This window comes from Chenopodium album, chromosome 21, assembly GCF_948465745.1.
Source record: "Chenopodium album chromosome 21, dcCheAlbu1.1, whole genome shotgun sequence".
In the NCBI taxonomy this organism is placed as follows: Eukaryota; Viridiplantae; Streptophyta; class Magnoliopsida; order Caryophyllales; family Amaranthaceae; genus Chenopodium; species Chenopodium album.
In genome coordinates, this window is record NC_137854.1 from 21,555,763 (window position 1) to 21,627,851 (window position 72,089).

General features: G+C 37.9%; 1 protein-coding gene and 1 non-coding gene across 2 annotated transcripts; one reads left to right on the forward strand and one right to left on the reverse strand.

Annotated features, from left to right (window-relative positions):
* The first annotated feature begins 21,240 nt into the window (after nt 1–21,240).
* On the forward strand, nt 21,241–21,346 carry LOC145603220 (small nucleolar RNA R71). Its single transcript, XR_014104750.1, has one exon. It is a non-coding gene; the product is annotated as a small nucleolar RNA R71 (small nucleolar RNA).
* A 22,724-nt stretch (nt 21,347–44,070) lies between these two features.
* Nucleotides 44,071–54,388, reverse strand: LOC145601642 (pentatricopeptide repeat-containing protein At4g35850, mitochondrial-like). Its single transcript, XM_081657693.1, has 13 exons — nt 54,232–54,388; nt 54,007–54,142; nt 53,716–53,878; nt 52,089–52,154; nt 51,869–51,966; nt 51,355–51,472; nt 51,055–51,264; nt 49,189–49,265; nt 47,441–47,534; nt 47,102–47,167; nt 46,935–47,012; nt 46,675–46,776; nt 44,071–44,495 (listed from the first exon to the last, which is right to left on the reverse strand). Exons 1-13 carry the CDS (start codon nt 54,254–54,256, stop codon nt 44,406–44,408), a joined length of 1,323 nt encoding a protein of 440 aa, XP_081513819.1. The 5' UTR covers nt 54,257–54,388; the 3' UTR covers nt 44,071–44,405.
* Nucleotides 54,389–72,089: the final 17,701 nt, after the last annotated feature.

Sequence of the window (72,089 nt, forward strand, 5' to 3'; positions counted from 1 at the left end):
AATTTATCACAACATTTGTCATAGTATTGCAAGAAATTGTTTGATTGCTTGAAATGCTATTTATGCTTGAATCAAATTTATGCTTTGTTTTAGTACAACGTACTCTGTTTTTACGAACATAGTATCATGCGGCTAGGCGAACTTTAGATACTCTAAAGCCTTAATTTTTATTATTTGCATAATATAGCATGACTAGACAACGCGGTTCCAAATCACGGTCGAGGGACACACGCCGAGAGGATGAGCTCGTCGGCGAGGGTGAGGACCCTTCCACCAGAATAGGACCTATCCCCGAGTGGGATGAGCATACTCTTTTCTTTTCTCCCGAGCACCATATTTCTGAGCGGGTGCGACGTGGGTTTGCTAGTGGGAGGACTCCCAGTCGTGTCTCCGGCAACGAGACCATTGGCGAGCTGTACGACACATTTTTCAGCAACGATGAGACGTTGCGATTGCTTTGGGAGCCCTGTGGGTTGACTCCCCTTCTTCGGGCTACTCGGGCCATGTGCTCCTTTGAGCGGAGCAATCTAGTTGTTTGAGCTTTGGTGGAGTTCTTTTGGGACCCCACCAACACTTTCCATCTTCCTTGGGGTGAGATGACTATCACTCCTGCCGACTTCAGTCTTATCACGGGACTAGAGTTCCGTTCTGCTCCTTTGCCATTTGATAGTGGCATCACTGTCTATTCACCGATAATTCAGGATTTGTTGGGTTCGATTGCTGTTCGGGCTCAAGCTGAGGCTAAACTAGGATAACTTAGCACTCGGTGCATCCGCCGTTCTACTATGGTGGCGGCTTTTTAGGATGGTGCGACCACTCGTGAGCAGCGGGTGCGCATCTTTGTGCTTATTCTGCTGTCGGGGACTTTTTCTCCTGATAGAGGTAGTCGAGTGCTCCTCTACTACCTGCGTGTTGTTCGTGACCTTCACCTAGCCGGGACCTATGACTGGGCCAGCTTGGCCTATGTTGATTTCCTGCTTGGCCTGCGATGTTCCTGCCGTCACAAGGCATTTACTAGGGAGATCGCACTTTCCAGCTTTTGGAGAGTCGTAGAGGTATACTTTTGTCCTTTTTAAGTTAGCTCTAGACTCATGTAAGCATTTGCTGACTTTCTTTTATCTTTGTAGATCTGGTTCTAAGAGTACTTCTCCTCGCTTGCGCCAGCAAGACCCTCGCCTTGCGAGCTCCCTATTGGCGTCTGTTGGGGAGGTCGCATCGGTCAGGTCACTACTGCCCGTATTCGAGATCTGATCCTCTCGGTATATTCTCGTGAACACTTGTCTTTTGCAATTGCTCTTTTATAGACATTTATCTTATAAATATATTTTACAGGAGCCTGGCGTGGTGTATCGGCCATGGGCCGATCTGGCTAATCCTGCGCTGGCCGCGCAGTATTCTACCGAGCGTCGTTACTTTTTTTAGGGACGTACGAGGCTACTGTATATCTTGGCAAGAGAGTAGCTATTCATCACTCTTCGGATATTTACGTTGTCCCTGCTCACCCGCCTCGACACATGTTCCATGAGGCGTTGATGCTAGATTCCGCAAGTAGGTCACCTTCTGGCACTCCTTGGCGATCCCATGCCCGTCTAGGGTAGAGTTATGAGGAGGATCTACTGCCATTGCTAGCGTCGACCCCTGTTTTGTCTTAGAAGGCAGCGGTATGCTTTTTACTCTTTTGTTTTTTGTTAGGTAGCCCCCAAGTGGATTTAATCCCTTGGATTTAATTTATCAGGCTGGAGTTACGGAGTTCATTCCTCCACGGATGTCCATTCGCTATCAGGGTATGTATGGCCCGATTGAGGAGATGATTCCGCCAGCTCCTAAGGATCAGCGCTTCGTCGAGTTGTCTATTCCTCGTCACCAGACTTGGGTGAGTTATTTGTTTACTAGTCCTTTTTCGTATTTATCTTGTATTATTACTGACTTTGCTTTTTGACAGTTCTCTCGCGAGGTGGTGAAAGCTATGGCAAGGTGCATAGATGCCTTTCGCAGCCAGTTAGTGAGGATGTGAAACCGAGCTACATGTCGTCGGGATGACGTTGTTGAGGAGGTACCTCTTTTGTCTTTCTTTTGCATCATTTATCTTCACATTATTTGCTTTGTATCTGATTTGATTTACTTTTATAGGGACAGCCCATTCCTTCACCCCGTACTCGGTCGATACCCGAGGCTAGGAGAGAACCGGCTAGGTCTGGCTCGAGGTGTCGCCATACTTCTTCCGGCGGCCGAGGTGGCCGATCTGAGGCTGCTCGTATCGAGCGTATCGAGACTTTGGAGGATTCGGGTTCTTCGTCTGAGGGTGTTCATACTGGGCCGATGGGCCAAGGAGGCGCGACATCGGCTTCTTTTATGGGTGGTAGAACGTGCGAGGTTGGCTCTTCGTCGCAGTAGCCCTTGCAACCTCAACCGCTGTTGATTCAGTACCGGAATAAGCCTGGGTGGGCTGGTCCTGAGTTGAGGTTTCCGCCTACTAGCGGATCTGGAAGTGGTGAGGGACATACTCCCCGGTCTACATTGTTCTTCGATGCGATGAACGTTCCTCGTCATTTGCGTCCTCTGGCACCATAGTTGTACCTGTGCTATTTATTTATTTGACTTTATAGGACTTTGTCTGTTGTATTATATGACTTGTACTTTAGACATATTGTATATACAAACTATTATATATTACGCCTGTTTTATCTTTGCATTTTATTTTTCATTTTATATGCAGTGCGTGTGTGCGAAAAATTGTGACTTAATTTTTGCGCAAAAATTTCCGTCATTTTTATTATTAATGGAGGGTATCCAACTTTCTCCCTGATGGGATGAAGAACGGTAGGTCGTTGGGCTACCACCCCACCCAATCAAACAAAATTTGTAACTCAACAAACCCCTATAAAGTGTAGCGGTAAGTCAAGGTCGAACCCAAGGGAATGGAGGTCGAATGTATACTGCCTAGGTCAAGCTATTCCGAAGTCAAATAGAGGGGTTTATGAAGGAAACTAGAGCTAGAGCTAAATGATGCAAGAACTTGTATGAAATCAATCTAAAAGACACTAGGGCATTGGATCCACATGAAATTGTAATGGAGAATGGTAATTTGGGAGGTCAAACCGACTAAGTCAAGTGATATGAAGGAAGATCAATCATGTATCCAAAAGAGCATACCAAGATAGTTCTCCTAGAGGTCTAATTAGCATCAACTACGCTAAACACTACCTAGGAAACGTCACAAGGCACCTCAATCGTGAAATTGCAAGTTACTAATCAATGGTCCGTATCATAGCAAGCTCACAATGCAATCTAGTGCAATAATCAAAGATGGCCAAGCTTCAATCAATCACACACATGCACATGAATTATCAACCAAATTTAATCATATCATCAACTCTATCAATTATCCCCAAATTACTCTAATCCATCACTCAAACATGCTTCACCATTTCCCTAGCTAGAAAACTACTCACTAGCCATGAAAATCAAGATCAAAACTATACTAATCATCAATTTCATCATCAACATATTTGAAATCAAAGATCAAATCAACAATCAATCAAAAATCATTAAGACTTCAATTAAACTTCAATCAATCATCAAACAAACTTCAATCAATCAACAAAAATATGGAAAACAAATGAAATCAACTAAAATCAAACTTGTATTGAAATCAAGAAGAAGATCCTTACAAAACTTTGATCTAAAGATCAATTACAATGAAGAATTCTTGAACAATCCACCAAAAACCATGAGTTTCTCTCTCTTCAATCCTTGAGTTTCTCTCTCTAAAATTCTAATCAAAAACTAACTATATGAATTCTAATGTAAAGCTTATCCAAAAATAGAAAGTAATAACTATATATACAAAGAGGAGGTCGGTATTGACGCCCAAAAATAGACCCACGTCGGTGCGGCCGCTTGGAGGAGAGAGAGTGGCGCACACGGGAACACACCCAGAAAGGTGCACCCGCACGCACCAGGTGTGCGGCCGCACTCGACCAATGTGGGCCGCACACTCCCTGAGTGCGCCCACACCAAACTGGGTATAACCCCCTTCTTCTCTTTGTCCTAGCTCAAGTGGTGCACACATCCTAGATGATGATGATGGAGGACAAAGTAGGCAGAAACTTCCTTGGAAATCTTGAAGAAAATGAGCCATGAGAAAGGCATATACAAGGCCTTGAAGCATGCCCCTTGGACCCCCCTTTGACTTGAAACTTCTTGGACAAGCTTTAGGCATGAAAACAATGAAAGATCATGGAGAGGAAGCTCGGGAATTCTTGGACAATCAATCACAACCTACAAACAAAGGATAAAAAGCAAGTAAAAGGGAAAAATAACAAGTAAACTAGAAAATGCATAAAATAGAGAAACTAACTACAAAAAGCATAAAATGAAGAAAACAAGAATAAAACTAAGGAAAACTAAAGAAAAGAGCAATAAAATGAAATGAAATTCATCCAAAAAGGGACCAAATGAGTGCCATAAATGTCACTCATCAAATTCCCCCAAGCTAAACTTTTGCTCGTCCTCGAGCAAAACAAAGCAAGAAAGATAAAGAATGAAAATTTTATTGAAAATGAAAAATAAAGACTCAAGATAAGAATATACACTAAGACTCACTATCGTAGGAATCACGGTTGTTTTTAGCTACAACAAGCCCTTTAAACCCCAAAGTCGCCTGTGAGGACGAGTGAGGTCTCGTAAGGGTGTCCTAAGAGTTTGACCCATAACTCTCCACCAAACATCAATGAGGCTAACCATAAAAAGAAAGGAAAAGAAAATGAAAACAAACATTTGCGAAATGAACTCACATAAAGACTACAATGCAAATGAATGACAATCTTTCTCAAGTAGTTAAGGTATGCACTTTTCAAGATATCTAAGGTTGATTGAAACATAGGGTATGCTAGGCATAGGAACTAGTCATCACAATCCACGTTCATCCCAAACAATCTTACCGCGTTCTCCCCACTAGTCTCAAATCTCCCCTTAGTGAGTATCCCAATGATTCCTCGAAGGAACCGGAAAAAGAATTATTTTTAGGCTACTCGATATTCTCGACTATGCATCCCCTTTCCTTAGGCAATGACCCATGATGCCCTCCCCCGAATAGTGACTCAACTATCTAGGTCGAAAGGTCTTTCCCCAAGGTTGTAACGTAATATAATAAGGGTGAAGGTAGGCTAAAAATTTAAAATTTGGTGGTTTTTCTAATAGTGAAGCAAAGACTGCGCATTTCTTTACACCAAAACTAAGTTATCACCAAACAACAACAACACCCCCAAGCTTACTTGAAGCTATACTCACAAAGAAATATATACAAAAAGCGTACACGCTTCTCCCCCAAGCTAAAATGAAGCATTGTCCTCAATGCTTAGAAGGAGAAAAGAATACATCAAAATATTTTTGAATTTTTTTCACTTTTTAATTTTTTTGTTTTTTATTTTACGAATTTGCAATGTCCTTGCCTTTTACTTAATTCGGACGGCTTTTTCTATATGCAACTTATTAGTCCATGCCTTTTATGAAGTAGGACGGCTTTTTCACAAATATTTGCCATTATTCACAAAGAAAATGATATCACAAACTTGCATTCATAGAAACCAAAATTCCAACTTATCCACCACAAACTCCATCTCAAATGATCATTATGCTTCACAAAAACCAAGAAAAGTAGAAAATGAAACAAAAGGTCAAATAACTAAAGATGTGGCTTGAAAAGAAGGGATAAGGTTCAAATGGTTGCAAGAAGGCAAATGTAAACCCAAAAATAAAGAGAATAACAAAATATAACAAAAATGAAAAATACCACCCCGAAAAATGTGCCATTGTCCTTCCTAGATAGTTTGGTCTCGGGTTTGAGAATCATGCATCAAGCTTTATTAGATTAGGTTTGCATAGTCAAGGATCCACGCCGCTCATACAAAAAATGTTGAAGGCTAGAAAAACAAGTAACCTCACAAGGATGTGACAAAAACTCACTAATGGTGTCAAATTGATTATAGGGAGCAACTACCAACATGCCACAAACAAGTAGAATCCGGCTTCATGATCTTCCTAGTTCAAACCAACTACCCTAGCATACACCTATCCTAGAGTCAACCGAACATAATCTCAAACCGTGCATACCTTTACAACCTAGGAAGAAAATCATGCAAAAGACAAGTCCAATGTACAAAGTTCATTTCATAAGAAAAATGAAAAATAAAGCCTCAAAATCACATCAAAAATGAAAAGAAAAATAAAAGAAAGTAAAAGAAAAAGGAAAGTAAAAGAAAATAAAAGAAAAGAAATGGAGACATAGAAAAGGAAAAATAGGAGAAATAATATGAAATGGACTAGAAAGCAAGTTAAACACATAATAATCCCAATCGACAAACAAGTGATCGATCGACATCAACGTCATCGATCCCAAACACATTACGTGTTAACAAGCATCCATCCTCGAACCATTCAACTTCCCCTAAACTAATCCTATTCTATGCAACCAAGGAAAATAAAGAGAAAAATAAGAAAGGTCTCACCGGGCTTCCAAGCTTAGCAAAAATAAACGAAGCAAGTAGATTCCACCTCGTTGCATTCCATATCCAAAAGCTTCTTCAAGAAACCAAGTGAGAAAAAGGAATAAAAGAAACTATGAACAAAGAAAATGGTTAGTAACTTCAAAACAAAGAAAACAAAACAACAAATAAAAGGAAACTAAACTAAGCAAAAAGTATATACAACTAAAGGAAATAAAAGCTAAACTAATCAAAGAATAAAAAGAATAAAAGAAATGAAACTAAGAAAGCAAGAAAGTCTAAACTAACTAAAGAACTACACTAAACTATAAGATTTGGATTCAAGGGATTTGGATCAAAGGGTTTTGGATTGAAGGGATTTGGATATTAGGGATCAACAACAACAAATCATCACAAACAACAAGCATCCAAACAAATAGGGTAAGCAAGCTCGCTACAAGGAAGGTAGCCTAGAGATCAAGAAAATGAGGAAATCAAACACGAGGAACAAAAATAAGCATGCAAACAACTAAGGTATGTACACAACAACAAATATTGGTCACCGAGCAAATCATTAGTTCCCCCATGCTAGATAAAAATACATCTCAACATCCCAAGCAAAACAAAACAAGCATAAAAAATATAAGGGATAGAGGCAAAAAGCACGAAAAGCAAAAGGGAACTAATGACTACTAGCATCACCACCACCACTACCACTCGGCTCGGCCCCATTGGGGTCCTTGTTGCGCTCGGGGTCATCGAAGGGATGAGGGTAAGGCTCCCATCCTCCGGTGTACCCCTCGGGCCACCCATAATGCCCTTTGAAAAGATCTTGTTGCCAAGAAGCAAAAGGGGTGAAGTTATCGGGAAATTGAGTTCGAAGGGGTGGTTGGGATGGACATGGGGGTAGTTAGGATCACCCCTATAGTCACTACCACCCGGAGCCTTGTAATCGTAGTTACCATGCTCATCCGAATAGTAGCGAGGCTCGGTATCGGGGTTGGAAGGCCCCGACCAATAAGGATGCCCATACGAAGGTAGAGAACCTTGTTGGGGCGGGAAATACGGATAGTTAACCGGGGGAGTAATGTTCCCACGGTTAACTTCCGCATCATAAATTTGTTGTTGTTGAGCAAACATACCTTGTTGCATTTCTTGAATACCTCTCAATTGCTCATAGATAGCCCCAAAGTCTTGATCATACATGCCATCCAAGTGGATTTTCAATCACTCATTTGCTCACTAAGAGCCCTCAAATCGGCATTGGCATAAGTATGTTGCCCATCTTCTTCTTGTTCTTGAGGAGCTTGTGGTTGTGGAATTTGTTGTTGTTGTTGTTGTTCTTCTTCTTCTTCTTCTTCTTCTTCTTCTTCATCATCTTCCTCATCCTCATCGGAGTCGAAGTTAGGACGCTGAAAGGACTTGGGGACATGCCACACATTGTTGGCGAACCGGGCCAAAGAAGTCAAGCCGGGGTTAGGCAAATAGCACCAATGCTCATTGCCCCTTAGCCACTCATATCTCCCTTCACTATAGCCCTTGGAGATGAATTGGATTTGACCCAATTGTTGCAAGTCAAGTTAGAGGGAGGTGCTATCCCCAATCTCCTTACAAAAGGGGAGATATGCATCAAGGCGAAGGCGAGTCAAGAGCCTAGTCACCATGCCCCCGCATGGGATCTCTCTCGAACTCCGGCCACGAAGATCCACACAATATTGGGCAAAGATATACCCCAAGTTCAACCGGCCCACATACTCCGGGCGGGTAGACAACAACAAGACCTTGAGCTCCAATTTGCTCAATTTCCCCAACTCTTGTTTAGGGAACACCACATAGCCCAAAAGGCGGTGCACAACCCTAAGGCAAGGTTGGTACACCGATGAAATCTTATCCCTGTTGGTGACGAACTCGTTACCACCCGAGATGTCTTCCCACCATGAGTTGTGGTCGTACTCCGGGAAGATATAGTGTTCAACATTCAAAATATCCCCATGGGGATCAAAGTCCAATGCCGCGTTGAACTCTTCTAAGGAATGATCAAAGACATGGTTGAATATGTGGAATCACACCCGATATACCCCTCCCACGGGTACAAGCTCCAAGGTAGCCAAGATCACCACTTACTACCAAATTCACCAAACTTCAATTTCACACTTCATTCCAATCAAAACCAATTCCAAACCAATCAACAACACCAATAATCCAAGAAAAACTCCTTTCAACAATTCAAGAACAACCACAAGACCAATACCAACAATCACAACATACTACCCATATTCCAAAAATCCAACTCACAATATATCAACCAAAAATGATGAGAATCACTACAAAATCAACAAACAATACAATGTTATGCAAAATCAATCAATAAACATCACAAAATCACAACCAATAACAAGATTAAGCATCAAAAATCACAAAACCAATACTACACTATTCATGCTCATACAAATTTTCAATCTATGCAAAATTATGATATAATTGGCAAAATTAAAGCAGGGATTAGTGATTATACCATAAAAGAAGCAAGATTAACCAAATTTGAGCAACCAATTGCAATCCCAAACAAAAGCTCCAATTTTCGGTCACCAAATGTAGGAGAGAGAGTGAGTGAAATTTGGGTCAAATTGTGAGGAATTTTGAGTGTAGGAAGGTTTGTGAGTGAATTTGAGTAAAAATGGAGTGATTTTTATGAGGAATTGAAGGATTTTAGATGGTGAATGGAGAGTGAATAGGTGCGCACAAGGAGGGTTTGAAAGAGGGATGTGCGTGAGGAAGAAGAAGAGGAATGATGAAATGAAGGGAGGAAAGAGGAGGAAGAAAGATAAGGGGGCTCGACCAGCAAGTGCGGCCGCACCTATCAGGTGTGCGCCCGCACACGCGTCGTGTGCGCCCGCACCTGATGGGTGTGCGGCCGCACACTACAGCTCCATTCTTCTCTTTTTTTTTTTCTTTTGTTTGATACTTACTGCCTAATTGGGTGCGCACATGAATCATGATGGTGATGAGGAACACCATAGGCAGTAGCTAAAATCATTTTCAAAGACCTCAAAGTTGAAAATTCATGTTCTCACCACAAAAATTCACTAAGTACCAATTTCCTCCAACTTTCAAAACATGAATTTCCTATCTTACCTCTCTAAAATTCTTACCCTTTTTACCTCAAATTCCGATTAGAATCGAACAAAATATGATATGTGCCTCGAACACCTTCCATTCACCATGCATTCTTGTAGGAATCCAATCCCGCAAAAGTCATCCTAAAAATCCAATCAAGTAGAAAAGTGAAAGAAAAGACAAAGTAATAAAAGAAACAAAAATAAGAAAATTCAAAAATCAAAAGGAAAAGTTAGAAACTCCGAGTTGCCTCCCGGGAAGCGCTTGCTTAAGGTCCTAAGCTCGACCCTTCCTCCAAATCATGGAGGGTCAAAGAACACCACCTTCTTCAAGGTAGTTGATGGAGCAAAATCTTCTTCAATTTTGAGCAACTTCTCATCGTTGCTTGATGAAACCTTCACAAAATTCTTTTCAAATTCTTCCTTCTCTTTTCTCAATTTCTTTCTTTTTCTCAATTTCTTCGAATCACGGGCCTTTTTCTTCGGCTTGACTTCAACATCCTTAACCATGGAAGCTTTCTCTTCATCTTGAGAATTAAGCTTGAACCAATTTGGAATCTCAATTTCTTTCTCATCCTTTAGCTTTGGAATTACAAATTCTTCTTCACTAACATCATCAAAACTTGCACAAACATCATCAACATTCTCAAAAACATTGTTAGTAGAAGAATCAACCATGCACACATCATCAATGGAACGAGAAAGACTAGCACATGCTATATCTTGCACACAAGATAAGGACTCATGCATTGGCTTCAACTTAAAACTCTCTTCTAACTTTCCACATCTCAAAGTGATTCGACCTCCCTTCACATCTATTAAGGCTCCCGAGGTGGCTAGGAAAGGTCTCCCTAGAATGATTGGAATATGCTCATCTTCCTCAATCTCCAAAACAACAAAATCCACGGGGAAGAAAAATTCTCCAATCTTTAGAGGGACATCATCAATTCTCCCTTTAGGAAGCTTAATAGAGCGATCGGCCAATTGAAGTGTTATATTAGATGGTTGAAGCTCACCGAAATCAAGCCTCTTGAAAACCGAGTAGGGCATAATACTCACACTTGCCCCTAGATCACACAAAGCATTCTCAAACACCATCTTCTTGATCTTGCAAGGAATTGAAAAATTTCCCGGATCCTCCCTTTTCTCCGGAAGCTTACCATGGACAAGAGCACTAAAACACTTCCCTCCTTCCACCGAACTACCCTTGTCAAAATCTTCCTTCTCCTCTAGTATCTCCCTAAGAAACTTGGAGTACTTAGGCATTTCGGGAATTGGCTCGGTAAGAGGGTGTGGAATCATGGACTTCCTTAAGAACTTCAAGGAACTTCCCAAATTGCTCATCCATTTTGAATCTCAAAAATTTTTGGGGGTATGGTAGATCAGGAAATCTCTCTACCTCCCACATCTTTTCAACAACACTTTCTTCTTTTTCCTCATCCTCACAATAAACTTCCTTAGACTCAACCCTCTCAACTTCATTCTCCATAGCACCACTCTCATCTTCTCCCTCCTTTGAACAATAAACTCCCTCGCTAAGGTCATTCCCACCACTAGTGGCAATAGAGTATACGGGTTTCTTTGGTTCAACACCTTGGGAAGGTAAAGATGAAGGAATAGCATAATCCTTAAGAGTGTTTGCTAGTTGGGTTATTTGAGTGTCAAGCATCTTATTGTGAGTCATCATTTCATTGAATTTCTTATCACTAACCGCCATATAGGTGTTAATGATCTTGGTTTGATTATCAATCAATTCCTCCAAATTAGTCCTAGGAGAAGAAGGTTGTGAATAGGAATTTTCACCTTGAGTCTTTGGAACAAATCCGGGTGGGGGACCTCTTTGAGCATTGTTTTGAAAATTTCCCCTTCCTTGATTGTTCCAAGTACCCCTACTTTGATTTTGACCATAACCTTGATTATGGTTACCACCACCTTAATTATGGTTACCATTACCTTGGTTATGATTTCCATAACTTTGGTTTTGATTACCATAGCCTTGGTTTTGATTGCCATAATTTTGGCTTTGATTTTGGCCACTATAACCTTGGTTATTATGGTTACCACGAGAACCTTGATTCCCTTGGTTCCTATAACCACCACCATGATTATAGTTGTCAAAATTGCCTTGGTTTTGGTAATTCCTATTCCATTGGCCTCTTTGATTATCAAACCTTTGAACATTGTTGTTTGACACAAAATTCACATGCTCACACTCATTGTTATCAAACTCATCAACACATTCATTATTGCAATTGCTAGAATCATGATCATATGATCCACATGCATCACAATACAAACATCCCATAGGCATATTATGTGAAGTAGAAAGGGTTTGAGAATTAGAAGAAGTACCTCTCCCCTTAAATTGGGAGGGAAGATTTTGACGTGGGAAAATTAGGTCGTTGGACTAATCCTCCTAAGCCAAACAAAATTTATAAACACTCAACAAACCTAAATACAAGTATAGACGTAAGTCAAGGGTCGAACCCAAAGGAACGGTAATGTCTAAGTGCTTTCAATTATGTGCCTAAGCTAGGTCGAAGACGAAAGGTAAAAGAGGACACTAACAACTACTAAGACAAAGAAACCAAACAAATAGAATGCTAGGGATTAGGATTCCCTTATAATAGCAATGAACAATGCAAATTGGTATAGGAAGTTGACTAAGTCAAGCAATGCGAGGGAAGATCGATTATGCAACCAAAAGAGCATATCAACCTATTCTCCTAGAGGTCTAACTAGCGTCAACTACGATAAACTCTAGCTAGGAAATATCACAAAACACCTCAATCGTGTAAATGCAAGCCACAAATCAATGGTCCGTATCAATGTGAACTTACAATGCAATCTAGTGTGAATAACTAGGGTGATCAAGCCTAAATCAAACACACACATGCACATAATCAATTAACCAATTTAATCACATCATCAACTCCATCAAAATCCCCAATCTACATCAATCCATTACATAATATAAGCTTCACCAAATCCCTAACCAAACAACTACTCTAGAAATCCCATCAATTCAACAAACAACTAAAGTAATCAACAATCAACAATCAACAATCAAAGAATCTACAATCAAAGAAGAACAATTACTCTAATCAAACATCAATCATCAAATCATCAAAATCTAATAAAAATCAAACAATCTAAACATGAATACTAAACAAAACAATAAATGAGATAGAGTTTTATGCTCATTGATAATAGAGTAGATCTCCAATACAATTGTCACAATTGGATCTTCAATCTCTCAAACACCATTGAAATTCTTCACTTTCTCTCTCTAAAATCTACTCCTAAAACTAACCCTTAAATCTAGAGAGAGAAGCTCTCAACTAAGCTAACAATATGATCTAATTCTATTATGAAACTTCTTACAAAAATTGGGTTCAAATAGGTATAAGAAGAGAGAGAAAATCGTCGAAATCCGATCGGAAAAGACCCACGTCGGTGCGGCCGCACAACAGAGGATGTGCGCCCGCACCACCATGATGTGCGCCCGCACCACCATGGTGTGCGGCCGCACATCCTTCGTGTGCGGCCGCATCCTTCGTGTGCGCCCGCACCTTCTGCGCGTGCGGCCGCACTCAGCTGGGTTTCTTCGAATCTTCAACTCTTCAAGCTCAAGGGGTGCACACATGATTTATGATGGTGATGGGCACTAGGAGTGGCAGTAGCTAAGGCTTAATATTGAGGGCACACACTTCCTTTGAAGGCAGCACAAGAGAAGAGCCAAGACTTGGAACTTCCACTTCTTTGCATCTTGAGCTTCCCAAATTCCATGAACTTGATCCAAAAGCTTCTTCCACCATAGTGGATCACCAAAATCAAGACCCGAACCTCGTCCAATACCTACAACCACGAAAATAGAGCAAATAAAGAAGAAAAGGCTAGAAAGCCAACGAAATGCACAAAAGCTACAAAATAAGAGAAGAAAGGTAAAACTAAGCAACACAGCATAAAACTAAGCACTTATTAAGCATGAAAGCTATGAAAAGAGAATAAAAAGGACCTAAATGCTCGTCAAATGTGTGCCATTTATGACACACATCAAATACCCCCAAGCTTACCTTTTGCTCGTCCTTGAGCAAAACAAAACCAAGGGAGTGGAAATGACGAGCTTATTCAAACAAACTAAACAAGAGACGAGATGAGAATATACACTAACTCACTTTCGTAGGAATCACGGTCAATTTTAGCAACTAATGACAAGCCATTTAAACCCCTAGATCGCCCTAGAGGACGAGTGATGCTCTCGTAAGGGTATCCTAAGAGTTTACCCATAACTCTCATAATAATACAAACAAGCACTAGGCGAAAAAACCATTTGGGCACCGGTTCAAAACCCCCCTATGCCACCGGTTTTGAACCGGTGGTCATTTGGGGGGTGGCAATAAGTCAAATACAAAGCCACCGGTTCAAAACCGGTGGCAAAATCAAGTATTGCCACCGGTTAACCGGTGGCAAAAGACAATTCCCGCTTTTTTTTGTATTAAATATAAATGCCACCGGTTAACCGGTGGCAATGTACATGTTATGTCCTTTTTTTTTCGCTTTTTTCAAAAAGAAATATAATACAACAATTAAATCAAAAAAAAATTAGAACCTCAAAACACAAATCAAACAATATCGATAAATATAATGGAAATTTTGTAATATATAATAAAAAAAATTACAATATAGATCAATAAAATTGATCAAGTATTTTCTAAAAAAACGAACAATTACAACATATAAAAAAATATTACAACATGAAAATCAAAATTCTTGTATCTTGATTCTTCGGCTTGATTCTTCGATTTCAGATCTAAATCAATATAACTGAACCAATCAAAACAAAAAAATAAATTGATTAAAATAAATAAGGTGCGAAAAAAAAAACAAAAACCACGAACTGATATGAAATCAAACCTAGAAAAAACCCAGAAAAAAAACCCAAAAAATTCAACCCTTGAAAAAAACCCAAAATCACCCCAGAATAATATCAAACCCAGAAAAAAAACCCAAAAAATAAAAAAAAATCGACTTCAAATCGATTAAGCCCAAAATAGATTAAAATTAAAAAAAATCGCAAAAATTGATGACCAAAAACTCGTAAAAATAAAACCCATAAATTATAAATAAAATAAAAAAAAATCGACTTCAAATCGATTTAAATCATCCCAGAAAATCCCGAAATTAATAAAATAAACAAAATCGAATTACAATCGATTAAACCCAGAAATTCTACCATAAAAATTCTCAAAATCACCCTAGAAAATTCCAACAACAATCAAACCCAAAAAAATCAAGACATTTAACAAAAATAATTAAACCCAAAAACCCTAACCTTGAATAATTACACCCATAAACATGCATGCACTGAGCGAGGGTGTTGTTGTTGTTTGGACTTGGTGGCGGCCGTGGTGGCGGTGAGACAAGAAGAGGGAGAGGAGAGAGAAGGAGAGAAGGAGACGAAGGAGATCTAAGAAGGAGATGAGAAGAAGAAGGAGATGAGAAGGAGAAGGAGATCGAAGAAGATGAGAAGCAGATGAGAACAGAGAAGAAAGGGGAGAGCAGGAGAGAGAAAGAGGAGAGGGGAGAGGAGAGAGAAGGAATGTGCGGCTGATGATGAGAGGAAAAGGGTAGGGTTTGGGGTTTATAAGGGGGTTTTTTTTTAACTCATTATTGCCACGGGTTCAAACCGGTGGCCTTTCCAATTTTTTCCACGGGTTTGGTTGAACCGGTGGCAATTGTTCTTTGCCTCATCCCGTCACTTAATTAAGCCACCGGTTTACAAAAATCGGTGGCCATTGAGCGTTGCCTTTTTCAATTTTTCTACTAGTGAAGGCAAAGCATGAAAAAGAAAACAAAAATACAAGAAAAGCAAACAAATGTTCATGAAAGGACTTTTGCAAATGTACAAGCACAAGTGGATGCAAATCTTTCTAAACAAGTAAGGGAGTGCACGTTCCAAGATACCCAAGGTTGATTGAAACATAAATATGCTAAGCATAGGAACTAGCTTTCACAATTCACTTTCATCCCAAACGATCTTACCGCATTCTTCCTAATAGCTTCAAATCAACCTCTAATGAGCATCCCAATGATTCCACGAAGGAACCACAAAAAGAGAATTTTTAGGCTACTCGACATCTTGACTTTTGCATTCCCTCTCCCTATTCCTAAGACTCACATTCCTCTCCACCGATGAATGACTCAACCATGTAGGTCAAAAGGTCTTTCCCCAAGGTTGTAACGTTGAGGCAATAAGGGTGAAGGTAGGCTAAAAATTTGAAATTTGGTGGTTTTCCTAAAAGTGAAGCAAAGAGGGCGCCTTTCTTTAGAAACACAATCAAGTAATCACCAAACCAAACAAAAATACTCACACCCCCAAGCTTATTCAAAGCTATAAACCACAAACATATACACAAAAAGCGTGAGAACGCTTCCCCCCAAGCTTAAATGGAGCATTGTCCTCAATGCTCAAAAAGGGAGAAAACTCACATCAAAATATTTTTTGAATTTTTTATTTTTCACTTTTTTTTTTAATTTTTTTTTTTTTAATAATGCTTTGTCCTTGCCTCTTTTAACATTGGACGGCTTTTTCGATTTTGCACTTATTTGTCCATGCCTTTTATAATATAGGACGGCTTTTACTCATAATCATTTGCCATTATTCACAAAGAAAATATAACACAATCTTGCTATCATAAAAACCAAACATTCCAACTTCTCCACCACAAACTTCATCAAGTATGATCAATTGCTTCACAAAAACCAAGAAAAGAAAGAAAATGAAACAAAAGGCCAACGATCTAAAGATGTGGCTTGAAAAGAAGGGATAAGGCTCAAATGGTTGCAAGAAGGCAAATGTAAACCCAAAAATAACAAAAATGAATAAAACTATCCTAAAAATGAAAAATACCACCCCGAAAAGGTGCCTTTGTCCTCCCTAAATGGTTCGGTCTCGGATTCAAGATCTATGAGTCAAGTTTCAAGATTAGGTTTGCAAGAAGTCAAGGATCCATGCCGCTCATACAAGTAAGGTAGAAGGCTTGAAAAACATAGAACTCACATGGTTGTAGCAAAAACTCACTATTGGTGTCAAATCGACTATAGGAAGCAACTACCAAACATGCCACAAACAAGTAGAATCCGGCTTCATGTTCCCACTAGTTCTAACCAACTACCTTAGCATGCTTTATCCTAGAATCAACCAAGCGTAATCTCAAACCGTGCACACCACTACCATTTAGGAAGAAAAGCATTCAATTATACAAGTCCAAATGTTATTATGTCCAAAGCAAGAACAAAACAAAACACATTGCAAATTTGCCTTGATAGAAACAAAAATCTTTTTGGAGTTTTTCAAAATATAAGAAACATGGAAAAGCATATACAAAGGTGCATAACATATGAGGATCAACATCCCACCAAACATGATAGAATACCCTCCCCCAAGCTTGAATGAGACAATACACTCAAACATAAATCATATAATCCATGGGAGGGGAAAACAAGGAGATCAATCCAACAATCCAACATATGTCCAACAAGTCATCATCCACTAGAGAAAGAGCAAGGAAAGATATTACCGGATTTGAGGTGGGTGTAAATACCCACAAATGACCAAATTAAACCTTTCAAAGCTAATTTCTCAAGAATTTAACCTTGTCTCCATATGCTAGCAAAAATAGGAGCCAACCTTCCTTGATTCTTGATCCAAATCGAAGCACCAAAGTATATCAAGTCATGTACCTAGAAAAAGGCACACAAAAATTTCCATGAGAGAAAATCTATTCTAAAAAGAAAAGGAAAATCTAATATAAAACACGGGTTACTTCCCGAGAAAGGCTTGCTTAAGGTCCAAGCTTGACCGCTCTAGTAAAATAATATTGCAACGATCGCAAGAGCTTGTCAAATGCACTACTACACATTTCATAAGAAAGTAAGTGTGCACATGACAAAAATAAGGCATGCAACAAGCATAGTGCACACCTATGAGGAGAGAGATGGCAAGAGAAGGAAGAAGAATCAAAAGAAAACTCAACAAAATAAGAAGAAAAAGAAAAAGAAGAAGAAGAGGAAAAAGAAGGCAAACTCTCCTAAAAATATTTTTGGGTGGCAATATCATCCTTTTCCCAAATTGGAGACAAATGAGCCACATTCAAATCTTCATAGACATAAGGGTCCCCAATAGGCTTACCAACAAAGGAAGGGAGAAAAATAGGGCAATAAGGGATGTGATTAAACTTTTGAGAGAAAGGGGTATGAGAAAAAGGCAAAGGGTTAGCTACTCCCTCAACACAAGGTCTCATATCGCCAATGAGGGCATGAAAATAAATCATAGAATCCTCAAAAGAAGAACGCTCATGATCACCATCTCCCTCAAACATCCAACTCCCAAGAGGAACCACATAATCTCCTCCATTACCTTCATGAACAATAGCTCCCTCAACTTCCTTAAAGCCTAGAGTCTCAAAACCATGCATGAATGGAGGCAAATATAACTCAAAATCATCTCTCTCCCATGAAGCATCATCAATGAACTTGCTTAAAAGGCTATGGCTATTCCTTATGCACTCAACAAACACATTTGACATAACCTCAAACGAGTCCAAATACTCATGGATAGAAGAGTCACATTCATACACTTGAAACTCGTCACAATCAACAAAGGAAGAGATGTCTAGACTTAAAATTTCATCAAACTCATTATCACTCTCGACTCTCTCTCCTTCACTCTTATGCTCAACAATAGGATCCTCACACACTCTTGGTTGCTCGAAATTACCATTATCACCCTCAACACACACATTGGATTTGTAACTTTCACACATAAGCATCAAAGATGACAATTGGCTTTCTAGCTCTTCATTTCTCCTTCTTCCCTCCTCAAGACGCTCCTCACTCTTTCTCATCATCTCCAATTGACTTCTGAAACAATTAAGAGTCGACTCTTTGTTAGGCCCAAGATCATCACGAAGCTCAACATGCCTAATTTGAGTTTCCAAGGTAGCAATAAGAGATTCAAAAGGTGTAGGAGATTGAGGCTCAACAAGATAAGAACAAGTACAACCAAAAGTGGGATCATCATCATTACAAACATGAGCATTTTCATCAAATAGGGGGTTGGGGGATTTTCAAATGTATGAGATTTGTTAGCTTGAGCATGCAACATATTATCATGAACAAAAGAGGAAATAGAATTGGAAGCATTTGTTCTAGGTTCAACTATGGGGTCATGTGACACATCATGGTAAATCATGCTAACATTGGAAGAATTAACACATTGCACATCAAAAATAGAAGCACGCTTACCCTTATTGTAGACTTCCCAAGCAAACCAAACATAAAATTTCCAAGCATCTTCAATGGAAAATGCTCTAAAATTACCATTATGCATTCCTTCAATTATATCCCTAGTTTGCTCATTCAAACCATGATAACATATCTCACAAGCTTCCCAAAGACTACAACAATTATAGTCAAGAAATTCCTTAAGTCTATTGAAATATTCACAAAAAGGCTCATTATCATGTTGAGAAAAAGATAGACATGACATTTTTACAAAGGAAACAAAAACAAATAAAAGAAAAAGTATACACAAAAACCTAGACTCAAGCAATCAAAAACACTCAAACATAGACACCGTTCCCCGGCAACGGCGCGATTTTGACGTGGGAAAATTAGGTCGTTGGACTAATCCTCCTAAGCCAAACAAAATTTATAAACACTCAACAAACCTAAATACAGGTATAGAGGTAAGTCAAGGGTCGAACCCAAAGGAACGGTAATGTCTAAGTGCTTTCAATTATGTGCCTAAGCTAGGTCGAAGATGAAAGGTAAAAGAGGACACTAACAACTACTAAGACAAAGAAACCAAACAAATAGAATGCTAGGGATTAGGATTCGCTTATAATAGCAATGAACAATGCAAATTGGTATAGGAAGTTGACTAAGTCAAGCAATGCGAGGGAAGATCGATTATGCAACCAAAAGAGCATATCAAGCTATTCTCCTAGAGGTCTAACTAGCGTCAACTACGATAAAATCTAGCTAGGAAACATCACAAGACACCTCAATCGTGTAAATGCAAGCCACAAATCAATGGTCCGTATCAATGTGAACTTACAATGCAATCTAGTGTGAATAACTAGGGTGATCAAGCCTAAATCAAACACACACATGCACATAATCAATTAACCAATTTAATCACATCATCAACTCCATCAAAATCCCCAATCTACATCAATCCATTACATAATATAAGCTTCACCAAATCCCTAACCAAACAACTACTCTAGAAACCCCATCAATTCAACAAACAACTAAAGTAATCAACAATCAACAATCAAAGAATCTACAATCAAATAAGAACAATTACTCTAATCAAACATCAATCATCAAATCATCAAAATCTAATAAAAATCAAACAATCTAAACATGAATACTAAACAAAACAATAAATGAGATAGAGTTTAGAAATGCTCATTGATAATAGAGTAGATCTCCAATACAATTGTCACCATTGGATCTTCAATCTCTCAAACACCATTGACATTCTTCACTTTCTCTCTCTAAAATCTACTCCTAAAACTAACCCCTAAATCTAGAGAGAGAAGCTCTCAACTAAGCTAAGAATATGATCTAATTCTATTATAAAACTTCTTACAAAAATTGGGTTCAAATAGGTATAAGAAGAGAGAGAAAATCGTCGAAATCCGATCGGAAAAGACCCACGTCGGTGCGGCCGCACAACAGAGGATGTGCGCCCGCACCACCATGATGTGCGCCCGCACCACCATGGTGTGCGGCCGCACATCCTTTGTGTGCGCCCGCACCTTCTGCGCGTGCGGCCGCACTCAGCTGGGTTTCTTCGAATCTTCAACTCTTCAAGCTCAAGGGGTGCACACATGATTTATGATGGTGATGGGCACTAGGAGTGGCAGTAGCTAAGGCTTAATATTGAGGGCACACACTTCCTTTGAAGGGAGCACAAGAGAAGAGCCAAGACTTGGACCTTCCACTTCTTTGCATCTTGAGCTTTCCAAATTCCATGAACTTGATTCAAAAGCTTCTTCCACCATAGTGGATCACCAAAATCAAGACCCGAACCTCGTCCAATACCTACAACCACGAAAATAGAGCAAATAAAGAAGAAAAGGCTAGAAAGCCAACGAAATGCACAAAACCTACAAAATAAGAGAAGGAAGGTAAAACTAAGCAATAAAGCATAAAACTAAGCACTTATTAAGCATGAAAGCTATGAAAAGAGAATAGAAAGGACCTAAATGCTCGTCAAATGTGTGCCATTTATGACACACATCAGATTTGAAGCTTGAGAAGAGGAAGAAACACTCTCCAACTTGGCCTTGATTGTCGTCATCTCCTTTCCCAAGTTTGTCATTTGAGAGGAAAGATTGTTGATGGCATTAAGATGGTCCACCGAATACAACGAAGATTGCTTGCTTGAAGAATCTCTTTCCCCATCTTGCCAATCTCTATAGTAAGTCACCATATCCTCTATTATGTCCACAACTTCTTCTTCGGTCTTGTTCATGATAGGACCACCGGCCCCTCCATCAAGACATGATATGCCTTGAGGACTCAAACCACCATAGAAGATTTGGATCACTTGATATGTTGGAATTCCGTGGTGAGGACATTCTCTTTTATACTCCTTGAATCTTTCTCATGCTTCATAAAGACTCTCATTTGGCTTTTGCATGAACCCTTGAATTAAAGCCCTTGCCTCCGCCGTTTTCTTTTGAGGATAAAAACGGGACAAGAAAGCTTTAGTGACATCATCCCACGTTCTCAATGAATTGGGCTTCACCTCTTTGTCTAGCCATTCCAAAGACCTTCCTATGAGGGAGAAAGGGACAACTTAAGGCGGATAAACTCTTGAGACACTCCATTAACCTTGATTGTGGTGCAATATTTTTCAAACTCCTTTTGATGGTTCAATGGGCTCTCGTTCTTTGCCCCACTATATTGTCTCCTCTCAATTAGGGTGATTGATGAGTGTCATTTATGGCACTCATAAGGTAGTCTTTTAGGTTATTTCTTTCCCTTTTTGTTGCCTTTTTTCTTTTAGTTTTGGCCCTTTTTCCTTTAGTTTCTCCTTTTTCCTCTTTCTTTATGTTTCTCGTGTTTTTATCGTGTTTTTCCTTTATTTTGCTCTTTTTCCCTTTTATTTCCTTCCTTTGTTCACTTGTGTAGGTACTGTGAGATTCACCTTGGCAAAGGATGCAATTCGGGACCTCAATGATCAAGCAAGGAAGAAGCATTTGGCTAGAGAGGGCTTAGAGAGGTCTTGGAGAGACCTCGGAGAGGTCTCCATGGCTTTTCTCCAGGCCGCGGGCGCGGGACTTCAAGCCGCGGGCGCGGGCTCTTATTTTTCAAAAATGCCAAAAGTTGGCAGGAACTAGCCGCGGTTGCCCCGCGGTCTCTCCGCGGGCGCGGGCAATTTGGAGAGGTCTCTCCGCTCAGAGAGACCGCGGCTCCCCTGATCAGCCTTTGGGAGCAGGGGACTTCGCCGCGGGCGCGGGCCCCTGAGGCCGCGGGCGCGGATGCTGCCCAGGCAGCCCGCGGAGGGTTCCGTACCCATTTTTCCGCGGGCGCGGGCTTATCGAGAGAGACCGCGGGAGCTGTCGTTTTCTTCTTAGCCTATAAATAGAATTGTATTTCCTTTTTGAAGGGAACTTTTTGATAATTTTCATTAGCTTAGTTTTAAAGAGAGAAGTTAGAGAGAAGTTCTTGGTTTTGGATTTGTAACTCAACATTTGATCAATCAAGTTTGGATTTCTTCATTTTCAATCATCAATTTTAGTGAGATTCTCTTCTTTCTTTCATCTTTTACTTACTTGTTATTTGATTCTTTTGCTTGATGTTTGTTTTTCTTGGATTTGAGTTTGATAATATTGAATACTTTGATTTCTATTAGATTTTGATATAGAATGATGATCAATGCAATTTCTAGTTATTTGTTCTTCAATTTCACCATGATTAGTGAGTAGATTAGTTGCTAGGGAAAGGGGGAAGCATGTTTGATTAATGGAAATGCTAGTTGATGCTCTTTGATTGGTTGATTTGTTGCAATTAAATTGGTTGACATAGTTTTGCATGAGATTGATTAGATTAGGATTGATCACCCTATAAGATTAATCTAGATTGCATTGCAACTCTTAATGACATGACCAATTGATTTAAAGGTTGCTCTAATTGATTGAGTTTGCTTATGATTCTTCTTGGTTTGCCTTTCATAGTGACCACTAGATTGGCCTATAGGAGATAGTATTTGAACTCTCTTGATTGCTACTATTGTTTGTCCATTGCAATACTTGAATTAATTGATTGAGCTTTAATCTAGCATTATCATTGATTTTGCATCTATTATAATATAACTATAATAATATATTATACCTGATCTTATATGTTATCTTTATAATAATATTATTCCTTTTTATGTCGTGTTCTAATTACTTAAAATAGTTACACAAAAGAGTTTGACACCATTTAATTAAGGGAGAATACGCTATAATTTAGAAGGTGAAATATGGTGGAGAGTATATTAACATTTAAATAACCATTATTATATAGTTGTACAATATATAGTGCGGTTCAATGGGGGAAAAAACATTTCTATTCATGGTGTTGATTTGAAATCTTATGAAGTAATTTTCCTAAAATAAAAAATAAAAATAAAAACAAAAAAAGAATCTTATAAAGTAATAATAATTGAGTTAGTTTTCTGTTAAATATTTCTATTATAATTTTACTAACTTATACTTCTCTGTTTTCTAATAGTTGCAACACACCTTTTATCATGCTTTTCGAGGAGGTGATTAGACTAAGTAAACGAATTTATTAAGCTATGAAATTTTAACCGTTGAAACTTATCTCTTTCTTCTTGTGGGTGGTAAAAATTTGCGATTTAATTTATCCGTTAACCTATTCTAATATCTCCCTTAAAATGCGTGCCAAAGAGGTGTGTTGCAAGTAAATAAAAACGGAGGAAATAATTTTTTTTGAAAAATACAAATTAATAATCCCATCTATGGGCAATTTACTCTTAATAATCCCAACTAAGGTTTATTATCTAATAATCTCAACTATAGGGTTAGTTTGCCCCCAATGGTCTCAACCGGTCAACACAAAGTCAACGACCTGTTATAATAGATTACCATGATACGTGTCAACACGAGATTGGTTTAAAATTTAAAAAAAATAATAAAAACAAAAAACCAAAAGTCATTCCCAGCCACCAACATCCGCCAAACCCTAACCCCACTCATAAACACGCCAGAAACCGGCCGGCCACCCCCCTTAAGCACCAAAATCTGCCGGCTGGCCCTCTACCACCCCACCTGACCTACCCTCGACCCCTGAAACCACCCACTCAGCCACCACGACCCCAAAACCACCAACCCGAGTGAGAATCAAAGAATACACATATTACCCCCAAAGTCGTATTCTTGAACGAAGATGTGGCAGTGACAGGGAAGGTTGAGGGATCTGCTTGAGAAAGTAGGTAAGCTTCGTTGCTAAAATCACCAGCGCCATTTGTTGCTGTTGCGGTGAGTTTTAGATTTGCATCGGCGGTGACTGGGGTCAGGGTGGCTGGTTTTAGGGGTCGAGGGTAGGCTACTTGTGGTGGTAGAGACGACAGCCTAGTTTTGGTGGCTAACGAGGGTAACCGACCGATTACCGACGAACTTAGGGGGTGGGGTTAGGGCTCCGGCAAGGTTAAGGGTGGCTAGAATTTTGGTTCTTTTTTTAAAAAAATCATTTTTTTTTATTTTTTTGATATTTTTTTTTTAAAAAAAATGGACCATTTACGCGCTGCCACGTGGTTCTTTTAAATAAACAAATAAAAAACCTTATTCAGCAGCTCACCAGTCATTAGGACCATTGGAGGCAAACTAACCCCATAGTTATTAGGAATGTTAGATAATAAACCTTATTTGGGATTACTAAAAGTAAATCGCCCATAGTTAGGATTATTAAATTGTATTTTTCCTTATTTTTTTCCTTCAAAAAATCTATTAACTATTACTAAAACTGTAAAACATGTTACGCTTACATCGATCATTTTGGACATATATCAAGTTTTCATTTAACAATCAACATATGCTGTTAGCTTAAGTTTTTTTTTAAAAAAAAATTATTCTACTTAGCTTAATTTTTGGAATTAAATTGTAATTTTTTTTTTCTTTTGAACGAAATTTATTCATTGATAAAATACTATACAACGTCTACTTTATATAGTTTTATTGGGAATAACATACATCATTAATGTAATATAATGTATACTCCCTCCATTTTTTTTTATATGCATCACTTGAAAATGCACATAGTTTTAGGAGATAAATATAATATTGTGAGTGGGTGAATAAATTATTATAATAAAAATATGATGGGACCATGAAAGAGAAAGTATGTGAGAGACAATAGATATTTTATTATTTAAGTGGGGACATAGAAGAGAGAGAAATGATAAAATTATTTGAGTGGGGTTTAAAGTAAGAGAGAGAAATAATAAAATATAGTATAACTTTACCAAATATAGAAGTGATGCATGTAAAAAAAACACCCATAAAAGGAAAGTAATGCATATAAAAAAAACAGAGGGAGTACTATTTTTAAATACTTTCAACACAACTAATCAAAAATAAAAAGAAATTTTGTCAAAAATAACACGACCTTTCAACGGTCTTCCCAAAATGAAACGACCTTTGGATTATCTCAAAATAACACGACCTTTGACACATATCTTCCATAAATAGAACAAAAAACCGGTAACTTGTTTTACAGGTTACATTTAACACGTGTCTTATTGTAATTTGTTAAGATTTTTTTTTTTATATTAATGATCTTAATTTAAAAAAAAAAATTGAAATTAACCAAACACCACCTTCTTCCCCGTGATCCCCTCCCCGCCTCTACCTCCATCTCCACCACACACTCCCTGGAAACCACCCCAACCCAGCCAGCCACATCGCGGCCCACTCCCTAAGTCTGCCCCCTCCCAGCCCATACTCAAAACAAACCCACGTACATATCCTCATCTATCACCTTCAAACCACCGCCACCATCGTGAAGTTGCTGCTCCACCCTTGAAACCCAACCAACACCTTAACCTATGGGAAAAGAGAGTAGAGAGAGCTTGCGTGAAGGAGAAGGAGGTGAATAGGTGATAGCATCTGATCGAAATGTGGTAGGGAGGAGCGACGAAATCGGGAACAGGGTAGGAATTGGGGGCCAAATTTGGGGACAAGGATGGGAGTGGGAGTACGGAATCGGGGATGGGAATTATAGGGCGCCGGAAAAGGGAGGTCTGGCGTCGATAGGATTTGGATAGGAAGACGCCGGCGAAGAGAGGGGGATGAGCAGTGGAGGAGGAGGGGCGGTAAAGCCGGTGGGGATGACAGGAGGGTTTTCTTTTTATTAATAAGTTTTTTTTTTTTTATGTTTTAAGTTTTTTTTTTTTTTAGTTTTTAGTTTTATTTTGGGAAGACCGGTGAAAGGTCGTGTTATTTTTGACAAAATTTCCAAAATAAAATTTATTTTCTAAATTATAGTTATTGTTGTAATACGCACCGTATTGCGTAATATGAACGAACTAAGAATACCACCTTTTAGCTTCCCATGAAAAAGTAAACATCGCCACTCAGAATCTCATGCTCGATTAGACATTTCACTGCGTGTTTAACATATCGAGTAAACATTGTTCATGCAAAGGTACTATAAATCCCCGCATAATCTAAAGGAAATATACACAACAATTATCGGATTATCTAAAAGCTTTCTTTTGATCTCTTTGAAATCAGTTGTTGTAAAACACGTTATCAACACCAATTTGCTCAAATTACTCAAAAGGTAGTTTTTCTTTTTCAAATTTTAAATTTAACTATCAAATTATTCATTACTCAAAAATAGAACACCAATATAATGGCGTCAATACATTTTTGAACAATATATCACTTTCACATATATATTTCGTAGTAGAGCGTAATGTCATACCTTGTGGTATAATACAACCAGCTCGAGGAAGTACAAATCATGCCCGAAACACTAACGCTGCCGAAGCCGTCTAAATTCCACAAGTTGTCCCTAACCTCAATGAAAATCCCCCAATACCACCAACTGAAACCGAACCCCCTCCTCCAGATACTAATAAGGGAGGAAGAGATGAAACAGATACCGCCACCACCGCTACTACTCGTAGTAAACGTCGCCAAGGCGACTAATAGGCCACTAAGCAAATTAGCCACCTTTATGGAGGGAAAGATTTGCATTTTAAGCCGTCTATATGGACGGGCCAAACTCTCAAAATGCCGCCTTCATGGTCGGCTTACGTTTTATTTTGAGAACAAGGCCACCTAAAATGGTAGGCAATTTATGGCCGGAAGTACGAAGACAAATTTTCCGTTTATTACATGAATTTAATTTTGCCTATTATTTCATGAAGCAAATTTATTTTTGACTATAAGCAATTTTCTTCTCCTAATTATTTTGTATGAATATTTCTTTAAGAAGGAGGAAGAAAGAGAATTAGTATATGAGTAAGAAGGGAAAAAAAATAGGAAGACTATAGACGCAAATATGAATGATACTTACCTTTTAGTGTTCACAGTAAAGAGATAAAGATGATATATATTACATGCATACTCATTTACATGTGGCAAATTATATTAGAAGACAAGTATAAGCAACTGATACATGTTACAAGCTCAGGTTTTTGCATGTACATGCAAACCTGACAAAACAAAATACCAAAACCAATAAAGACTTTGAAATGCATGTAATGGGATTTTCAAGTTCTGATGTTGGAGGTTGCATTGGTTGCATGCCAACGGCCATATTGTGTATTCTTTTGTTTTGTTTTTTTTTTAACAAAAGTAGTAATGGTTTATGGGGAATGTTTTGATAATTATAATATTAATTAAACTTTAGTTATCTGGGTTTTGAAATTTATTTTAGTCAGTTTATGTTTCAAGTATTATTCCTATTCATTGTTCGGATATAATAAGTACCATATTAATTAAAGTTTTAACAATAATTAAAAATAAAAAAATATGCAGCCTTTATTAATTTTGCGGGGTTTATGCTTTTACCAAGTTTTGAACCCCCAACCTCTTATTTATAAGTTGGGTACTCGGACCACCACGGCTTGCATTCCATAGTGATATTTTCTAATCTTTAAAACCTTATATATACAAAAATATTTTACTTCCCTTTTACTAATTTCTAAAAAATTTCGTGTAATCAGAAATGGCTTGAATTGCAAATCGGGACTTAGAAATTTTAGACATTTTCGGAGGAAGATACCTGGAATGGCGGGTGGACGCAAAAGCCTACCTAAGGGCACAAAGCCTAGAACACGCTATCGCCGAAGAGGGAAACCCTACTCCTCTAGAACAAGCTAAAGCTTTGGTGTATATCAAACACCACATTCATGACGTATTAAAAACTGAGTATATTCTCATTGAGGATCCCAGAGAACTTTGGGTTTGCCTCCAAGACAGATTCGAACACTTATAGAAAACAATTGGGCCAAGGGCCCAACATGAATGGTCTACCTTGAGACTTCAAGATTTCAGCTCAGTACGTGAATATAACTCTGTTGTACTCCGCATAACTTCACAATTGAGATTATGTGGAGAACCAATCTCTAAAAGAGCCATGATTGAGAAAACTCTCACTACAATGCACGCAAATAATATGGTACAACAAGAACAGTACCAAGAGAGGCGTTGTGAAAGGTTTTGTGACTTAATTTCCATACTATTAGTCGTAGAACAAAACAGTCAAATCCTGTTGTCCAATCATAATCAGAGACCAGCAGGTACCAGTGCAATACCAGAAACAAATGCCACAAAAACAGGCAAGCGCTGGAATAACAATATTGTACGAGGAGGTTTTCAGGGCAGAGGTCAATACCCCAATAGGGGTAGAGGAAGGGGTAGAGAACGTCAAAATTGGCGTCAAAATACTTCCAATACTCCCACCCTGAGATGTAGAGGTAGAGGTATAGGCGGTAGAGGGAGGGGAAATTTTCAAAACCAAGGAAGGCCACAAGAAAAGTGTTTTAAATGCGGAATACAAGGTCATTGGGCTAAGGATTGTCGTACGGAAAAATACCTTGTGGACCTATACGTTGCCTCAAGAGGAGGCCAAGGGAAACAAGCAGAAACTAATTTTGTCACACAAAGTTTCCCTAACCCAGAACTCGATGTAGTCGATTATCTTGTTGATGACATAGAAAATGTCTAGACTACATCGATCATGTGCTTGTCCTGTGGTGTTTGCTTCATCGACATTGTCATATATTTTTCGAGTTGTTTGTCCGTTGTATTTGTTTTTCCTTTTTCATCTAGATACCTAAGTTTTCTTTAAGCATGTTTTCCTAGTATTAAGTATGTTTTAATATTGTAAAATATACTATAATAAAGATGTGTTTTTCTCATACGTGTTTTTATAGATAATAGTTTTACTAATCCTTTCTTTATTCATGTGAAGACAATGGAAAATAACAACACAAATGCTGAAAAATGCCTGATTGATAGCGCAACCACACACAGCATTTTGAGCAACAAGTCATACTTTACTCATATCAAGCCAATAAATACCAATCTCAACACAATTGTCGGCACTGTCAATATGGTTGAGGGCTTAGGAAAAGCTTGCGTAATGTTACCAAAAGGTACAAAAGTAACAATAAAAAACGCATTATATTCTTGCAAAACACTACGTAATCTATTGAGCTTCAAAGATTTACGTCTGAATGGTTATCACATGGAAACCGTTAATGAAAATAAAAAAGGAGTATATGTACCTCGTCAAAAGAAAATCTGGCAATAACGAGACTCTTGAAAAATTAAAAGCATACTCCTCGGGATTGTACTTTACTTATATCAGCCCAATTGAAACATATTTGGTGTCTAACCACAAGGTAGACAACCAGGAAATGTTTAATATATGGCATGACCGCTTAGGTCATCCTGGCACATGCATGATGATAAAAATCATTAAAAGTTCAAATGGACATCCGTTAAATTATATATGGATTCCACAATCAAATGAACTTCATTGTAAAGCTTGTTCACTTGGCAAACTGATCATTAGACATTCAAAAGGTAAACTTGAAGGTGAAAATCTTGCATTCCTAGAATGAATACAAGGAGACATTTGCCGGCCAATACACCCGACATGTAGACCGCTCAGATTTTTCCTCGTGTTAATTGATGCCTCAACACGTTGGTCACATGTTAGTCTTCTTTCCACCAGGAATGTTGCATTTCCAAAACTTCTTACGCAAACCACGCGTCTAAGGGCTCAATTCCCGGATTATCCGATAAAAAGGATTAGACTAGATAATGCTGGAGAATTTACATCCCGAACATTTAATGACTATTGTATGTCAATCGGGATAGACGTGGAACACCCAGTAGCCCATGTTCATACACAAAATGGCCTTGTAGAATCATTAACAAAGCGATTACAATTAGTCGCTTGGCCATTACTCATGAAATCAAGACTGCCATCTTCTGCATGGGGACATGCAATAATACATGCCGTTGCTCTGCTACGACTAAGATCGAGCGCGACACATAAGTTATCTCCAATACAACTAGTAGTTGGAAAGGAACCTAGTTTGGCACATCTAAAAATATTCGGATGTGCAATCTATGTTCCCATAGCACCGCCCCAACGTACTAAAATGGGCCCACAGAGAAGGATGGGTATCTATGTTGGCTATGAATCACCTTCCATCACAAGATATCTCGAACCATTGACTGGTGATCTTTTCACAGCTCGATTCGCAGATTGTCACTTTAATGAGACATACTTCCCAACCTTAGGGTGAGATAAAGAGGGCCCATGCTAGAAAGAAATATCATGGAATGCCCAAAATCTATCATACCTTGATCCAAGGACAAATGCGTGCGAACAAGAAGTGCAGAAAATAATTGTAGACACCTAAAAATGTCTCCCCAAAACCAAACCCGATGATGAAGAACCTTTCACCGCCATTATTGGTCGGGTTGAGTATGTAATATTGGAGTGCTTAAACCAATCCAATTCATAGCCCATTTTCCCAAATCATAACTTATTTTCCTCATTTCGTTCCTTTAAACCCAAAATAATTCATTTCGTGTCCATTAAAATAATTCATTTCGTTTCCTTTTTATAAAACGTTTATACCAGTTTATTTTGGTCCATTATATGGGTCCAATGATTCAATGGTTGGATGGGGCTTGAAAAGAGCTTTCCAACGATATATTATAAGCCCAAATCCGAGTTATAACGAATAAGTTATGTCTAAAATACTAAACTGAGTCCAAACCGAACCTAAGCCCGCCTTACCTACGACCCAATGATCATGTGGAGGGTCCAAAGAATTTAATCCCACTCCGAATCCAATAAGAATTAATTGGAAGCTTCTAAAAGATCTTAATTATCCTTTTTGAAAAGATAAGATTAAAGAGTTTGAAATAGAATAAAACTCCTCTAGTAATTCGATTCGAATTGAAAGACGTTCAAAGATAGTCAGAAATTATTTTTGTTCCTCACTATTTTTATCTGATTCTTAGATGGTTGGATAGCTCTTTAAATTATCTTTCCAATGATATATTATAATATTAATTCCGAGCTATAACGAAAAAGATATGAGCAAAACACGAAACTCTATCCAAAACTGACACCGTCCCACTATTTCGGACATATCTTTTATTCTTAAAAATATTTTAATCTGATTTAAATTGGGTTAGAAAGTAGACATCAGTATCTTTCCAACGATATCTTATTCATCTTATTCCGATTTCTGGATCAAAAGATATGATAAAAACAAAAACCGCAAAAACTGCTGTCTATCGGAAGAGTTTTATCCGATTCGAATTCTTATCTTTTCTTTCTTCGAACCCTCTTTTTTCCTTATAAATAGAGGTCATATCTCCCCTTTTTCAATCATCAACAAGCTTGATCATCAAATCCTTCTCTCTTCCTCTCTTTTCCACCAAAAATCATTCTATTCTCTGTCTCGCATATTCTAAGCCTTAAACCTATATTCCTAATTACATCATTCTTCCCCTAAGCACTTTAAGGAGTCCATACAATACCCGAAGTTCTATACTTAAACCAAGGCGTGAAAGGTAGAATTAACTGAAGTTTGGACCAAATTAACTCTACTTTTTATTTAATTTAATTTCCATTTGATTTATATTTTTTATTGAAGTTACTAACAATTTATTCATGATGTAGCAATTTAAAGGAACGCGCGGAATGTGAGTAATTAATTTAATTACTTATATTATTTTCTTATTGCTAGTATCATAATTATTATTATTATTTCATTTGGACTAACGTTATTATTGTTGAATTGCTTCCAATATTAATGTTTATTCTTATATTTATTATGATCACCATATTGCATGTTTAAGGGGAATATGTAATTGAAAATCACACTTAATAAGATAATTTGGACAACTGGTTTAGGTTCCTTTAATCTTATTGTTTAATCAAGTGATCACCAATATTTTAGAATAATGTTTGCATTAATATTCAACCAATTTAGCATAATAATAGTTTGGAGCAAATTGAATATTTGTTTGTATGCCTTTGAGATCGCAGGAATTACTTTTCACAATAAGAATCGAGTACAGGCCAATACGGGCGAATGTGACTCCATGACTCACTTCGTACCATCATCCCCGATCCTCCTTTCGTGGTTCTAAACCATATGGAGCTAGTAATCTCATGGATTATGAATGGGGTGTAACCTTCACGGGTCAATCGTTGTTGCTTATCGTTGTCCCTTTTCGTGGTTGCCTTAAATGATCCGTGAACGGTTTACAAGTTCCTTAAAAACTTGTTTGCGGCTCCCTACTTTCCTTGTCCCTGATAAGTCTATTATATATATATATATTTATTCCCCGTTCCACGTTCATTTTTGTGCTTATTTGGGCTCTATGGAGCTATTTTTATTACTAATATATGTTTTCTAGTGTTTTTGTAGAGTTGGTATTATTTTGTAGGAATTTGAAGAATATGACAATTCCCGAGCTTATTGAGCCACTACAAAGACATTGGAGTTTGATCGTATTTATGGCCGTTCATACGAAGCCCAAAACCGAGTTAAAGGAATTTAATCCGGTGATTAAGGGCTCGATATATAAAGAGGTCCAATATTTCCCACATAAATTACGGACCAATAAGAGAAGAAATGGGCAACAAAAGAAGCCACAAAGCCCAGCTTGCAGCTCCAGTTGACCGGGCTCGATCGAGCGTGGATATTTCTCGCTGCTGCTTTTGGTCGGTTGGGTTTGATGCAAGCAAAGCCCAACTTGTTTTAAGGGAGTAGTACGTAGGCCTTGGATGAGTATGTCGCATGATTCAACGAGTGGGCTCAATCCTTGGGCCTCACTCCAGTTACTTCGCCAATGTCGGTCCCTAATACTAATTTAGTGAAGGATTGAGTTTTGTTTTAGGATGTATTTTTTTGTCTTTAGCTTTGGATTATTTAATAGTACTTTTAGTTTGAGTGGGATTGGTGATTTTGGGTTTTTCCTATTTAAGGAGTAGTAGTTTTACGGAGGAGGTTGAGTAGCTTTAGTTTTAGTTTTGTTTTTTTTAATTAGTTTTTAGTTTAAGTTTTTCTTTAGTTTTAATTTTAGTTTAGTTTTCCTTTCTCTCTCTAACTTTTCTCTTTCTCTCTTCTCTTAAACTCTTAGTATTATTTTCTCTCTCTACAACTTTTGGTTTCATCTCAGTTATTTATTTTCTTCCTTTAATCATGTCTCCTTTAATTGCTTTGTTTAGTTTAATTTTAATTATGTCTGAGTAGTTTAATTCTACGGTTTATGGGGATCCATAATTAATATGAACGGATAATTTATTATTATTGATTAATGACTTTGCATGATAATTTCTTATTGAATTGTTTTAATTCTTTGCAATTAGATTATGAATCGAGCAGATGTAATTTGATTGTGAATGTTTAGCAATATTGAATTGATGAATCGAGCAGATGTTAATTTGATATTAGAGGCTATTTTCAATAGGAACTTAGATCTAGTAAATTGCGAGAGCCTGTTAGATCTATGTTGGTTAATAAATTGCGAGAGCCTGTTAATCATGTTACTTGTGCAATGTTGATTTTTTGATTGTTATGTTTTATCCCGGAATATTAATTATTGGTGAACCTATGACCCTAGGCCTTCTTATTATTGACTTTCTCCCTAAACTTAATCTCCGTAGAATAGTTTCACATTAAAAACAACAAATTGGTTACTTTAATAATTTAGACTATATTAATTATTTAGGAGTAGAAAGACTAGTTTCCCTGTGGATTCGACCCTACTTCCCTATCTACTTTAGTTAGAGGATTTAGGTTATACTTTTGATTAGGTGATACGACTTTAGCCTGTCAGTCCCTAATCGTATATGTCAATTCCCACTTCCTATGAGTGTCAAGCATATTCACAATATGCTTTGACGTAGGCGCACTTCAAACGACGCCTACAATAATACATTTGCAAAACATCGCAAATCAATTGCCAGACGCATTCACTGATACAAAAGGAGTGACAAAGTCACATATACCTTCAGTAAATGACCCTGCTAGGGTTGAAATCCCAGCAAAGAAAATGGATAATCCACTTTCAGATAAAATTGCAGCACGCAAAAGACGTGGCAGACCCCTCGGAGCTGAAGACCTAAAGCCGAGAAAATCCAAAAGAGTGAAAATGAGGAATAAAAAGAGTGAAAACCCCTCAAATAAAGTAGATCAAATCCAAAATGATGAAAATACAATCAACCCCCAAGATGAATCTAAAGAGTCAGATGTACATCTGAGGGGGAGCGTGAAAATCAAATCGTCGACAATCATGAAATTTCGATAAATTACGTCCACACTAGAAAAAAGTGGGATATAGTAAAAACATATGTCAATGATGTATTCGCATACTCAATTGCCATAGAAATCATCACTGATGTTGAGGACACGTCTGTAGATGAATGTCGACGAAGGAATGATTGGGCAAAATGGAAAGAAGCCACTCAGGGTGAATTAAAATCTCTCGCAAAACGCGAAGTTTTAATTTCAGTCCTGTAGTCCAGACTCCAAAAGGAGTGAAACCCGTCGGGTATAGATGGGTGTTCATACGAAAAAGAAATGAAAAGGACGAAATTGTAAGATACAAGGCTAGACTTGTAGCCCAAGGTTTCTCTCAAAGGCCGGGAATCGACTATGAGGAAATAAGGTTCCTCATAAGTGTATCAGCATGGACTACATGTAATCCCCCGTATTTTTAAATATTTTATAAATGAAAATTTATTTTATTTATAATATTTATTTGTTATTTTTCATAATTTAATTTCAAAAGTTTCAAATTATTAATCTGGGTCGAAAATTATTTGAACAAATTATTTTATACACCTTTATTCTACAATTTATGTCCAATCATACAAGCCTAACCCATTTGTTTACTTAATCGACCCATTATTTTTATGAGGCCCAATCTTTCTTTTTACCCTACAATAATTCTCTCCTATAAATATCCCATGAATCTCCAAAAAATTTCCCACACAAAAAGGTTAGTCTTATTTTCATCCTCCTTTGTTTCATTATTTTGTTTAATGTTAATTTAATTGTTTTGGGTTTTGATTTTAGTATAAAGATTATATTTTTAGTATCAAATTATATTTTAATGGTATAAAGATGATAAATTTCAGATTATATTTATGTTATAAATTTCATATTTTATGAATTATAAACCTAGGGTTTCAATTTATTGAAAATCATGATTTTAGGGTTTTTATGAACAATTGATTTAGGGCTTTTATAGTAATGATGTTTTGAAATTTTGGTGATTATATTACTAATTAGTTTTCAGATTATTTTGAACACGTAAATTCGTGTTTTAATGTTTAGATTTCGGTTCGTTAATATTAATCCCGTTTTAATCCCGGTTAGGTTCTGAACTCATCCGATTTTGACAAAAAAATAGTGTTTTCCATGTGGAAACGATGTTTTAAGAAAGACTCACTACCTTTGGTAGTGAGCACCACCCTCTCGTGGCCAAATTCTGCCTCTAAATATGATTTTCGGGCAGTTTTTCATTTTTTAACGAAGTTTTTTTATTTTTAAAATTTTATCCTTGATTTTGATTAATAAAATTAATTATGTTTAAAGTTAATTAAGCATAAATATATGTTTTTATTGAAGTTTTAAGTGTTGGAAATAGTTTCTAAGTACTACTTTTGATGTTTTATAAAGAGGGTTTAATCACCCATTAAAAAGAGAGAATTATTGGGGTGTTACAAAGTGGTATCGCTAGGTTTGGTACGTTGTAGCTTGTATGTACTCAGCTTTGCTGATTGCGTGCTTTTGTGTGTGTTTTCTTTTGGTCATGGCCTTCGCCTTTCAATGACCCTGTGATGATCCAATTATTACACTTGTATTATTGGGGAGCAGTATGCACAGGTTAGCTTGATGATGTGAAGTTAAGGGATTTGACAAACGCATTGTCAAGGGATTGGTGTGATTGAGAGTATTCGATTCTTGTGTTGAACTTATTTATGCTTTGCTATTTCGTTTATGTTTTGGATTTTTAATATTGGTTTGGTTTTAAATAAGGGCCTTATATGGTTCCAATTTGTAAGCTTTGACTTATTCGTTTTCTAAATTGTGTTATTTTAAATACTTAAGTTTGATTTTTCCGCTGCGATACTTTGATAAAGCCTTAACGTTTTAACACGTGGCGGTAACATGTCAATGGTTCTCCACTATTTTATTTAAAGTAAGTGGTTTGAAAAAGGGAGAATTATTGGGGTGTTACAAAGTGGTATCAGAGCTTTGGTTCGATTTAATTACCACTAAAGTTACTTTAAAAGTTTTTGGGCGCCTAATGTTTTAAATCTTATGATTCTGGATTTTATGACGTGATTTAAGGTTAAACTTTAATTTCAAAAAAATTATTTTATTTTAATTAAAATAATTCGGCAGTTTAAATAAAATATATGTATTTTTATAAATTACTATGTTATTTATTATTTTGAAATTAGTTGAACCTGCGTACTTATTTTATTCTTTGATCCTTAGTATTATTTATTTTATTTTATGTGTGAGATTTGGGTAGTCTTAAGAAGGGCATATAGGACAGATGATTTCTTTCTATGTGCATTATAATTTAATTCTTGGTGCCATTTATTTTGAATGTAGTTTTTATGCTAGTTATATTTAATTGTATATGTTTTATATAATCATGCAAATTTGGGTGTTGTGATCACCTAGAATCATGTGTAAGGATTAAAGAATACAATATAGATTAATTTGTGATGATTTGTGCAATGTAATGTGTATGTATGGATGATCATTATATGAAGCATGTAATTATGTGACTATTTGGTTATGCTTATTTAATGATGTTATTTATTATTTATTTGGTGCTTTAGGTTATTGGTAAGATCTATATTTTTATTATTTAATATCTCCTTCAATTTTTGCAACCAATGAGTGTTTATTTGAGAAACCTTATGATCAAATTAGGAATGTACTTGGAGAATTGATGAATATATATATTTGGTGATGATAAACTACGCGAGAGGAGTGTATGAATTTTGCTTTGGTCAAGCCGCATACTTTAAGGAGAGTGGAGACCCTGCTTTTTTGTAGAACTAGGTAGTGAAAGATGAGTTTTTGTTGTTTTGAATTGCCATGAGAATTTGAGGAGCATAACTTTGGTGGAAAGAGAATAGGGATACGATTCGTGAGACAATTGACTTTCGTTAGGAGAATTTGAAAACCAAGCTGGAGAGAAAAAAATTTTGAGGAGCCCATGGATTTATAAACATGGAAATATAAATCAGGCCTTTTGGGTTAATAATGTATTAACAATCATTATGGATTTAATGAATCGAGTATTTCCATGAGTACAGTAATTCGATAAATATATGGCTTTATTAATGATATCTTGCTATACTTGAAGAGTGAGGAGAATTATAATAGACATTTGAGGATTCTGTGACATTTTAGGGACGACTTGTAATATGCTCAGTTTTCGAAGTGTGAATTTTTATTAATGAAAGTAAGTTTCATTTTGGGACAAAAAAATTCAAGTGGTGAGTAAGTGGTCTACACCTAACAATGTGACCGATATAAGTTGTTTATTGGGATTAGATGTTTAAAGAGGGCTGTAAAGGACTTTTGAGGATTGTTGTATATACATTGATGAAAGAGAGTTAGTTTGAATGAGATGAGAAGTGTAAACAAGCCTTTTAACTCTTAAAGAACATTTAATCGTTGCACTTGTTTTAGTCTTGCCTAATAGGAGTGGTGGCCTTGAAGTTTTTACTTAATGGATGTGTGTTGCAACAAAATGGAAAAAAATGATAATGCTTCTTGCCAAGACAAATCTTATGAGACCAATTACCCTACCATGATCTTGAGATTGCGTATATATTGTTTACATTGGAGATTCATTTGAAATACAGTGTCACCTGTAAGATTTTTACAGCTCTTAATAGCCTTTGGTTGTTAGCTAAGGAGAGCTAAAGAGATTATTGAGTGCCTATGATTTGAGCTATTCAAATTTGAGGAAATTATAGAATAACAAGTTATGGATAAATTATTGCAGAAAGAAGAAATGAAAAAGAAATGCCTAATGATATTATTGAGGTGAGTTACGGGGGCGTAACTCTTTTCTTTAAGAGGGGTGGAATGCGATGTAATTTCGCGCTTTTTACCTCAATTATGCTATTTATTGCTTGAGTTTGCATTATTTTGCTTATTAATATGCACTATTGTTGTATTTACATGCAATAAAAGTATGTAAACTTTGGCCAAGTATGAGTCTATTAAGCATAAAGTTCAGTTTGTTGAGTGTGCATGTTGAGAATCAATCAATTTACAGCAATATAAAACACAAAAGTTTGAATGGTTTTGGAAAATTTATGGCTTTTGGGTTAAGTTTCGAGGGCGAAACTTCTTTTAAGAGGGGTAGATTGTAATCCCCCGTATTTTTAAATATTTTATAAATGAAAATTTATTTTATTTATAATATTTATTTGTTATTTTTCATAATTTAATTTCAAAAGTTTCAAATTATTAATCTGGGTCGAAAATTATTTGAACAAATTATTTTATACACCTTTATTCTACAATTTATGTCCAATCATACAAGCCTAACCCATTTGTTTACTTAATCGACCCATTATTTTTATGAGGCCCAATCTTTCTTTTTACCCTACAATAATTCTCTCCTATAAATATCCCATGAATCTCCAAAAAATTTCCCACACAAAAAGGTTAGTCTTATTTTCATCCTCCTTTGTTTCATTATTTTGTTTAATGTTAATTTAATTGTTTTGGGTTTTGATTTTAGTATAAAGATTATATTTTTAGTATCAAATTATATTTTAATGGTATAAAGATGATAAATTTCAGATTATATTTATGTTATAAATTTCATATTTTATGAATTATAAACCTAGGGTTTCAATTTATTGAAAATCATGATTTTAGGGTTTTTATGAACAATTGATTTAGGGCTTTTATAGTAATGATGTTTTGAAATTTTGGTGATTATATTACTAATTAGTTTTCAGATTATTTTGAACACGTAAATTCGTGTTTTAATGTTTAGATTTCGGTTCGTTAATATTAATCCCGTTTTAATCCCGGTTAGGTTCTGAACTCATCCGATTTTGACAAAAAAAATAGTGTTTTCCATGTGGAAACGATGTTTTAAGAAAGACTCACTACCTTTGGTAGTGAGCACCACCCTCTCGTGGCCAAATTCTGCCTCTAAATATGATTTTCGGGCAGTTTTTCATTTTTTAACGAAGTTTTTTTATTTTTAAAATTTTATCCTTGATTTTGATTAATAAAATTAATTATGTTTAAAGTTAATTAAGCATATAAATATGTTTTATTTATTTTAATAAGTTTTTCATCATATTATATTGTTGGAAATTACTTGAGATAGTAATATTAATTGTTGGTTGTTTTCTAGGAAGTGATTATTCCCTAGGAGAATTTTAAGTGATTAAAAGTGGCTCAAAAGGATTGTTTGTATGAGGTACGTACATGTCTACTTCGTTGTAAGTAGTAATGTTTAGGTACCAAAGAAAAGAACTTAGTTTCATGATTAGAGAACACTTGGATGAAAATTGTTTGGTTATACATTTAATTAATTCATGTGCTTATGTTTATGAGACATGTTTTGGTGAATTGATTATGTTTGTATGGAATTATGGATGCAAACATGTTGAATTATTGGATTAATTGTTTGTATAATTATTACCTTATATTATTATTGTATAATTGGATATTCATATGCTTGAGTGTATGTATATATGATTGACGTATATAATTTTATGATATGATCTGATTTAATTGTTTTGCTACTATTGTTATATTGAATGATTGTGTTATATTTCTGGGGTTTTTTTAATGTTATTGCTATAGGGAGTATTGTTCTTGAGGTTTTAGGATTATTAATGCAGAGTATTATTTTTGGGTTGAGATATGATTATATTTGGGTTATTAGTATGTGCTTTAAGAGTTGAGACATTATGAATCGAATTGTTATGTTGTTTGGGAACATGTGCCAATATTGAGATATTATAAATTAATTTGTGAATGGTTATTTGATCAATGTGTGAGATCAAAAGGTTGAGAATTATTTATTTTGTTATGGGTTTGAGGCTCGGCGTTATAGACCTTAGTCCTTGGCATGTTGGTAATGAGACAATGATCATGAGTTAAGAATGAGGTACAATCTTTATTATTTATTTTTCTATGGTCCCCTACAGTGGGAATTGACCCGTATGTGGTCTGGTTCAAGGTGTTTTCTAGTTATTGGGAGTATTCAAGTTTTTATACTTGTTGGTTTTATTCGAATTACCCATGTCCAAGGCTAGGTATAGAACAATGAGCATGGCACACTTACGGGATAAAGAGTTGAGTAAAGGTTTGTATTATTATTCGAGGTTGAGTTGATAAAGGTTATTTTCAGAGTACAATGTGTTATGTAGTTTTGAACTACATTATTTAATTGAGCTAGTAATGTTGATTATCCTAGACTAACTTTGTGAGAATGGAGTCGCGCCCATTCTTGCATCGCGCTAAACTTTTATTTCAAATGGTCATTTGGGACCTGGATTGGACAACCTGGTCTATTGCTTACTCAAAACTAAATTAAATTTATTAAATTGAATATGATGAGTCAAGTGTTTGGAATTGGTTAGTAGTATGTTGAGTCAATTGAATTGTTTAAGTGTGGAGTCTTGATTATTGAATTCACATTGTATGTTTATTTACTTTAATTAATTGAGCATGCTAGGTTTGGTACGTTGTAGCTTGTATGTACTCAGCTTTGCTGATTGCGTGCTTTTGTGTGTGTTTTCTTTTGGTCATGGCCTTCGCCTTTCAATGACCCTGTGATGATCCAATTATTACACTTGTATTATTGGGGAGCAGTATGCACAGGTTAGCTTGATGATGTGAAGTTAAGGGATTTGACAAACGCATTGTCAAGGGATTGGTGTGATTGAGAGTATTCGATTCTTGTGTTGAACTTATTTATGCTTTGCTATTTCGTTTATGTTTTGGATTTTTAATATTGGTTTGGTTTTAAATAAGGGCCTTATATGGTTCCAATTTGTAAGCTTTGACTTATTCGTTTTCTAAATTGTGTTATTTTAAATACTTAAGTTTGATTTTTCCGCTGCGATACTTTGATAAAGCCTTAACGTTTTAACACGTGGCGGTAACATGTCAATGGTTCTCCACTATTTTATTTAAAGTAAGTGGTTTGAAAAAGGGAGAATTATTGGGGTGTTACACTACAAATGCGTTTGATGGATGTTGTGACTGCATACCTTTATGGGTCACTTGATACTGACATCTATATGAAAGTCCCCGAAGGACTTGAACTACCTGAACCTTTGAGGTCACAACCTCGAAAGCTACATTCCATCAAATTGAAAAAAATACTCTACGGTTTAAAGCAATCTGGGAGGATGTAGTTTAACCGTTTAAATGAGTACCTACTCAAAGGAGGGTATAAGAACGACCAATTTGTCCATGTGTTTTCATCAAAAGTTCTGAAAATGGTTTTGTCATAATAGCGGTGCATGTTGATGATTTAAACATCATCGGAACACATAAGGAAATCGAAGAAACCACTAAATGTATGATGAAAGAATTTGAAATGAAAGACCTTGGAAGAACAAAATTTTGTCTCGGATTACAAATTGAACATCTAAGAGATGGTATCTTAATTCATCAATCCAATTATGCCGAGAAAGTATTAAAAAGGTTTTGTATGGACAAAGCATACCCATTGAATTCACCAATGATTGTTCGTGCTCTAAACATCAAAGAAGATCCATTTAGACCCCGACAAGAAGGTGAAGATGTACTTGGTCCGCAGGTGCCATACCTAAGTGCAATAGGAACTTTGATGTACCTGGCCATCAACACTAGGCCGGACATTGCATTTTTCGGTAAACCTATTAGCAAGGTATAGCTCTGAACCTACAAGCAGACACTGGAATGGAGTGAAGCACCTACTTTGCTATATACGTGGAGCAATTAATTTAGAGCTCTTCTATCCAAGAAATGGAAATCCTACTCTCGTGGGATATGCTAATGCAGGTTACCTATCAGATCTAGCAAAATCAAAATCACAAACTGGTTATCTTTTCAGCTATGGCAATACAGCAATCTCTTGGAAGTCAACCAAGCAGACACTAACAGCAACTTCATCAAACCAAGCTGAATTGATTGCCCTTTATGAAGCTGGTAGGGAATGTATATGGTTGCGATCTGTGACCCAACATATACTAAAAGAAAGCGGCATCAAAACAGTCGAAGAAGACCCAACTACAATATTTGAAGACAACACTGCTTGCATCTCACAAATTAAAGGAGGCTACATCAAAGGTGATAGAACAAAACACATAGACCCCAAGTTCTTTTCCACTCATGACTTGGAAAAAGAAGGCAAGATATAAATTGTTTGGTAACTTTTATATCTTGCCAATAAAGTAGAAAATGGAACTTTATAGAAAGTTCTATGTATTTCCCAAAAAATGGAAAAATTAACATAGCTATTTCCCTCTTGATAAGTGGAACTTTCCATTAAATTTAGAAATTCCTACATCCAGCCTACTAATTTTTGACAATTCCTATTCATGGACATTGAGATTTTAGAAGTTTTTACTTCCTTCATCCAACCAAACAAGCCTTTACAATATCTTCCCTTCCTTTTCTCCTACAAACCCTACCATATATTTATTCAACTAAACCAACCTCAAAACTTCCTTTTTAGATTTATTAAAATTCATATATCTTATCTAATTGTTACTGACATACAGTTGAACCGGCCCTTTTCCTTCTTCAATTACTTCATCCGCCCCTGCAAGGCTGCAACTATAGCCAATCTCCTATGAAGTTTCCACTTTATCGATTATATCATCAATGGCGTCATTGATTTCGCTTAGAATCTCCAAAGATAACCCCCTCCCATTTGTGTCTTTTTCCTTGTTGCCTCCATCTCAGCCTCTCTCCATGACAATAATTTAGTGTCCTGGCAATGCATTTATGGGGAATATACTTTAAAGGAAAATTTGTGTAAAAGGACCTTTTAAGGGGTCTACTGTGTTTAAAAGGACCTTTTAAATTGTATTATGATGTGAGGGGGTACTACGCTGAGTTTTCCGAGTGGTCAACGGCGGAGCTCCGACGTTGACTCACATATGGGAGTCACGTGACTTTAAAAAAAAAAAAACTCACACGTTAGCTGCCCTTGTTATTTGTTAGTCTATGAGATTTAGAAAGAATATATATATATATATATATATATATATATATATATATATATATATATATATATATATATATATATATATATATATACATATATATACATATACATATACATACATATATATATATACATATATATATATACTTCCTCCATTTTCTTTTACTTGCAACACACCTTTTAAGCACGCAGTTTTAGGAGATGATTAGTGAGGGTAAACGAGCGATTTTATCAATATAATTTTTACACGAAAATTAGAATAGGGTTAAGTATCATTTGTAAAAATCATAATGAAAAATTTGTCCGTTTACATTACATAAACCCAACCTCAAAACACGTGCCACAAGGCTGTGTTGCAAATAAAAGAAAACAGAGGAAGTATATATATGTATATATATGTATATGTATATATATGTATATATATATATATATATATGTATATATATATATGTATATATATACTACATATAAATATTTTTCGAAACTAAGTTTCTTATAAGTTTCTTATATTGCGCGCGCGCACACACATTGTGTGTGTTTCCTACCTTGTATATAAAAAATGTGTGTCAAGTGAACATTTTTGCACGCGTACAAAGAAACATATAAAGTCGTTTTACTTCATAATCAAATGAACATGCCATGTATAGTAAAAGAATATATAATTGAAACCCAAAGAACATACAATAGTAGAACTTAGCTAGCTATATAACTTTTACAGCTATAATTTGTCACTTTAATCCTAGGGTTCATTTGTTATAAAAACAAAAATCCAAATGTTTAACCTTAAGTAGGAACAGTTTAAGAAAATGAGAGGATTTGCAAGAATTTTGATTACAGCCAAAGCTGTACCTATGATGTAAAACCACTATAACCAAGTAAGCCTTTCACCACTCAAACAACATAGTTAGTCAGAGCAGCATCAATGTGATTGTCAAAGGTTTAATCCTTCTGAATTAATCTCCCAGCTTTGATGGCATTCAAGAGCGCGAATTAAATCTTGCTTGATAATTATCTAGGATCTCAATGACTTTAAGCAGCCGTGGCTCATCTTTAGGTACCTCGCGTTCCTGATAGAATTAAAGTATATAGATAAAAAGTAAAGATATGGACTATGTGGAAACGTAAACAGCAAGCTGATTGCCAAGATGACAGGATTAGATTAGATAAGCAAATCACTTTCTAGTTTGTCATTGACAGATTCATAAAATACACAATAGAAGGAAATTCAATACTTCATCTCATAAACTAATGGAAAATTTGTCAAGAATAAGCCAACCTTTAGTCGGTTTTCTCAAAATAATTCAATGTTAAAGTCACATACTCACATGATCAAATGTAGGTTGAGCAAGTTTAATTTTCAAATTCATGGCTAAATTAATAGGCTAGCCTAATTATATTGTAAAATAGATAGTGCAAATGAGTGCATTGTGCTCACAATGTACCCATTTTAAAACACAATTCCAACAAACAAAACCAACACATGAAGTTGATTAACAAGAAAAAAACATATACAAATTCACTAGCGTGACTTTTTTTTCAACAGCCACAAACTTACGAACGATTATCCCTGTTGTTTAATTTAAATTTTTGACCAAAATAAAGAAATTTATGAATTTGTAATTTCCATGAATAAAGAAATTCTCAATGTTTACCTGATTAACTGGTTGCAAGTCATTTGGGTGCAATAGAAATTAATACCCCCTAAAGTTGGGAGTGATAGATAATAAACGAAAGTTGGGATTATTTTCGACGGATGAGGCAAAGTTCAGATTAATGGGAGCAATTTTTTCTATTAATAAAAACCACTAATATTGATATTAATATAAGAAGGGATGAGGAGAGAGAAAATGGAGGTTGAAGCGTCGAAATGGAGTTTGGCATGGAGAATTGAGTGGGAATTTTGGAGTATGTGAAATGAGTTTTGGAGAATAGTGTGTAGGTGATTGTTAAGAAGGAGAGATAAAATGGTGATTTTCCAAATCCACTGAACAAACAAGTAACCTTATAATCTCATATAATTAAAATGTCAAACAATTCAAACAAGGAACCAACACATCAAGAGAGAAACAAAGCAAGCCCACTCATAAAACATCGAATGATTCAAATCATTTTAACTAAATCAAGTTTTGTGCAATCATTCTTCATTTTCAATAAATTTCTGACACATTTATGAGCAAATTGACTCAACAGAGGATCTGATAGCCAATCCATAAGTCTAAATTGTCATTTTTAAGATACTACTAAATGCCCATTTCTCATATTTCGCCGGTTTTAATGCAAATGAAGGAAGTATAAAAATCATGTTTGAAGTACATTGGGAATAATTATATAAAATACAATATTTTATGTATTAGTGGAAACAATAATGAAACTGCATGTGTGAAGTACATGTAGCCACCAATTTTAAAGAGTAAGTTTAGTATGTTAAAAGGTATAAAGTAGGGGTATGTAGGTAATTATACATGAATAGAAATAGGCACTTAATTTTAAGATACTCAATTAGAAAAATGGGCACTCCATAATGGGACAGAAGTAGTATTATGGTACTTCACAATTAAAGAAATGGGGACCAGAAGGTTAAGTGTACTCCCTTCATCCCCACATAAAAGTCTCATCTCACCAAAAATCTTGGTTGTAAAAAGAAGTTTCATTTTACCGTTGACCTTTATTCTATTCTTATCATTTTCTTTTAATCAACCATATTGCAATTGTTTTTCTTTTCACTTTTAGTCAGCCAAACACTACTAAATCTTGTTTGTATATTCACTTTTAAAGTTTCAATCATCCAAACCCTACTATATTTATTTATTTATTTTTAATACCTACGAATAATGTTTCCAAAAGGCAAATGGGATTTTTGTTTGGGGACGGAAGAGGTACAAAGCATCATCCCCATGACCCCAACCCTTAAAACAGCCTTCTAATAGGCGGGTAGCGAAAAAAATATATCCCCTTCATTCATGTATATTTGCACCATTCGGAAATTACTATTTTAAGAGATTAATTGTGATCATGATCATTCATTGATATACATAAAAAACAAATTCATGTGGGATTCTGATAGATTGATCTTGGTATAGTTTTAGAAAACAATTTTCAAATTTTATTGTACATAATAAAGATATTGTTGGTCAAAGGTATGCAATGAAAATTTTGAGAAAGAATATCACTACAAAAGGAAAATGAACCATAGCATTAAGAACACGCAAGCAAGGGTATGACTGTATGCAAGGGCAATTGACTTACTCTTAAACCATCAAAGTACGCTTCCACAGCAGGCTGAGAAGGAACAACATTCCTAGCTTGCATCAGATCCCACAAATAATTAGCTGTGGTATATCCTCCAGTCTGCAACATTCAATAACCGATTAATATATATACAAAGTGTTGGAACCCTACAAAACACACACACACACTCACACTCACACTCTCACTCACACACACACACACACACACACACACACACACACACAAAGTTATTGTAGGTACCGTAAACAAAAAAGTACCTTTTCACCAGCAGCAATGAGGAGGAGATCACTAGCCATTCTAGGATTCAAGAAAACATTTTTCGAGGTCATATTTACCTGTAGCAAATAAATAAAGCATTAGAACCATAAGACTAACAAAAAAAGGAAGATCAACTCATACAGGGTTTCAGAACTAGGTGACATACCAGGGCATCCTGGGCTATTTGCATACCCTTAGGAGTATAGCCCACCATGGCTCCCTCAACAAGAGTCTGAAATCAACACAGAACAATCAAGAGTAGCAGTAAGAAATTGTATTACATTCTAATACTATTCATGAGCACAACCATATACCTACTCTCTCCGAGCCCACCGACCACTAAGATTTTATGTACCATTACAAGCAACCCAAAACCTAATTACTCTGGTTATCAATAAAAAAAAATCCCCACATTATTGAAGACTATATCAGTGATGATCTGTTAACATATCTTGGGCAGTTAAATAATAAAAAAAGCCATATGGTCATTTGTTGGAGCACATACCACATATAATTCAACAAATGGTGGCCTCCCAGAATTCATGAACTCCTCAAATACTTGGTAACCCCGATCAAGATCCCCCGCATGCAAGTAGCATCTGTTCAGTTGATTCCAATCAAAGAAAATAAATATGCATCACAAATATAATTGGGTAACAAGAACTGAACAAAATAGCAGATCACATAATGACTAAAGAAAAGCATTGCAGGAAAGCATCAGGCATGACTATAAATTAAGCATCAGAATAGTAGTCTAATCCCTGGTAAAATCTCAAACAAGCTAAAATAAACTATTGCCTGAGCCACCTACTATGGGTCAGCCAATGAATACGGAAGCCTATATAAGCTTTCAACAGGATAAGCTTCCCTAATATACGTAAACACTAACCAATAGTCATTGAGCACTTAAAAAAAAAAAGAGTAAATGTCTTTCTTTATTAAATGAACATGAGTTTTTCTCCTCAATATTACCATTAATGTGTTCTTCCTTCATTACAACATACATAACCAGCATGATGAAGAATCAACAATAAGAACAACAATGAGGCCAATGACTGAGTAGGTGGCTCAACAGTGACAATAGAATATTGCAGAATGATTTCTTAGAGCATGAATTTCAACCATATCTAAACAAAAGTCTTGCCACATTCTGGTCAATAGCAGTTGTATTTTAAATGTCGACTTGATACTTGGTCAGAATATTTCTTACCACAAGATAACTAGGTAAATATAGTTGAACTCGAAATGCATACATCTTCAATACAAAATTCCTCGGCTCTGAGCACTGGTTAACCTCAGAAAAGGCAGATTTGCACAGGCAATGTAGTAATCAGAACATTCAACCAGAAGTTATAATTTAATTATATATTCTCACAAGTATAAATTATTTCTTCGTATATGTATACTCCTTCCGTTTTCCTAATAAGTTCTACTCACTTTCCGTTTTCATCTGTTTTCTAAGTTCTACTCACTTTCACTTTATTCCTTTTATGACAACCTTTAATTTATTTGTTATCAACTACAACACCACTTTGTAGGGCCCAATTATATTAAATAAACTCCTTACTCCATCTTTCTCCTCTTTAAAGCAAAAGTAGTCAGATGCATGATCCCCATTTCTACTTTTTCTAGGCTGATGTAGCTAAAGAAACTGAATTGAACTCAGCAAAATGGAGGTAGAACATCTACAGATATAAAGACAATGTTCATCATGAATAAGCTGCATAGCAAGATCAGTTGTTAGGGTCATAACGGCCTTCAAAATCTTGCAATTACATGGATTTTATATTAATTATCATCATAAAATGTACCGAGCCTGGATGTGTTCTCATGATGCTCATTATCATCTTAAAGTAACGCTTTTAGTGTACAATATACGGAAAAAATAAAATAAAAACTTGATAAATTAAGATTAATTTACAGACAATTAGTCATCATCCTAAGATATTCATTATCATCTTAAGGTCAACACTATTTGTGTAGGACATAAGTAAGAAAATAGCTTGATGAATCACTACACAGTTATTTTATTTTGTATCACTACTACTATGAGAAATAAGGTTCTAGTGAGTTAAAAAAACCCCCCTAGCCATCACCGTTGAGAAAAAAAAGAAATAATACAACAAAAGTAAATGAAAGAGGCTAACAATATTTAGGTCAATAGACAATTCTCTCGAGTTAAAACTTGGACATCTGATGAACACCAGTTGTAAATGTACCAATTCATTACATAAGCTATAGCACAATTCTTACCTCATAACCTGCATGGTTGTAAAAGCATCAGGACGGTTGTTATCTCGTTCAAGCATCCTTAGAAGAGTTTCCATTGCCTGCCAAAAAATTGTAATACCATTAATTTAAAGGTAATGACTATCTCTCCTCTCGAGAGATTTATAATTAGAAAATAATCTCATATTTTCTAAAGTTATCCATTAATACATCTAGTACAAAGAGTTGATGCAAAGACTTAGCTTCATTACTATATTCTGCTTCACAATGAGCAACTATCTGCTCTTTTCATTTCCCTCCCATCCCAAAATTTTTCTTAGCACAAAAGATTGGTGTTAATATATATGAAAGTAAATGAAAACGCAATGATAAGTAAGTTATATACATGTTGCAAAGAGGTAAAAGAAGACAAAGTTCAGAAATAATTAAGCATAAGAATGTATATTATTTTACTGAAAAAAGCTTGTAGTAGCAACAACAATTTCTTCAGGCATGTAAATCCTGTTAATATTGAAATGATCTAATTATGGTCCCAGGATTCCTATAAAACCAATAAGGTATACTACTCTCTTATACATTCTTACGCAAAGGGGAGATAGACCCCAGATGCCAAACCTATATCTATAGCAATTGAGGTTAATCATGTTAGAAGGGGGGATAAAAGGGACATCATCTTCAAGTTGGATTTTTAAATTTAATAATTGGGTGGAGGCACAAGTTTTTAGGAGTCCGTATGATGATGATAGAACAAAAACGGGACCGATATGTGAGAGACAGAGAGCATCCATTAACCAAATAAAGTAATGTTGCAACTAGTTTGAAACTTCTACAAGAGTGAAGAGATGCAACTATCTTGGAAGGAAGTATGATAACATAATACTCCCTCTGTTCCTACAAGATTGCTCCAAATAGTCCACTTCAGTTTTAAGAAGCAAGTGCAAATTTGCGCACATTGGTGAGCACAAGTACTAATAAAAAGAGAGGTTGGAAGTGGGAATATATCTGTTAAGGTATGGAGAAAGCTTTTAGAGCCATCATTTTTTAGTATATGGGGCAGGAAATTAAGGACACAGGGAGTAAGAGTTTCATCAATGGTCTTAGATTAAGAGGGATTCCCTATTTAATGAAGATGGTGGATGAGGGGTACCTCAGTCTTTTTTCTTTATATTAGTGACCGGATATTTTACGAAGCAGATAGGGGTTCCAGAGGATTAAGGCAAGAATCTTTATTCTACTTTTCACAATTTGGTGAATGTCTAGAATCATAATATCTCCTTTAAGTAAGAGTTGAGAAAATCTAGTACTCTAGTCTAGTAAGGGTGTACACAAACTCTAATATTATGGATAACTTATACCTTTTCTATTTCATACTAGTTGAGGCGTTTTTAAGCACGTTTTCCAATAAATGATTTCAAACATCAATATCTTCAATTATCAACACACCATAATTATAAAATGTGAATCCAATAAGACTCCACATTGCTATGTTTTTATTCAGCATTTCAGCTATAAATTACAAAACAAGTCAAAGAAACTTATGTAGATGGGGTCAAAGTCAAAATATGTCTACTTATTAGAAACGGAGAAAGTACTATGTAGTGAGGGGTAGATTCCAAAAGTTTAAAAAAAATACTACCTCCATTTGGTTGTGGCACATCAATTAAGGCAAGAGGTGAGGGAACACAAAAAGTAAAAGTAAGAAGTATATTTTAAAGAAGAGAAGAGGAAAGAGAAAAGGAGCCAAGCAATGTAAGGTAAATTGAAAAGTAATAAAGGTAACCACAATAGTAAGTGTTGCAATTACTAGGGAAGTGTTGTAATTTTAGAGAAACAGAAGTATATCATATTTTATATAACTAATGATAATAATGAAAGTTAAAAAAGATTTACCTCTACATTGCGAAGATCCGCTAGAGCATGAGATGCTGCATGATAAACAGTTAGCCTCTTATCCACAAACCCACCACGTCTATTGAAATATTCTGCAGTGGGGAGGTTATACAAGTCTTCAGGCAAAACACCCATCATTACGTTCTCAGCTGTAGGTCCCATCTGTTCTGGTGAGGACCATCCCTTAGACTGCTCAACCAGCTCAATAATCTTTCAAATGGACGGAGAATGGTGATTAAGGACAAAACTAATTAACTATACAATAATTTTATCAAAGCATATAAACTTGCAGGTACATACTTTTGCAGCTGTATCATCAGCCACAGGTACCCTGTTCTTATGGGCAGAAATAAGACCAGCATAACAAAACTTGTTCAATCCAAGACCAGCTGCAGTCATATCACGGACAATAGCATACCTATATATAATCTAGCTGGTTAAACATACACATCACAACATTGGCAGATAATAGCACCTAGAAATGAAGTAGGCAAGTCACTAAAAAGATAGACTTTATTAGCAATATGATACTCAGTATATTATAGCATTTGCCTTCCAGATCTTGTCATATCAGCCAGCAGTACATTAAAATTAAAAAAAAAAAAAAAAAAAAAAAAAAATCAGAAAATAATCTGAATCATTGAGTTTGTAATATGTAGTAACAACACATCCAGCATTTTAAATATACAATTTGAAAACAGATTGATAGATACGCATTCCACTGGTTGTGGGGAAATGTGCAATAAAAAAAAAAAAAAAAAAAAAAAGCCAAGAGAATAGAAAAGGGGGCTTATTTAAAAGCAGATACACATACACTCGATCTAGTTTTCCTGTAGCGGCACATGCATTAAGCAGACAGATGAAGGTTTGTCCAGTTGGTTTCACTTCATTTCTCTTCATCTCCTCCAATATCTTCAATCAGAGAAAACACATGTCACTGAACATGAGATGTTAAATGACATTCACAGATATAAGTAATCGTGTAGCGCAACCCTAGATTCATAGCAAAGAACACATCCATAAGGACAACATACTTGAATTGCATGTTCTGATCTCTTGCATTTTCCACAAACAGAAATCAAAAAATTGTAGAGAGTCACCTACAAAGAAATTACAATGCATCAGAGGCCATTAGGTGCAAATAAACTTTGCCACCAATTAAAATTGTAGGTGCTAAAATTAATAGCAATAGGAATCAATGTATGGATAAGGTCAAGGTGATACAAATTTACCTGCACCTTAGGCACATCTCATGAAAATGAGTGACACTAATTAGTAAAATGACAAAACACTAAATAAAATAATAAGGTTTCCAAAAAAAAATTTAAAATTAAATAATTAAATAATATTAAACAAAAAAAAAAAAAAAAAGGAAAAAGATGTTATGTGCATCAATGAGCCTTGGTGCACCTCACTGAAATCGCCTCGCATAAACCAAAAAAGGCACGCACCTAGGCCTGCGTTTTATACACTGAAGGGTATTACAAACAGATAGTTTCAAGGATACTTTTATGATGTAATTCAGACTAAGGTAGCTTATCTACATCAGTTAATTAGAATCATTAATTTCACAGAGTACCATAAAGTTCAGTTCTCTCTCTCTCTCCAGGTAAAACCAGACAGCAGAAGCTTCACTCCAGGCATGAATTCTTGCTAACAAGATATAAGTGGCTGCCATTGAAAGATGAAGAGATGAGAGAAAAAAATTGCAGGGGAAAATGTTGGATGTGGGCTATTTCTGACTTGCCAGAAAAGTTCTACTGATGGCAGATCTAAGGGTGAATATAGGTCAAGGAAGGATGGGCTGGTAATCCTCATTAATCGGGGTAATGGACTTGTATAAATATCTCCCTCATTCCACTCTAATAAAATCAAGAAATTTTAACACCTGAATTTTTCCCCTTCTATTCAAAATTCAGACCTGCCTTTACAGGTGGAATCTAAAGCATCAACTGTAGACAGTAAGAGAAGACCACTAAATTTCACCTGATTTACAATTCGGAACAAACATGATACATGAGCTAACAATTAGACTTTCTTTCTTCATTCTTAGTTAAGATTGACTAGTCATTAAAACTAAAATCTTACAATTGAGATCAAAATGACAAGTAACTAGTTAGCAACTTCTACATCTGCATAGGACAAAATTGTATACTAAACTTCATAAGTATGAACATGTGTAAAATGCTCTAGGTTATAGAGGGTAAGGAATTTTCACTTTTCCTTAGGTGTAAGAGGTGGTAGCATATATACAATGTGATCAGATTACTTCTTAAACATTAAAATGTAGTATACACATGTTATCACTAAACACAACTCTCCATCCAAAGTTTCCTCTTCTAAGTCATCTCATGTTCAATAACTAGCCTTGAACCCCTCCCCTCAACAAGTTGTTCCCACAACATTGAGAAATCTATATACTATTACCAATGTCATTTTTACAACTATTACCAACAGCACCACAACCCTCAATTTTTATCCACCCACCCACGGATAATTACATGAGGGCAACAAAATACTAGATAACGAATTTTACAAAGTATAAACTCAAACCATTCATGCAACACACAGAAATAATTTAAAGAATAAACATAACAATAGTAGCATAAAGTACCAGTATCAAACTTAACATGAAAAAGAGTAAAATTCGATAATACATACATCAGGTAGCAAACCCATTGCTTTCATTTCATCTCTAAAGAAGAAAGCATCCTGCAACCGAGCACCTTTCATCGTTCCGGCAATCAAAGAATGAAATGTATCTCTTGAAGGCTGAACTCCATCAATCATCATATCATCATAAACATCCCTTAACAAGAAATGCCTAAAAATAACCCAAAACCCATCATTCCAATTACTACATAATAACAAAATAATCCTACAAATTGACAAAAACAATCCCACAAATTAACAAAAAAAAATCGTACAAAAAAGGGATTTCAATTGAATTACCTGCGCTGAGCAGTGACAGAACTCACAACAGTATTGTACTCAGAAACATTGTTGGCGTAATTTCTTCTAGCATATTCCTCAGGTTGAGCAGCATAGTAACGCCGCCCCAATGACCGCAGAACAATTCTACCATGCCCTGCAAAAATGAATGAAATTAGGATAAATAGAACGAGATCTTATTGGGTTTTGAAAGAAATTGAATTGGAGAAGAGAGTAGAATTATACCATTGATTGATTGAAAAAGCTTCATGATTTATTGAATGCAGTAGTAGAAAGTGTACAAGAATAACCCAAGTGATTTGTGAATCTTAAACCCTGTTGTTCTAGTTTGCAACCCTTTTGTTGTTTTGAAGTTCCAACTGCAAAACCCTGTAGAATTTTACAATGGTTTACAACGGTGGATGTTGCGGCTTATGCGAGAAGTGTCAAATTGTCAATGTGAAGGCTCGTGGGCTACCTAGGCTCAAGTGCTCAATGCAACTCCCCCATTAACCCAAGTTATGAGTACACCGTTCGTATTTAACAAGTGTTACAATAATCAAATACGGGTGTTGTTTAGGGTGAAAATTATCCTTATACGTGGTCCAATTCCATGATGACACGTGGTCCAATTCCATGATGACACGTGTCACTATAGGAAGATGACACGTATAATGAACAAGAGAGCACTTGAAATCAGCTATGTTATAAAGGCCTCCTTACATTAGGAGGCCCAAAATATTAGGAATGCCGTAAAAACGGCACCCCGAGAGGACACATGTCCTCCACTGATTGCGCAGCCAATCAATGGCTCTAAATTCTAGGTCACTTACCCTAAGGGGCATAATTCCCCACCCCTATAAATACCCCAATCATTGATGATGGGAGGGGTTAATTGTGAGTTTGTGAAATATCCTTACAAAGAGCACTAAAAGCTCTAACTTCTCTCTACTATCTCTCTACATTTATTCCGTTTCCGGTCACTAACTTGATCGTTGGAGGCGAATCTTCGATCACCGGAAATTCGTGTTTTGCAGGTGCTCGAGTCCCGTTGCCTGGAAGAACGTGACTAGTATCCCGAGGGATTTCAAAAAAACCCCGAAACATTTGGCGCTGTCTGTGGGGATACTCGTCCGTTAATGGCAATGGATGGTCAGACACCAGGTGTCGGCCCTGGCCCCAGCTAGGACGGCCATGTAGAAGATATCGTCACAGCGATTCACTCGAGTGATCCTTGACCGCTTCATTCCATGAGGCGGAGGATCCTCCGGTCACTGTTGGTTCGCTTTTGCTCGCTTTGAACAATCTCCAAATGGAGATGGAGGGTAAACGACCGTCTTCTTCTAGGCAGCCGCCCAGGAGAGAAGGCGATCGCCAGAAAAAGAAACCCCAGAGCAAATTGACTAACGCTAAAGACGCTGGTAACACCCCATACCGTCGGCATGAGCGTTTGCCGACGGTGCCAAGGGCAAATATGACCCGGCTCCTTGACAAAACGCAGTCGGCTAGGGGGCAGCCCAGACGACCTCAGAATGAGATTACTGAGCCGTCTCAGCGGTGGAAGGATGCTAGAGACTACTTTCGGCACAAGCAGCGTGAACGAATAGCCTATTCGGACACTGCCTCTACACCATCAATGCCGGATAATTTCTCAAACTATACCTCCTCCAAGCATACCAGCATGACTAGGACCAGCAGGAGTCAAGCTCATCGGACTCAAACTCCAGTCCCAATTCCAATTCAATCATTTCAATATCAAGCTCCTTAGAATTTTAATGCTTTTCTGCCGACTAACCCTGCTGTCTTCGAGCAGTATGGACAGTAAGGCCAATCGTTCATCCAGGCTGCTTACCTGGCCGGACCATCAGCTCAGCCACAACCAATTGATTGGTAAATGCGTATGTTAAATCTCGGAGACAAGCTGCCTCCGTTTTCTCAAGAGATCCTCAGCACTCCTTAACCTGCAAAGGTGAAAAGTGTACTTGTGGGTGCCTATGACGGTACGGGCAACCCGAAATAGCACGTCACCTCTTACAGGAATCTTATGTACTTGCAATGTGACTTGGTCTATTCAATCAAGAGAAAGCCCAAATTCATAATCTGCCGGATGAAATGGCCTATTCAGAATTTCTTCCGGGGTTAAGGCACAATGGTTTCAAATTTGACTTGGTCCGCAAGAAGGTTCGGACATACACAGGTGTTCTACGGGAAGCCGAAGCCTATATTAAGGCGGCAGATTTTTGTTCTCTCACAAAAGCTGAAGTACCAGCCAAGGGGGCTGAGAAGAAGCAAACTTCTCAGCAACACTCGCCCGGGATAAAGAAAGAAGGGAAGAACAAGAGAAAGAAAGTCTGGGTATCTGACTTCCTAGAAACCAAATCAAAGAAACTAAAGGCGTACAAACCTCAGTATGAATTTAAAAAGGATTGTTATTCAATCTTGATGGAGATCAAAGATAAGTTCGAGTTCAAGAAGCCCATTGTAGACACCCATTTGTGTCTCCCCAAAACCAAACCCAGTGATGAATGCCTTTCATGTCGAACCATAATCGAATGAGGTGAAAATGTGGAAAGTCAAGTGTTCCGGTTTAGTTTTATTAAAAAATTCTTTTCTTTCTGTTTTTGAAAACAATCTTATTTTATAAAAACGTCCAATCCAATTAAGTTTGGTCCATGCTAAAGGTCCAATAATAGTGTAGTTGGATGGGGCTCGAAAATACTTTTCCAACGATATATTATTATAAGCCCAATTCCGATGAATAATGAGGAAGTTATGGCCAAAATACTAAACTGGGCCCAAACTGGATTTTACCTATGACTCAATGATCATGTGGAGGGTCCAAAGGTTTAATCCTATTCCTAAACTAATTAGGATTGATTAGAATCTTTTATAAATTTCTAAAAGATCTTAATTATCCTTTTTTGAAAAGATAAGATCATAGAGTTTGAATTTGAATAAAACTTTCCTTCTTAAAATCCTAATTCTATTTGAATTTAAAGATGTTCAAAGACAGTCAGATATTATTTTCGTGCCTCATATTTTTTTATCCAAATTTTATATGGTTGTATAGATCTTGAAATTATATTTCCAATGATATATTATAATATTAAATCCAAGCTATAACGAAAAAGATATGAAAGGAATACGAAACTCTATCCCAAACTGACACCCTTTCACTATTTCGGCCATACCTTTTTATCTACAAAAGATTTTAATCTGGTTCTAATTGCATTGGAAATTAGACTTCAAGAGCTTTCCAACGACATATTATATGACTTATTTGGACTTCTGGATCAAAATAGAGATCATATCTCCTCTTTTTCAATCATCAACTATCATCAAGGATTCCTTGATTCTTTCTCTCTTTCTAAACTAGTTTTTTACAAACACAATTCCGCATTCACAAGATCTAGAAACACCTATCCAAGTTCGAAGTTGCCTTCGCCCTAGAAGTGAAAGGTTTATACTTTTCTGAGGGTTTGGTCCCAAATCCAGTCTAAACTTTATAACTCTTTCTTTCAATTATTTAATTTAATTCTTTGATTCATTATTTTCATTGAAGTTTACTAACGCGTGTATTTTGTTATTAGAAAGAGGTACGAGGCATCAAATTATGTAACCTTATTGCTCTATTCTTGTAGAAACCATGCTTAGATTTGATTAATTCCTAGTATCATGTTAGGATGTTATTTAATGCTTTCTAGTATCATGTTTAGGGTGCTTTTATTCTTTCTAATAGTATGTTAGTACCATGTTAGGTTTAAAGCTTTGATCTTTAATGTTTAGTGACATGCTAGGATTTGTTATTAATCTTGTTAGTATCATGCCTAGGATCTGGCTATTATATTTAAGCTTTATTATGCCTTATTATGATTATATTATTATTGTGATAATGATTATGATTATTATGTTGCTTGATTTATTTTATTGTTATTGCTTGATCACGCCTTTTATGCATGTTTAAAGGGAATTTATTTGTACTTGAAATCACGCTTAATAAGATAATTAATAATTTGGTTTAGGCTAATATGATTTTAATTCAAGTGATCGCCAATAATAGATTTATTTGTGCATTAATATTCATCCAACATAGATTAAACATGTTTAGGGTAAATCTAATGTTTGCATGTTAAATTAGTCAGAAAGCGCACATGAATACGAGTAGAATAAAGTAGAGGCCTATTTTATAGGGCGGGTCCCTTGTTTTGTAGATTGGATTCGTACCCTTATACCCGAACCCTATTTGGTTCAAGACCTTTTGGAGTTGACGATTTCCTGGATCGTTTAAGGGGTGTAACTTGTAACCTTCACCCTGTGATTGGTTTACAAGTTCCTAAAATTTGTTGGCGACTCTTTTGCTCTCTTTTCTTTCCCTTTGGACGCCACCATACTTAAGTGTATGATCACAGTGGGGTTCAAGCTTGGGGTTATAATGCTTGAAATATTCCCTACATCCATGCCATTACGAGGCTGTCCAATACAGAAACAAGAACAAGTATTTCCATTACCACAAGGAAGTGGGGGATAATACAAATGAGTGCAACAATTTGAAAAGGTTGCTAGATAAGTTGGCCGAGAAGGTCATGCTCAACTCGTATGTGATTAAGTCCAAGTTCACATATACTCAGCCAGATAGGGCTAGGATAGGTCGTTAAACTATTAACCCTAATCAAATTAACTATTTATAAAACCTAGACCTCACACTAAACTAGTTAGTGGCAAGGAAGGGTCGATCCACTGAGGAAGCTTTCTCATTTAATATCAAAATCACCATGCAAGAGTAAGAAAGGGGTATATTTTGTTGGAATTCGGAATGTAGACACTAGAACTATAAATAAACAAGTAAAAGGGTGATTAAATCAAGGTATAACAACGCTAGGGATTAGGGGTTTCAAAAATGATTAGAAAGAAGGAAAACAATGATAAGTATCATGATTAACATGCCAAAGAATATAAAATTCTACCTAAACAATTCATTTTCATGCAATAGTTTAGGCAAACCAATGAAAGTAGTCAAAGCTAAACAGGATCATTATCATGCATCCCATTAGGCACAAGCTAGCCAAGAGAATAAAGGGGCACAATACATGGAACTCCATTCTAACAACTCATTCTCATGCAATCATTAAAATAGAGGTGATCTAAATCTAGTTCAAATCATTTTCATGCATTAAAACTAGAAGGCAATCAAATAAAGTGCTACAATAATCTCAAGTCAATAAAAATCATATCTTTCATCAATTTAAGGCATGTAATCAATCCACTATCATCATTCATCCATTATTCAATACATATTTTACACCCCCTTCCCCTAGCTAAGAGATTAGCCTAGAAAAGGGGGACTAGACATGATAACAAAACTAAATGAAAACACAATAAACATGAAAGCAAACATGATAAAAAACAATGAAAATACCAAAATATATTTATCCACAAAATAGATAGAAATAAACAACTAGAGTGCAAATAAACAAAGCTAAGAGAAAGGATTAGAGATTACTAAGGAGGCAATAATAGAAAGATTAAATCTTGCAAAGTTGCTTGATAGATTGAAATGAAACTTGAACCAAGGTTGCATACAAGGAGATAACTTGAGTAATACTAAACTTTCTCTCTCTAAGGTTAGGGTTTAATTGTTTCTAAGATAATGCTAGATGATCCAGTAATTCACCCTACGTCCTATATATATAGGCCCACTAAAAAGATACAAAGATTCGAATTAAAAAACTGAAACCCAGCGATGCGCGCCCGCACAGCTACCATGCGTGCGCCCTATCCGATCTCTGTGTGCCCGCAGATCTGTGGGTACGGAGAAATTAGACCCATGGATGTGCGCCTTCTCCCAGCTACTGCGTGCTCGCGCGTGATGAGTGCGCGCCCGCACACATGTCGCACAAGCGGCGCGCACAGCTCTCTGTTTTGGCTCTGCTTCTGCTGCTATTTCGTGCGGGTTCTCACAGGGCTGCGCGCTCGCACAGTTCAAAGGCGCGCACCCGCGCATATGTCGCATACAAGGCGCACAAATCCTTCTGTTTCTGTTCTGCTCCTGAGGCAATCCTGCGCGGGTTCTCACAGGTGATATGGAAATGAAATGCTCTTCTTTCAACGCCGAGATTCCTACAAAACAAAAACAAAGAAAACAAGGAGAAAAGCAAACAAAGAAAAGAAGAACAAAAAGGTGAGAAAAAGGGGGCAAACAAGCTACAAGTGGGAGGAAAAACCCGTAAAATGAGCACTAAATCGTGGCATAAATGCCACTCATCAAATTCCCCCACACTTGCTTCTTGCTTGTCCTCAAGCAAAGAAAACCAAGACAAAAGACAACACAACACAACAAACACAACATGACAAGGTTTAAGAAAATCAATTAAGTACCATGGTGGGAAATGCTCCATTTGAACTCAAATATAGGGACATTAATCAAAGAATACTTACCTTTCTCAATTCAAGAGGGAAAACACGTTTTAAGATGCTCAAGGTTGAAAGAGACAAACCTAAGCTAAGCATAGAGAACTAATGATTTCATCCTCCGCCCTAGCCCCATCCAAGACGGTCCACGTTCTCTCCGCTAGCTTCAATTCATCCCCTAGTTGGCTCCTCATGATTCTTCGAGGGAACCGGAAAATATTAATTCTATGTGGAACAATGAGGTTATCCCGACATCTCAACTATGAATACTCTCTCCGTAGGGTTGAAATCTATCTCCCTCCACCGTTTCTTTGACCACGCCCCTCTAAAGTTCAAGGGTCTTAGTTAGGGTTGTAACGTCATGGCTAGAGGTTAAGGTTGGGAGTCAATTTGAAAAATTTGGTGGAAACTCCTAAGTGAAGCATAAGAGTGGCCATCTCTCAATAACAACATAGGAATCGAACCTAATCTCAAATTACAACCTTCAATACAAAATACATGACAATACTACACCCCTTTGCATGTTTTTCATTCATCTCAATTTTTCCTTCTCTTTTTCCTTTCTTTCTTTCCTCATCATTTTTTTTATTTGGTGTTTGGTTTTCATGAGTTACAACTTCAATGCCAAACCTTTTGCACACTTTTTTCATGAATCAACTTTCAAGACCTTATTTGAACCAAATTACACAACTTCCTTGCTTAAAATCAAAACTCTCAAACTCGAACCTCACAAGCCGATGCTTCACTAACTATAAGGGTTGGTAGAACATAGGTGTAGACACCCATTTGTGTCTCCCCAAAACCAAACCCAGTGATGAATACCTTTTGCGTCGAACCATAATCGAATGAGGTGAAAGTGTGAAAAGTCAAGTGTTGCGGTTAGTTTTTATTAAAATCTTTCATTCTGTTTTCAAAAACCCACTCTATTTTATGAAAACGTCCAATTCAGTTTAGTTTGGTCCATGATAAGGGTCCAATAATGGTGTATATGGATGGGGCTTTAAAATACCTTTCCAACAATATATAATAAGCCCAATTCCGATGAATAATGAGGAAGTTATGGCCAAAATACTAAACTGGGCCCAAACCGGATTTTACCTACGACCCAATGATCATGTGGAGGGTCCAAAGGTTTAATCCTATTCCTAAACTAATTAGGATTGATTAGAATCTTCTATAAGTTTCTAAAAGATCTTAATTATCCTTTTTTGAAAAGATAAGATCATGGAATTTGATGTGAATAAAACTTTCCTTCTTTATAAAACTTTCCTAATTCTATTCGGATTCAAAGATGTTCAAAGATAATCATATATTATTTTCTTTCCTCATATTTTATATCCAAATTTTATATGGTTGGATAGATCTTGAAATTATCTTTCCAATGATATATTATAATATTAAATCCGAGCTATAACGAAAAAGATATGAAAGGAATACGAAACTCTATCCAAAACTGACACCCTTTTACTATTTCAACCATATCTTTTTATCTACAAAACATTTTAATCTGATTCCAATTGCATTAGAAATTAGACTTCAATATCTTTCCAACGACATATTATATGACTTATTTGGACTTCTGGATCAAAAGATATGATAAAAACAAAATCCGCAAAAACTGTTTCTGTCGCCAAACGACAGGTTTGTCGCCTAGCGATAGACTCTGTCGCCTGGCGACAAGATAAATTTCTGGCGACAAGGTCGGTTTGTTAGCGACAGAGTGGATTTTTATTCCTTATCAAATTCTATGATTTTCGGGACTATTTTCCTATAAATAGGGTCCTCGAACCTCTGTTTTTATTCATCAATTCTCTCTATCAACTCTCTCTCAAGAATTACTTAATTCTTAATCTACTAAAGTCGTCCGTGAAGGTTATGAAATACCGATAACCACTCCTTGCGGGTGTACTCATTGGTCCACATACATCGGTGTTATTCCCAACAAGTCACCGGCCCTTTCTCCTAACTTGGAGAATGGTTGCTTTATCATCTTGCCTAATAAACATCCTTCGCAATTCTCAAAGGATTCTAAATCAAATGAGTCAAGAATACCTTCTTGTAGAAGTTTCTTGATGCGTTTGATGTTAATGTGGCCAAGGCGACAATGCCACAAGTAAGTTTGACTAGACTGTGTAGTCTTAGCTTTCTTTGTATTGGTATCAAACATTTTGTCTAAAAACACGTGAAAGTGTCATTCCATAAATATGTTCAAGACATCAAAACAAAAGGTCTTGGTTTGATGAAAACGACGTCCAATGTTGGAAATACATCAAAAGTATGGTACATGAAACTAAATAAGTTCTACTTCTTTAAACAAAACATGAGATTACAAGTTTTTCTTGGATAGATCACTTCCATCCTACTTGTGAACTCGATTCCTCTTGAAAAAGCACCGCTCACTTGGTTCCTGAAAAAGGAGTGTGTTGTGAGTCAATTTTTCGGTATCTAATACCTTTTAAAATTGCTTATATTCAATTGTATAAGATGATACCTGAGGTTGAGGTTACTTTTCCTTTCGCCTCATCATCCAGATACATGCCGCATTCTCTTTTGTAGTGTCCGGGATTACCACAATAGAAGCAGCGCATCTTCCTCTTGTCTTTGAACTCCTTCTTCCTTGGTCTAAGGGCAAAGTTAGCCTTCTTGCAAGAATAGGTATTTTGGAGATCTTGGATGACTTCCCTTAAGGACAGTGTATTCCTATTGGCGGTGAGACGCATTTTAAGCCCTACATACCCCGAGTGAAGAGAGCTAAGAAGCATGTGAGCCGCTTGCTCGTCTTCCACTGGTTTGCCAATTAGCTCTAGATGGTTAAATAACCTTGTCATGTTAATTACATGAGCTTGAAGTGGCATTCCGGGCCTAAGTCTCGCATTGTAGACTTTTCCCCACACCTCTTGTCTTTCTTTCAAGAGACAACCTTTGTTTCAGGGTTTTTTGTGATTCCCTCGGATACTGGTCACGCTCTGCTGACAAAGACTCGGACACCTGCAAAATAACGAATATTCCGGTGTTCGGAATATTCGCCTCCGACGCTCAAGTTAGTGAACGGAAACGGAAAAGGCTAGAGAGAGAAAGTAGAGAGAAGTTGGAGCTCTTTAATGCTCTATATTTATGTTATGTCCCAATCCACCCCTCCCATCATAAATGATTGGGGTATTTATAGGGGTGGGAACATGTACCCCTCTAGGGTTTATGCCCTAGAATTTCGTGACATGATTGGCTGCGCAATCAGAGGTCGCCACGTGTCGTGGGGGGGCGCCGTTTTACGGCTTTCAAGGTTTTCTCGGGATTTGGGCCTGAGGTCATCAGGGCCCTTTTCTCATTCTGATTGCAGCATTGGGGCATTTAGAGATGGCTGACAGGTGTCACCATGACAAGTGGACACGTGTCTCACTCTCATAGGGCCACGTGTCGCCTGTTTATTGGGCCACGTGTCACCATGAGATTGGGCCACGTACCTGGGGTATTTTTACCCTAAACATTTGCCCCTCAGAGGGGGTGGCTCGTACACTTACTGGCCGCCTCCTCTGATCTTGCGCTCTGGACGTCCTGGTACTCTGGGTTGGGTTTGCTTCCCATATGCCCTGGACGTCCATATACTTTTGGCTCAAGGCTCTTTTTGCTACGTGGACGTCCATATATTTTGCCCTGGACGTTCTCGTAGTCTGGAATGAGCTTGGCTTTTTGCTTATCTGGACGTCCATACTTTGTACTGGACGCTCTCGTACTCTGAGAGGCTTAACCTCTGAATTCATGTGGTCGTCCACTTGTTTCAAGCTGGACGTCCTCATACCCTGGGAGGAGTTGATCTCCTAACTGCCCAGAACGGCCACATCAATGAGACTGGACGTTCTGATACTCTAGGAGGAGTTGATCTCCTAACTGTCCAGAACGGCCACATCAATGAGACTGGACGTTCTGATACTCTGGGAGGAGTTGATCTCCTAACTGTCCAGAACGGCCACATCAATGAGACTGGACGTTCTGATACTCTGGGAGGAGCTTATCTCCTAACCACCCAGAACGACCACAACAATGAGACTGGAAGTTCTGATACTCTGGGAGGAGCTTATCTCCTAACCACCCAGAACGGCCACCTATCTTCTTTGGGGTAATCTGGGCTTCCATGATTTCAGACATACTTCTTGGCTTTCTAATCATGCTTCGTACGTCTGAATTCCTGTTTTAGACTAAACGTCTGAGAACTGGGCGGACGTTTTTCCTCTTAGATTTTCTCAAGTTTTGGAGACTAAGTGTTGAAGGTGTAAAATTCTTGAATTTTCCACTTATTTCAATTCAGTTTAACGTGCCGTTAATTGTTCGTCTGGTCTTTTTCACAAGTTAACAGAACCCTAACGTCGTCCTGGCCCTTTCTTCGAGTAATTTCTCAAGAAATTACCGTTTGAATGTTTAGGCGGGAAAAATGATTTTACCATTTTACCCCCATGAATTCATTCTATAAATATGGGGAGTGAATTCTCATTTTCACACTTTATCCAATTGTGAATTCTAGAGAGAAGGCAGAGCATTCTAGTGAGAGAAAGTTACTTTTTCCTTAATCTTCAAGAGCGCCGCCGTGAGTTTGAGTTTTCCGGTCAACTTTCAAGAGCTTCACCACCACCTTCAAAGTTTTCAGAACGTACTAAGGTAGGCCGCCTACATTTCCCCTTTTTTTTTATTTTTTCCTTGTTTTATCTTTCTTTTACTTCAATTCTGGATCCATACTCGGCTTCGTCCGACTCTTCTCATGAGGCCGGCCGTTCGCCTGGGACTGAGGAATCTAGAGTGGACGGAGAAGAGTTGTCTCCTCCTTGGAGTGAGTCTATGCCTGATGCGTACATACTCACCCCCACTTATTCTTCTCTGTCCCAACAGGCAATGGCTAGAACAATGCGTACGCGCGAGCTTCACGCGGCCAGGAACCCAGACGGGAGTCTGGTTAATCCTAGGGTCCCTTATGACCCTAGTAACCCAAGTACAATGGTGGAGACTGACTCCACCACCCAAACAACGACCGCCTCCACTGGCTCCCATCATTTGGCAGTGGAGGTCACTTCTTCTTTCGAGGAACGCCTTCAAGCTGAAGGCGCCTCGTCCGCCCCTGCTCCGGAACTTAGGTTCCCTCATTTCGCCAGCTCGGTCATGGATGGGGCCGAGCTGGTAGCTTGCAAAGACAACCCTTCCGATCCTGGGGCGGACGCTTCTGGTTCGTCCGTCCCCACTTCTTCTCAACCTCGGCCTCAACTGGGTGGGGCGGACAGACCCTTAACAGGAATCTCAATCCGCGAACCGTCCGCCCTGCCTATTCGCAACGCCCCTCCTTCGGGAAATGAGGTGGACGCTGCCAAGGATAAAGGCAAGCGTCCAATGTTCGAGGAGGACGTTCCTTCTTCAATGGGCGTTCCAAGCTCAAGGGGCCGAAGCTCGGCCGAGGCAGCAGATTTGGACAGAGTGCTGTCTTCGGAGTTTGGGAGTGCCCCTTCTCACCAAGTGGAAGAAGAAGAAGTTGAGAAAGAGGTCGTGGGTGAGACGGCCGAAGGCGAGGCGGCGGCCGAAGAAACTGTCGCCAACATAGATAACTTCAGGGACCCGTACGCCTGTACAGTTGGGGAGACAGCCCTGAAGTTTTTAAGGAAGGATTTTGAGAAGTACAAGGAGTCCCTCCATTTGGGGGAGGGATTCGAAATTCAAGTCCCCAGGAAGGCCATTGCTGTGGCTACCTGGGATGAGGAGAAGCCGCGCAAACGAGCGTTTTGCGTCTACAGGGCCGCCTTGGATGTGGGGCTCCGCTTCCCTCTTCACCCATTCGTCCGGACTGTCCTGGACGAGTATGACATCGGCCTCTTCCAACTGACGCCTAACAGTTGGTTGAACATTTTTGGGTACTTAGTGACGTGCATCGCTAAGAAATTTACGCCAGACTTTGCGGTCTTTTGTGAGATGCACTCACTCACCCGGCTGGAAAAGGAAGTGGATGGTTGGCTCGTCTTGAGTGCAACTAGGGATTACATGGTCGTGGTCGACCGTGTCAATAAGTGGAGGGACTGGAAGCACCGCTTCTACCGTGTCAAAACTCAGGACGCGGAGTTCAACCTCCGCATGAACAGGTGCCGTCCAGAGCCTATTCAACTCGGACGCGGAGACCACAAGCCTGACAAGCCGCCCATCCACCCAAGCCACAAACACTAGCTCGAGTACTTCAAAGTTAATCGAGTCAGGCGGGGCAACAAAACTGAACGGGTCCCTAGCCATTGGGTTCCTCTTGCCAATTGGCTTAGGGACCCTATTTTCATGTCTGCGTACAGCCTGTACCAGAACATGCCCCAAGGTGGACACTTAGATATATAAACTTTTTTGTACGCACATAGAGTTTTGTAGAAAAATATTCTAACACTTTTGCTTTTTGTTTTTGCAGCGGAGGCGTACGCTATGCTTGACTCGGCCCAAAAAGCAGAGGTTGAGATGTCCGAGGTGGACTTGGCCAGATACAAGGCTCGTTTCAAGATGTACGAGCAACTCAAAGAGGTAAACACTTAGTTTATTTTTTTGAATTTCTCATTCCTTAATGTGTCCGTTCTGCTATATTGGGAGGAACCTACTTCCTGAGTTTGCACGAACGCTTTATGTCCGTTCTCATTCCTTACTGTGACCGTTCTGCTATATTGGGAGGAACCTACTTCCTGAGTTTGCACGGACGCTTTATGTCCGTTCACGCATGCTGGAAGGGAGCTCCTTTCCCAAATCGCACGGACGCCATCAAATTTTTCTAACTTGGTATTTTTGCAGACCTCCTCCTCTACCCCGAAGGCCAAGCGGAAGCAGCCGGCCACGTCCACTCCTGATGCGAACGCATCCAAGAGGAGAAAGACGGTTGCTTCCAAGCCGTCTTCTCAGGCAGCGGCAGCGGCAACGGCAAAGTCGCAGACTGCTACAACGCAGTCTAAAGGAGAACAACCCCGGCTGACACAAAGCGGGGCCTCCAAGCCCATGGAACCTGTTGCTGATCAGGTCCATGAAGAGTCCGTCCCTTCGGATGGTGGGGATAAGTTAACCCCAGAATAAATGACCGGTCGCTGGATCGGGACGATGCTGGTCAACCAGCCGTCCAGCGATGCTGATGAGGGTCGTCCGGATGAGGGGGAGGCTCCTTTGCCGCCTCCTCCCACCAATCTTTCTCCTCCAAGCTTCTCCACTGGTTAGCCTTCTTCTTTCTTACCTTTTTACATCTTTATTTACTTGTGAATTTTAGCTAACTCTTCTTACACGGTCGTTCGCAGATATCTCAGAGGAGTTGCAAATGAGGCTGCCCGGCCAGTCACTGACTGGCGCGGACAGGAAGGCCATGGTTCGCGCGGTTCCCCAAGCGCAGCGTGATAAGCTGCGGGGAATCAATGAGGGCTTCCTCGGCCCTATGCTCAACTGTACTGCTGAGGTACGTCTCCTTTTCTCTATACCTTTTCTTTCCAACACTTAGCAAATTCTTCTATATTTGACTAAGTTTCCTTCTTCTGTCCGCAGCTCTTCCTCCGCCTGAACGCCTTCCTTGAATGGAAGGATAAAGAGAACGAGCGGCTGAAGCAGGCTTGGATCGAAATCAGGAAGGCCGAGGATGCTGTAACTGGGACGGCCGCCGTCCAAAGGGTACACTTTGAGACCCAAATAACCGCGCTGTCCGACAAAGCGGCGCGGCAAACAGAGGACCTGGTCAAACTGGGCAAGGCACTCGAACAGGAGTCCTTGGCCAGGGAGGCCATGAGGGTTGAAAGGGACGAGGCCGTCCTGGAAAAGGAGAAGTGGAAGCTGGGCTTCGAGGCGTCCGAAGCCTTGAAAAGTGAGCTGAAGTTGGCCCAAGCCAACCTTAAGTCTGCTCTAGATGAAGCGGACGCGCTGAAGGTCGAGGTGGAGACCTTAAAGAAGTCCATGGCGGACTATGAGGAGCAACTTAAAACTCCTCGGCCGATCAGCGTTGAAGAAGTCATCCGCATCGAGCAAAATGCTGAAGACAGGCTTAAGGCATACTTCTTTGATGCCTTCAACTTGATGGTGGACGAAGGTGAAGCCGCCTATTACGAGGAACGCTTCAAGAAGCGGCTTCAGTACGTCTGCCTTAAAGAAGAGGCAAGGAAGGCCGGCATGCCTCCTCCAGAACTAGTAGTTACTTCCCCCGAGTCCGGAGAGGACGGGGATGAGGAGGAGGAGGAGGCGAACAAAAAGGCTGCCCCAGCCAAGGACGCCAAGACAGCGGAGGAGCCTGCCACAGATAACACGGCTAAGTAGAGCTCAGGTCCTCCAGCAGCCGTCTGCTCAGCTTTCCTTTTCTTTTCAGCTTACTATGTACTTAGCTTATTTTGTACTTCTCTTTTTTTGTTCTTCTTTTGAGGCCGCCTGTTCGAGCGGTTTTGTAAACATTTCGGCCGCCTTTGTGCGGTCTTATTAATGAAAATTTTGTCCGCCTTTTGAGCGGCTTTTACTTCTGTTTCATACTTAGCAGTTTCTTGCAAATTTTCTGCTTTTTGCAAGTTTTCCGTACGTCTTAATATTATGCCTTTTCGTACGCTCCTAGGGGTATGCCCCTTTATTCGGTGTTCGCCTAGTCCATTCTCTAAGTGGTTTGATTAACTTGGTAGTTTTTATGCCTTAAAAGGGTATGACGACTAGCAAGTTAATCAAATCATAGTAATGATTGCCCTTGGACTAGGTGAAGCACCGAATCAATTTAATTGGCCGTTCGGCTATCATTGTACGAGTAGTCCGTTGAATCTATCGCTCGGACGCACCCTAGAAATCCCAAGTATTATCTCAACTTAGAGATTCCTTGCTCGGCCGGGCTAAATGCCTAGGTATGCCCTTGCCCTATTTGTAAAGGACACTTGTTTTCTACAGAAGTTCGGAATACCTTGCCTCAATCGTCCGCCTAAAGTTGGGCGGACGCATTGATTAAATCAGTTTTTTTTTTTTTTTTTTTTTTTTTTTTTTTTTTTTTTAGTGTGGCCGAATTGCTATATTAGGAGCAACCTTGCCTCCTTTTCACTTCGGCCATTTATTAAGAATGGTAAGCCATGTTGCCATATTGGAAGCAACTTAGTAAATCATTTCATTCGGCCTTTAATCATAAATAACAACAAATAATTCAACAATGCCTGACTTTTCATTAATTTTTGTCATAAGTACATTGTTGTGGTCGTATGGCTTTAATTACAAGGCTCGGTCAGTAGACCTAGCTGTATAAACAGCTTTTTGGCTAAGTACTTAAAGAAACAAAACTCAAACCTGATACTTCTTCAAGTTATCAGTGTTCCATGTCCGTGGGATCTGACGGCCATCAATTGCCTCAAGGCGATATGTGCCGTCTCGGACTTCTTCCCTGATTCTGTACGGCCCCTCCCAGTTTGGAGTCAACTTGCCGTCCTCATTGGCACGGCCAACAGCTCCCATTTTTCTCAACACTAGATCCCCCATTTTGAGCGGCCGCTTAGACACTCGGCGGTTATATGCCCTTGTCATCCTTAAGCGATAAATTTCATGCCTAAGCGCCGCATTGCCCCTAGCTTCTGGAAGGAAATCTAGGGCGGTTTTCATGGCCTCCCAATTGGCCGATTCATCATAAAGCATTACCCGCAAAGTGGGCTCGTACATTTCAATTGGGAGTACAGCCTCAGCTCCATAGACCAAAAAGAATGGAGTCTCCCCTGTAGAACTCTTTGCTGTTGTCCGTATGGACCATAGCACATTGACCAACTTGTCTGCCCATAGGCCGCCTGCCTTTTCAAGCTTGCGCTTGATCCCATTTGAAATCAACTTGTTATAGGCCTCAACTTGACCATTGGCTTGGGGTCGGCCAACTGAGGCAAAACAATGAGTAATGCCTTGGTCTCCCAACCATTCTTTGAGTTGACGCGTCTCAAACTGGGGTCCATTGTCGAACATCATTGACTGAGGTACCCCATACCGAGTGATTATGCTTTTCCAAATGAAGGCTGACACATCCGTCCATTTAATGCCCCGGACGGCCTCAGCTTCAACCCATTTAGTGAAGTAGTCTACTGCCACTAGTACATATCGTCTCTGGCCGGATGCAGGAGTATACGGCCCCAAAATGTCCATGCCACATTTGGCAAAGGGAAGCGGACTACTGATGGCTGATAGACTATTTGCTGGACGATGAATAAGGGTTGAAAATCTCTGGCACTTGTCGCATTTTTTCACCATTTTCATGGCGTCCGACTTCAGGCTCGGCCAGTAATATCCCAAATGTGTCGCCTTTTCAGCTAAGGCTCGTCCTCCAATATGCGAACCACAATGCCCCTGATGAAGGTCATCCAACACATCATGCCCTCTTTCAGGAGTTATACATTTAAGGTAAGGCTTCACAAAGACTCTTTTGAATAGCTCCCCATCTTTCATCTCAAACCAGGCCGCCTTCCTCTTCAATAGCCAACTCTCTTTCGGATCGTCCGGAAGTATTCCATCCCTTAAGTAGGAAATAATTCCGTCCATCCAGATTGAACTTCTATCTATTATCTGAACGGGCTCGGCATCAATGCTCCTTTTTTCCTTTACTTCCCAAAACACTGATCTTGGAGTATCACATGACGCCGAGGAAGCCAATTTGGAGAGGGCGTCCGCTTGATGATTCTCTGAACGGGGAACTTGCTTGAGAGAAAAAAGCTCTAGGCCTTCGGCCTCATTTTTAACTAGCTGCATGTACTTCATCATGGCCGGCTCCCTGGCCTCAAAGCCACCATTGACTTGGTGGACTATTAGCCGGGAGTCCGAGCATACTTCAATTTTGGTTGCCCCGGCCGCTTTACACATCCTTAGGCCGGCCAACAATGCTTCGTACTCAGCTTCATTGTTTGACGCTTGGAACTGAAACCTCAACGCGTACTCATACTTGTCTCCCTCAGGAGATTCACATATAATACCAGCGCCACACCCGGTCGCTGTTGCACTACCATCCACAAACACTTTCCAGACTTGGTCCCCGGCCGGCTGAAGATCAGGCCGTGTCATTTCAGCCAAAAAATCCGCAAAGGCTTGCCCCTTGATTGCCTTCCTTGGTTCAAACACAAGATCAAAACCTCTGACCTCTAAGGCCCACTTGAGCATGCGGCCACTTGCCTCTAAAGTTGAGAACGGCTTCTTCAAGGGTTGGTCTGTATAGACCACAATTGAATGTGCTAAAAAGTATGGCCGCAGCTTCTTTGATGCCATGTACAAGGCCAGGCCAAATTTTTCAATTGGGGGGTACTTCAGCTCAGCATTGTGAAGTACATGACTGATAAAATACACCGGGACCTGATGGCCGTCCCTTTCAGCAAGAAGGACGGCACTTAGAGAGTGTTCGGAGATGGAAAGATAGATATATAGCTTCTCATTCTTGAGCGGACTGACGAGGCGAGGCAATGTATGCAAGTGATTTTTCAACTGTACGAATGCTTCCTCGGCCTCCTTTGTCCACTCGAACATGGCTTTCTTTTTAATGGTTTGAAAAAAGTAACGGCACTTATCCCCTGATCTTGACAAAAATCTTCCAAGGGCTGCTAAACAGCCGGTCAGTCTTTGCACTTCCTTGATTGTTCTTGGAGACTTCATGTCAAGGACGGCTTGAATTTTTTCAGGGTTGGCCTCGATTCCACGTTGATCAATCAAAAATCCGAGAAACTTGCCGGACTCAACACCAAATACACACT

Coding starts and splice junctions, on each gene's coding strand:
- LOC145601642 (XM_081657693.1), bottom strand. CDS start 54,256: ATGAAGCTTTTTCAATCAATCAATG. Junction 53,879..54,006: donor TCTGTCACTGCTCAGCGCAG/GTAATTCAATTG, acceptor GGTTATTTTTAG/GCATTTCTTGTTAAGGGATG. Junction 47,535..49,188: donor ACAACCATGCAGGTTATGAG/GTAAGAATTGTG, acceptor TCAACTGAACAG/ATGCTACTTGCATGCGGGGG.